Here is a 72,089-nt window from a genome sequence, read left to right as displayed (position 1 = left end):
ATATTTTTAATCTTTTTTAACATTTTAAATTGTTTTTAAAATATATAAAAAAAACTTAAAATTGTTCTATGTATAAGAAATTATGTATATCCTTTAAGACCAATTTTTTGCCCTAATTTCTGTATTTATTTATATCATCTATATATGTATATGTAAAGTTTCATTAAAATCACACAGAATTCAATACGTATAGTCATTTTGGTTCTGTCAGTTTAAAATTGACTAATTATTATGAATGTACAAGATTTGAAATCATTGATCTTGAAAACATTAATATGGAGATTTTAAAGATATGCTTATTATTATTTTTATCCTAGCATAATTTAAAAAGAAAAGTGTGGTGCTAATTTTTATTGATTTTTTATTTCTAGCTCATAGTTAATGCAAAATAATTGCATATTCTTATTGTTCATGTATACACACAAGTCTTAGAAGCATAACGGTACTAAATACATAATATAAATAGTCTCGTATAAAGGAACGAGATAAGCTGCGCTTAGCACCGACACTACTGCGTGTCTCTTGATCAATTACTAAATACAAAAACTAAGGTAAGAAGGATCTTCTTTGCAGAAAATACTATGAGACAAGGAGTTAGTATTTAAAGGTCGTATTTGAATAATGTAGTTGTAAACAGACATCACTGCAAAGGGAATTTTTTGTCGTAGTTGAAGTTTTTGTAATTGAAAGTAGAATTGCCAACAAATACACACACACACACATATTAGAGATTATTAAAATATATTTTAATAACCTAATCTTTATATTATTTCATAACTTTTATATAAATTAATTTCATGATAAAAATTATACTGACAATGAGTATTCATCAGAGTTTTAGGATATAAAACTTCTAATAATTGTGAATTATTTTCTTGCACTACTTGTTTTTTTGAAGATCCTTTTTAATGGGCGAAATAACGTCATTAATTTTAATGTACTTATGTATATTTTACCATTTAGATATTTATATATTTCTCTGTTATACATTAATCTTTATGTTTACAGAAGATTAAACATTATGTTCAGTAATAAATCAGTTATATTTGAAATGTAATTGAACATGTGAGACATTTTTTTATCTCGTATAGATATATCAATTCTTTACGTCACTTTAAAGATAAAATTGACGAAACAGCCTCACTCTACTATATCTTAAATATTGTATAATATTATACACAATACATATATGATATAATTCTTATATTATATACATTATTATTATATTTCTTATTAGATTTCATATAATAGAAAATTATAAATAATATTTTCTTCAAATTTTATCTTAAAATCCAATAACGAAGATGTATATCTTGTGAGGAAACTTAAAATATACATAAACGCCACACGAGATATCGCGATTCTCAATCTAATAAAGTAGTATTAACTATATGAGTGCTCTGAAGACGTTTCCAAGATTTTCCAAGGATTAACTTCACATAATCCTTTCATCTCTATTCTCAAAAAATAGACTCTTTGTTCTACGGATCGTCCTGTATTTTCCAGCCAGCCGAGATTCTAGAGCAGATTAGAATGCTGCAATCGCTTAAATTATTTTCCTTTAAATAGTTCGCTAGATAAGAGACAATTTTACCTCTGCTTTTGTCGCTACATGTTCGTATGCACCTGTTACACTCGTGTTTACGTACCTTCCACCTCCGGTAGTTACTATCCTTGGAGGTAACCCGGACTACGTTTACGTAACTCTGGAATGGTTACTCGATCTCATAAACGAGCCATGGCCATTTTCAGAAATGTACCGACAATTTTCAACTAGAAGAGATCACGATTTATTCCAAACCATCCTATCAAGCAATCGAAAATTAGAGAATACAAAATTAAACACGAGCGGAAAAAGCCTTAGTCAAAACAGTTTTACGTGTCTAATAATATTTCTTATAAATTTACTCAATTTTTAATTCGAGTAAATTATGCATCGATTATCTGTCGGTCTTAAAATATAGTCCTAAACTAAAACTAGAGTAATAATACCACAAATTAAGTTGGCAAGCAACTTATTAATTGATGCTAACAGAAAATGGAAGTAACTAATTATTTATAATACCTCTCTCTCTCTCTCTCTCTCTCTCTCTCTCTCTCTCTCTCTCTCTCTCTCTCTCACTCTTCCTTGTTATTATTTTGTTATAATAATTTCATAATGATGATCTTTTTTATGACTGTCACGGTAACATCAGGGTTGGAAAGTCATTTGGCTACTTATAACAAGTTGGAAAAATCACTCGTTATTAAAAAAAATTAACTCGACATTTGCAACACGTTACTTTTTACTTATAACGAGGTAACGTTACTCGTTACCTACTGCAAATTAATAAGTAGCACGTAATGATGCAAGTTACTTTTCAAAGTGACTAACCCAACCTCAGCGCAATCTCAGAGTTTAATTAGTTATCATTATAACCATAAAAAATTGCAACGTCATTATCAAATTGTTATTATAAAAAGTAACGGAAAAAGTAGTGGAATAGTAACTCTTCCATTTCATGAATTCTAATTAGTATCCTTAAAACTTGTAAATAATTTATTGTGAAATATATTACTTCAGCCGAGATTTAAAATCAGATCTCCCGAATTCCATGCGTGGAATAAAAAATTAAAGATTAATAATTACAAAAATGTTATTAAAAATGATTAAAAATTATCACAAAATTATCCGTAATGAAATTAATATTTTAAGAGTATCTATTTTAATGACAAATTGAATTTATCTTTAGTATAAAACAGAAAATGTTATAAAAATTTCTCAACAGATACAATCAAATCTTAAACATGCGACAAATATTTTACATACTAATAGGAATGAAAATGTAAAACAAAAAGCACGAAAATAAAAAAAATATTGTTTCAGTATTTTTACGAGTTTTGTGTGGCGATTATTACGACGAAAAAACTGTGCGAATTTAATGAAATAAAACACAATCGAAATTACTGTAAAAGCGCAAAGCCTATTAAGCGGAGTTCATTAGAGCGTGTTGTAACGTTCCATTGGTGTAATGTTTGCATGTTCCGCTTCTGCTTATGCGAATAACACAAACCCGGTTTTAAATTATCCGCTGTACTGAAAAGTTGTCGTACTCTTGCAAAGTTTCTCGCGCACAACTTAATCCTCTTATCTTAACGCCAACATTAAATTATACCGACAAATATGTTTTTCAGAGTTTCGCTAAGGTGGTCGACATATAGGAAGTTTCGTAGCATAAAGCTCGGCTCGTGAGAGAAAGAGAGAGAACAGCCACTTAATAGATGTGTCGCTTGGAAACAACGTGCGGTACATCACGCGTGTAACACAGTTTCGACAGCGCGCCGATACCGACGGGATCGTTTCTCTTCCCTGAGATTCGCCTCGCTTCCTTTGCCCATGATATGCAAATGTTCGTGATTTAATGGCAATGTCTTATATGCATGTAGTTCTACGTAACATCTTCAGACGCGCGAGAAGACCTAAGACATGTTACAACGACACTTGCATCCTCGGTATCCTTCGTAGAGAAATTGCGAAGATCTTTTTGTCGCACCTGCGACTACCGTGGCAAATAATTTACAAGAAGATACATAGATTTTGATTCAAAATGCTAAAATACTGAAAAGAATGACCAAATTACGGAGGATTTCTCTTAAATAGAATTAAACTGTTTATATAGCAGAACAATTATTAAATAGTTCATTTAAAAAAAAAGAATGCGTATAAAGAAAAATACAAAAAAGTATCGTAATTACTTATAATTCTATTCATATATAACAACAATTTTTTTATTTTATAATATTTCGTTTTACATTAATTTGTATTTTTTTTAGAAGGACTCAATAATTCTAAAACTGGATAATTAATCTTTTGTTTGTAAAATAAATATTTTTCGTTTTATGCTACAAAATATTGTAAAAAAGATGTACCAAATGGTACCATAATCTGTCTTAGTGACATCATTTTCAATTTGAAATTTTTAAAATAAAAAATAATTATTTATCGTGATTATTGCAGATTAACAACAGATTATGCAATATTAATTTAGTTGAATTTAATAATTACAAAGGTCCGAAGCATGTCAATCTTTGCAAATTTAAAAACATTTTTAATAATAAAATCCAATATATGCGAATGCAAATATAATATCTTCGGAAAAATAAATTCTTAATGAAAATATTGTAATTGAAATCAAAGGACATCAAAACTAATAGAGATGATATAAACTGGAAACGTATAAATTGGCTTATACTCGCAAGTCACTTACACATGTAATACATGTTAATACTAAAAAGATATATGTTTAATATTATAAAGACTAAATAATGATAACTTTGTCATAGTTTCAACTTGATTTTCTTATTATTTAAATATTTAATATTACGATACGGCAAAAGAAACATACTACTCCGACAATAATTTTGTTAATTTAGAAGAAAAAGAAATTCACATACGTAATGCAATTTTGTCATAATATTAATATTGTCATAAAATATAGGTGACTTATTTAAATATTATAAAAATTATGAAAGAAAAATACAAATGTGAAAAATAATTGCAACAGCTGCTTTTAAGTCCACGAACATTACCACATGAAAAAGAACCATAAAGCTAAAAATAAACCACCGATCTGAATTTACGTACTTTTTACAATCTTGCATAGCTTTTATTGAATCGTAAGAAGGATATATAAATTATGCTTTAATAATGCAACAGTGTCTAAAGTCAATTGCAACGTGGAAAATTACAGCTTTATGGCAAATAAAGTTACAGGTTTATTGGAAATAAATTCTCAGCTTTATTGCGGAAAATTAAAATTTCATCTCATGAAAACTGGCAGTGACGCAAAAACAAATCTCTTTTTTATCGTACAGCTTCAGAAACTCTTACGGCGTTTATTCCAGAAAAAGACTTCTTTTAGAAGTCAACTTTAACGTTAAATCCGTGAGAACATACGTAAAAGATGCATTATCTACGAAAAGATTGATCTCCATAATCAAGAACGCGATGAAGAAGCAAGATTTAATGTTAAATCGATTATTCCAGCTAACTGCAAAGTTTTAAGAAAATTGAAATAAACTAGCAATTCTTGAATTTATTGTTAGTATTTACAGTCATTCGACACGTAGGTGCGATTTGGGTTTCGAACCTCCGGAACGATTTCGAACTTTGGGAATGCTTAAGAGTTTCCTCTAAATGCATGTACCTCGTTCGATGTAGACTTAAAATAAACGTCTTATGGGGATCTTTAATCTGTATGCCTCGCTATAATATGAGAGTACTGGGGGCAGAGCGAGAGAGAGTAAGATGGGCTACGAGGCTTACATGCACGTCTAAACAGGGATTATGGCGAAGTTACAAGTTACCTGAAAATCTATGACAATGTCTCTTCTATTACGCTCTGAATCAAGTTTGTAACATACTTGAATTGGGATCGATATTCGTACCGACATGAAGGACATACTGCTATTATATTAACTTTACGAAATTTGGTTTGTATCCGACGAACATCACTTCATCACTGTCTCCTTGGTTACCTTCAGTTAAGCATTCATTTAATCCTTTATGCAATTATACAGTTAAGCGTTCCTTTACTATCTACGTATATGTATCCTATAATTAAATCATGCATGAAAAGGACGCTTTTGTTGAAGTATTTAAAAATTTAGTTAGAGATATACACGTATAGATTTGAAAATAACTTGTGTTAAACCAATATACTTATTCATATAGAGTGCTTAAGCTAATTGCTACAGTATTACAATTTTTTGTAGCATTACTATTATCATGCTTAAGTTTTTTCTACATAATTTTTTTTTATTTCGATAATTTAACAAAATTATTTTTAGATTTTTATTTAGCTCATGAATTTTTAAATATTTTAAGAACTCTTTCCATATGTCAAATTGTACAATTAATTACTTAAAATTATTTTGAAATTAATTTTAATTCGTATTAGTTAAAAATATAGCCGGTTTTTTTATTTAATATTACGACTGTAATGGATATACATAGGAGAAAGGTATCTAATTGATTGCTGCAAAAACTAACTGATGTGAATGTAATCCACTTCAAAAAACGGCACAATTATTACATAAAACGCATTAATTTTCAATTTTAATCTGATGAAATAAAATCAGACCGCATTAATACATACAATAAAGTAACTCGCGTAAAAAGCGTATTTGATCTAACAATATAAACGATAAGCAAAATCCCACAACAAATTCTTTCCCTTTTCCTCCATTGTTTGTTGTCAACCTAGTAAAAATTCATCTGATAATATACACGGAATTAATTTGATGGCGCAGGATATGCTCACGACAGATCCCCCTTAAACGGAAAACTTTGAATATTCCTACGAAAATTGCATTTAATTAAAATCTTTTCACACCGACAAGAATGTGCAGTTCTGTATAACCCTCTCCCGAGTTTCACACCTCCTGGGCTTTAATAAAACACGTCTAGTACTCTTCTATGTAATGAACTCCGAGAAAAATATTTAATATAAGGTATTTTTTATAGCAAAAATTTATCAACAGCGAAAACCAACATGTATTGTCAAATAAATTCCATCCTTTCTTGTTTATGCCATTATGCATATAATACATATTTTTTCAATGCATTGAAATATGTTTGATATTCGACATAAAGGAAATACATTCACTGATTGCATCAAAGTTATAAGTTGTCCGTTGATGCAATTTCATAAAGGTGTATAAGAATTGCATTATACAGCTTTGCAACATTATTCCACATTACTATTCACTGTCCATCCGATAAAGAACAATTTGCGCTGATCAGTAATGAGAGAATAATAATAAAGCATTAATATATATTGGCTCAACGTTTAATTGGTTATTGCTGCAACAGCAATTTTTAAAACGTAACTCTTTCATTTGTCAACTAAGATACATCTTACATTTATTCTTTAACGGAAGTATGCAGAATTATTATTAACTATTTCTAATTTTTTTAGATTAATACTATATATTTTATATAAAATGTAAAATTCAAAAACGTTTTAATTTTTCAATAATTATGTTCTACAAAACTTCAATTAACAAAATATTAGATTTTTTTATTACTTTTTCGTTTTCGTACTAATTTATTATTAAGTGTAATATTACATAATTATTTAAACTACGTTTAATTAATTTATTATGATAGTAATTATTTATTTCAGTGGACTTTATCATATTATAGAATGGCAACTGTAAATAAAATGAATTACTTATTTGTTTCTTATTATGCAAACAACATTGTAATTTTTTTAGAAAATTAATAATCCGATAATGATTATACCGTAAAAATTATTGTTCAGTTCGAAATACATTTCCCACTTCGTACATTCGATTTTAGATATTAAGATTCAAAGCGTTTTATATGCTAATAACCATAATTAACCAAACTATCTGAACATCCCCGAATCGTTGAAAGATCATTATGCATGAATGGATTTTGTTCAACATATGTGATTCCCATTATAGTAGAAACTTCACTTGGACCAGGATCAATTGACTATCCAATTACTCTGACTTCGTGATCAACTTAAGGATTACTGAAAGTTTGCCAGGAAATGGAAGAAAATTTTACCGTTCCAAATATCCTTGTGCTTTTGCGAACCGTCTTGTATGAAGAATGATCATACGATCGATGCTCAACTTTCTTGACTTCATAAAGAAATTGTTCATTTATCAATCTTCCTGCCACAGAAAGAAAACAATTCTTTCGCGAATCGTCAAGATTCTTTAAGCATGAATATATCAAATAACTGTCTAATTTTTGAGTTATTGTAGTTATTAACTTCATTATTAACTTCTCTCTCGTACGATTTATAAAAAGATTTTTTTAACGTATGCTATAAAGATAAAATATATTTAACATTGTACGTACATACATTTGGTATCGTTTCTTTAATTCTACATAGATTTTTTCTCAAACTTTTTCTATACATAAGTATTTATATAATAATATCGTTTTTCATATATGTATATATATATATATATATATATGTACATATACGTATATAATAAAAAGTACGTTTGGAAAGACGCTTTAGCACTATTTGTGTCATTCTATTCTTATTTTACATGTAATACACCACGAAAATAGGTTCTATCTGACAGAAATAGCGTTAATAGCGTTTCTCCAAACGCACCAAAAGTAACAAATGGTTAAATTAATTACTTAGAATTTTTAACAAAATAATAAATTTTAAATAAATTAATATGTGATAATAAAAATTTGTATTTTTGAAGATTACATTAGATATAGACGAGTATTTATATGTAAATATCTGACTGGATCTTTCCTTTTTGGAGGAGATTCTCTATATAATAACTAAAACAAGTTAATGTAAATATATGAGTTAAAATTCTATGATAATTTTCGTATGTCTACTGCAACTTGTCTTTATGATCTTTAATAGTTAGAAGGAATTCACATTTTGACAGTCCTTGCTTTTCGACAAAGTTTGACAAAGCACAGGCAGGACTTGGACAGCACGTCGTGCGAACAATGGCGTCATCTAAGACTCCCGTCTGTCTTGCAGTGCCTTCGAGTGTGCTCGCCTTGGAGATTTATTGGCGAATATACGCTAAATTGACAATGGAATGTGGACAGCTTGTAAATGTGAGATAGTTGTTGAGAAAGTTTATTTCAATTAAAAATTTCGAATAAAATTTTAAGATTGTTAAATCAAAAGTAGAAGAAGAAAATAAAACAGTTTATGTAAGATTTATTTAAATCTTATATAATTATTTTCATTATGTAATTATAAAGTAATGCCATCATCGGTAATATAATGACTATCGAATAATGACATCGAATTATGATAAAGAAGCTCTCACGCACCAAGAGCCACTCAAGTTCATACAGTTATCTGGCACTTTATTATTTATCTACCTATATTATTTATCGGTTAATAAATTATTACTTTTTCTTAATATTGTATTATTATCTGATTAGACATTTATAACAATAGTTATAATGAAGTCCATTTACATATTCTCTTTTACATTTTCTCTTTCTTATAATTTTTATATAAACTTATTATATGTGTAAGTTGGCACCCCCCATTATCTTCGTTTGTCCACACTATTTTTATTATATTTTTTATAATAATGAAAAATAATCACTTGGGGGTACTACAATCTTTTTCTGTGTATAACTTTTTCTTGGAGGGTGGACAAATGAAATAACGGGTGGACAAACGTGGATAAACAGTGGACAAACGAATGCAATAATGATTTTATCAAAATTCGCATTTAGGGGTGTCGACTTCTCAGAGCAGCTCGCTGTGAAGTTGGCAACCCTAAATGCGAATTTTGATAAAATCATTATTGCATTCGTTTGTCCACTGTTTGTCCACGTTTGTCCACCCATTATTTTCGTTTGTCCACCCTATTTTTATTATATTTTTTATAATAATGAAAAATAATCACTTGGGGATGCTACAATTTTTTTTTTATATATAACTTCTTTTTGGAGGGTGGACAAATGAGAATAACGGGTGGACAAACGTGGACAAACAGTGGACAAACGAATGCAATAATGATTTTACCAAAATTCGCATTTAGGGGTGCCATCTTCACAGAGCAGCTCTGTGAATTACTAAATTTGATTAGTTTTGCCCATAAAACTTTCCTACTACGTTTTACGTTTCTATGGGCAAAACTAATCAAATTTAGTAATTGTACATGCAAGCTTAATTCTTGCATGCGGAAGTGTAGCCGTACTCTTACAAATAAGATTGGACAATAATAACAATTTATAAAAATGAAAAATTATATTGTAAAAAAATTCATAATAAGAAAACGATAATTTTAGTATAAAAGTAATATCAATCATGGAAAAACTCTTTTTTTTTTAAATATGTGAATATAAAAAAATAAGTTATTACATTGAGAATAAACCGAAAATTTTAGGAAATGAAAATGTCACGAGTTTATATCTATACATTATTTTATGCGTGTAAAGAAATGCAAAATTGAAAAAAATTAATTCGAAAAAAAATAGAAGGAAAAATTTGCTCACGATCAAATTAGTCTTAAATATCATCAAATAAATCTATGTTTTTATGAGATTTTTTTTTAAATTAAACGTGTCATACTTTAAAAAATTAATAATTTTTTACATTATAATTAAAAAACAATTTCGAAATTTTTCTTGATATTTTTTCTTGATTTTTTGAAATCTAGAGAACAAAACACACAATTTGAAAGAAAAAAACATTTTATTTGGATTATTTTTTGCAAAGTTATAGGCATTTGAAAATTGCGAATTTTGAAAAATTTCATATCTCATGACTATGTTGATAAAAAAAATTCGAAAAAAATCATGGTAGCTTCTTGCGATGGATACTATAATATATCAAAATTTCAGCCAAATCAAAAATCCAAAAGTTTTTAAGTGGCACACTTGGGATGGAATGTCCCATTGCATATTTTTTATGTATACATAGTATCAAATTGTAGAGTTTGACTATAATTATAGAATAAAAGGCCAATACATAACCATAATCAATTCATTACAAAGTATTTAATTAAATGCTCAATTACTCCATCAATGATATGAATTTCTCTAAAAAAAAAAAATGACAACTTCCAATATTCAGAAAGCTTTTGAACTCGAAGTAGCAAAAGAGATTAATAGCAAAACGACATGCATCTCGGCATCGTTTGAAACCATCCATTTTGGCTACACAGTTAATGTTACTGGTACAAGTGCAATTTTTTGTGATACTAAAAGGCTACTGTAAAACTCGGCAACTAAAGAACATCGTTGGAAAACATTACCTTACATGTGGCGCGGAAAAATATACGTTGCTATACGTACGTACGTTTGAGTTTAAAAGCATGCAGTGTTACGTAGAACTGTAGCGGATAAAAAATAATCTGGCATTACAGTCTTTCGCTATGTACGGGATACAATAAGAGTCAACTTTATTGCATCTCTCATATATCAGTACATATCGATAAATAGTGCAACATGTGAAATTTTACTTAAAAGTTTTGCAATAATACGAGAACATTTTGTAAAAATACATTATATATATATATATATATATATATTTCAAACATCAACGATAAAACTTTTGCACCTGTTATCGTAAGTTCTACGTTTGAACTTATGCATCCAATCAATATCTAAGTTTCACATCACGTTATAGCCCGTGCCAAAACTTCGTCTTTAGTCTCGTTGCGGATACCACAAAGTTTGACAAGTTAACTGTGACGTTTCCAACCATCGTCGTGTTGTATTGTTATGGAAAAGTCGTTTGGTCACTTGAACTCATGAACTGATCTGTTAGTTGCTGAAGTGTTCCAAATTTAACGCTCAAGGAACCTCAAGTAATTATAAACTTAATAATTGTGATTTAACACGTTCATACATCCTCTATTGCAAATTATAATCAGTTTATAGTTTTATCATTCTTGCGTTTACAATACAATGGTAAAATTAAAAATATCTTTTATTAAAATTTAATTAAGAAACACACAAAAGGAAAGAAATTATTACATTTTGGAAAAATAATATTTTTAATGTGTCGCAAATTATAAAAATTATTATATTTGAATATGAAATTTATAAATAAATCGTTAATAAAATTATAAATAAATTTTGAAAACTACATTAATATTAGTAATGAAATTATACAATCTACAATTGTTAATTAAAAATATGCACAAATTATTAAATTATTTATGTAACAGTTAATAATAATATGCGATTAATTGCAAATTATTAATAGATTATCTTGTTTTTAATGTGTATAAATACAATACTCTGATAAATCACTCACCGTAATGACATATTAGATGTAACAATTTTGATTATTTGCTACACAAAGCAGCTCAACTGTAAACGAATGAATGATTTCGTAACGCGTTGTTCATTTGATTTGACCAAACTGCGAATTTCATTTCCGCATTGACGAGAAACGAAAGCGAGCGATAGCTGCGGGTAGAATTTGCGGTGTCAAACGACAATGACATTGCTTCACAATATATTTACGCTACTAGCTAAATGTTAACGCCAATAGTTAAATAGTACACATTATTGTACTACGCAAAATAATAATAGTTTTTACTCGCTTATGACTAAAATGACAATTTTGCAAACTCTACGAAATTCGTCAGTTCATTCGTTCATCTATCGCGTATACGAGAGCTTTTATCCTCTTAGTCCTATTTATTTAAATTAAATGCTCTGTTGTCTGCAAAACTTTGTCGTCACAAACGCCAATAAAAGCATCCAGAAAGCATGTATTTTATCATGTGGATGCAAAGTAATTCAAGCATCAGCTCCTCTGAGCGAGTTGGTTCTGAGACCGCAACTTGGGATGCGCTTTGCAATAAAATGGCTGTCGCATATTCTCACGGTGCACGCTATTCATCTCTGTCGACGTAGACTCATGAAGTCACTACGCGAGAGAATAATTAGAATATGAGAAAGTACGACTATTAGAGAAAGCAATTGTGATGTATATATAGTTATATATAGTTTTATAGTATATATAGTTTTTGAGGAAAAAAACCCTTAAAACTAAATCATACATCTAACAGTAAGAGTGACATAAAATAATTCAAATTAAATAAGCGAGGATTATTTACTTAGAAGAACGTGGCTGAATAACGTTTATATATATAATATGTATATCTTTTTTTTAATGCGGATAAAATTAAAATTCTCCTCCAGTCGCGCAATTCCCTAAGCAGTCATCCTCGTTGGTAGAAAAAAATATACAATATTCCTTCTCATGTCAGATGGAAACTCTAATCAGATGTTTCATAATTCCAACCCGTATAAAATGTAATTCATCTAAAATAAAGTATCTATATTGTGTTGTACACAACTATGAACCATAATTTTTCAAGAAAAATAATCTTCAATTATATAAAAAAATATATAAAAGGCTTTTATATTTATTACTTTTCATAATTTTATCAAATTATTATTACAATTAACATTTATAAAAATATTTATAAAAATCAGAATACAAAAAATAATTTATGTAAAATGTATAATGTATATATTGATAGACATTTTTTTCAAGAAAACATTTTAGACACGTTATGTATTTATTAATTGTAGTTGATATAATTTGCTAATACTTCTATACTATCTTATATAGTTTCACATTTATGGTATGTCCAGATGAGAGGCAGTTTCTTAATGAAAGTTTGATGACAGGTTTAAATGAAGTCCGAACTTCATGAATAAGCTTAAAATTGACGACTATTGTCTTATGCTAAAACAAAGCCGAAGTTTCTTCATAATAGCAGAAACTCGATAATGTTACTTGATCAATGACGAGATAAAACATGTGTTGTATTCAAGATATTTCATACATTTCTCATAAACTGTTAGTTTATAATTTTTGTTTTATTACCATATAAGTTTACACTTTTGTTATTAAGTTATTATAATTCTATCGTAAAATAAATGTTATCTAAAATTAGTTAGAAGATCTGATTTTTTTACTACACTAAAATTTAATTCAAATTATATCGTATATATATTATATCTTATATCGTACAGAATATTTTAATATTTTTCAAAAAACTTCAAATTGTTTGAATTTACTGTTAAAGAATGAAACAAAAACACACTAACATATATTTTATACATATACATATATATCACAATTAGTATATATGTATATATTATATATTTCTATTATAAATATTTCTTTACTATTTGTCTATAATATCCTATTATTTAACAATGTTCTAGATAGAAATACGAGTATGAATGAGATGATTCTTGAATAGATAACCTTTGTATTCATTTTTTTCATTTTTTAGAAAAACAAAAACTTACGTAAAAATATTTCATTCTACATTTTAAACATATTTTTTACGTGAATTTCCTTTCAGCTTATACTACCTGCAAGTCTTGGAGATATTCTGTTTTATTATAATATCATTTATACCCTCTTTTAATTTATGATTTCTCTTAAAAGGAAATAAACTATTATTACAATCTTAAAATGGCTTAAAGCATCCTCTATATACTTCTTTTTTCTTTTGATATCTTTCTATACATCCAAAAGACTAAAGTAACTTATCCAAAATATTTAAGAGGATCGATAACCGATTCGACGCCTCGCGCTTGACGCGAGTCGGACAAAGAAGCAAATCAAATGAAGCGAATGCAATTGAAGCGAATGTTGTCAGCGCGATTATCCGAAGCGTCGTTAGAACTATTGAGTTATCGAATGAGCGCCGCTCAGAGACGCCTTAGCGAAGTTCCGGTCGTTGAAAGCGTGGCGTGTGTTAAGTGTCCAAGGAACTAGAGAATTAACATCGTTTCGCGTTGCAGTTTCTAGCTGAATAAGTGAATCCTCTTTGTCAGTATTCCAGATATAATTACTCATATTCATATGATCTCGCAGGAAATTCGCATAATTTAGGAAAAGAGAAAAAAGATAGAAATAGAGAAGGCGAACACAGATAATTTCATCACGTTGTTGTTATAAACAAAAGTAATACATACGTGTTATTAATTTTCACATAAACGAAATTTTACAAATAACAAATGTCATGTATAATAGAATAAAAATTAGATAACAACGAATTTATTTGATAATTTGAGGTTCAAAATAATTGTGATGACACACACTAATGCGGCTTTTCAATTTATGCAAAACCATTCACGAGAAAATGCATGCCGTGAATACTTTTAGTGACAAACGTAAACGCATTTTCACGTTTTTATTCGTGATGCATTTCCGCCAGGCTCGTGAAATCATAAGGAATTCAGAACGCGAACCAAGTATTGGGTAACTCAGGATAAGAGTGCAGAAACCACGGCGACGAACTTTTTACGGCTCGCTTTAACTCGTAAAGTTAATGCCAGCCGTGCGTTACTGCGATTAACTCTTTCCTCACAGGAAACTCTAGCCGGCCGCCGCAAGGCTCGCGGCCACGTTAGAACAGTAATTTGCTAACACTCGATCGAACATTAAAAATGAACTCGAATATCAGGGTGCTTTCGTCTTTTTTGCAAGGAAAAAAAATTATGGAAAATTGCGAAACTTCTGTTGACCAGAAATAAGAAAAGTTTGCTACGAGGAGATCGACGTGCCTCAAGAAGGTATTTCCTATGAAAGAGAGATCGAACAAGTAAAGTAAACTAGCTTATTTAGATTCCGAGTAAAGTTTTCAAAAAAATTATTTAAATAAAACCTATGTCAGCAATGTAAATGAATAAAAATTATAAGAAAGTATGAATTTTTGATAAAAGAAAGAGTATTCTGATTGTCGGAAATCGATTAGGAAAAGCTATCATTAAAATTAAAATAGAATATTCTAAAATGTATATGTAATAAGTGAATAAAATATGTAAATGTGAAATAAAAATCTGAGTTAAAAATAAATGTACAGTATACATATTAAAAATAATTTTATCAAAAATAAGTTTAAAATAAAAAAATATTGTTATTTATTGTATTGTACAAAATAAAAATTTTTAGGCTTGGCAAAAGCAAAATATAGAATACGTAAAAAACAGTAATTGCAGTAAGTATACATGACGATATATGCTGATTTATATTATGCCATGCAAAGCGAAGTCAGATTTTCCTTTCCATTCGTCGTAAATTTCGCGTAAACAAATCCGTAGATTATACGTTTCGCGATATAATATACGCATTCAAATGGGAGAACAAAATGTGATGTGCTATAAATTTATCGGGCAATAAATTGCATATTGCATTTGAATATGTTTTCGACATCGAATAAATTAAAGAATTTTTAACATTGTAGCTCCTTCTTTTAAATCATATTTATTTCAACTATTGCAATGACAATTCTAATTGTAAATTTATAATTGTATAATTTACAACTAGAAATCAAATAGAATTTATTATAACTGAGCTATTACAACTAAAATAAAATACATAATCAGGTAAAATGATTTCATATTTAACATAATTATTTATGTTGTTTATATTAACTGCGTTTAAATTAATTTAACAATATATAAAAATAAAAAATAAAAAATTTTAAGTTTATTTAACTTTAAAATAAGAAAACGTAAAATTTGTAAATTCACAATTAATTTATACATATTCATATATTGTATATTAAAAATATATAATTATATTAAATTAAATATAAAATAGCTCATTTTAGTATAATGAATCGTTAGAGTGCGTATTATATTGATGTTCGTTGACAGTATTCTATTTTCCTAGAAAAAAAATATAAGGTAAAATGTACCACAATGTAAGCAAACTGTTACAGGACAGTTAACTGTTACATTGGATGTTTGAGAATCAGTCAACCGGTTGACCTTTCATGTCTGTTTAGTTCATGAATCCCGAAGTTGCACTTCCAACAACTAACACTACACTTGCAAGTTGAAACAGCAACTTCTTGAGCAAGCTCTTAACTACTTCCTATGGGTCTGAAGTGACAATTGAGGTGAAATTGGCAAATAACATAACTAAAATGCATTATTAAAAACATAAAAATGTGTGAATAAATTTTTGCATATAACAAAATCCAACACTTTAATCTCTATTGTATATTAATATCTCTTAAATATATATGTATACTTATTTAATAAAATACTTTTATTTCTAATATAATTTTAAGAATCTGTACATTAAGATTGTACTATTTCAAGAATGATATATATATTGACAGTATCTTATTTATTGTTTAAAACTTTTTAAAATAATAAATAGAAAATAACATGTTTTACACTCAATTATTATTAACAAATCTCTTTCATAAAAGTTACACGAAACTGACTTATAACAGCATTCTATATATCATTTAATTTAACAATGTACAGTTATAAACTAATTATTCCGACAGTAGATCATTATATCGATAATTTTTCTAAACTGTTATCAGGATGTTAAAAGTTGGAAATTTATATAAATTATTAAGAAATTAATAGTTTATATTTATATTTATATTTGAACATTTGGTAAAATTACTAGTTGTCACTAGTTTGAAAAATAGTCTGAAGAAATTATCGATATTCTAGATCACTATTTATACAATCAGTTTTGCAACTATATACACATGTCAATCAGAGAAAGTGTTTTTTTAGAAGTCTTTTTTTATTTACGTTAACAGTCGGCCAATCACTGCCCTTCTAATCGTGGTAATCAAATTCATTTATCTCATCTTGCTCAGCTTGGATCTCTTCCATATACGGTTGGAGATATCGATACTTTATATCCTGTTCGAACGTGACCCATTTCTCCCTGGGTAGATATATCTTCAGGAAACTCAGCTGCAGAGCGCGTATGATCCTGCAAAGCATGCAAAACTGTTACGTGCCTTCGTTCGAGAAGCGCCTGAGTGGCATAATAGAAAAGTCAACTGCGTAGTCGCAGAATATTCCAGAGACTTGTAATGCAAAAAAAGTACAGGAATTTCTCTCGTTAATTCGCAAACGGTGGAAACCTCCAAGACCGGCTACAGAAAAACGCGGACGCTAGAAGTAGGATTCCATCGCATGCTATACTGTAAGTTGCTCGTAGAATGATATCGCTGTTGCTAAAGTCTCAAATTAAGAGACGTCGTCAAGCGAATTTTATACTTAATGAAAGAGACCTCTTTACAGTTCTTTGAAGCGCGACACGATGTGCTGCATCCTATCATTCTTTCGTCTGGCATATAATTACATATGCATTGTAAATTTGGAAAAAAAATTACGTAATTATATATATATATATATATATATATATACGTATATATTAATTAAGAATTACGGAAATTTTTTAATCTTACTTATAAAGTAAAGTCTTATTTTATCATAATGTTTTTTTTTTTTACAAGGTATTAGAAAAATTCAAAGAACTGTAAATCTTTCTTTGTATTTATATATTATGGTATACATAAGAAAATGTGTTTATGATTACAACTTTACATTATGTCTTTCTTTTACAGATTCTTCGTAGTTTTTGTAGATATACAATTTTTGTTTTTTTTTATTATGAGGAATCTATATTAAATTCACGTTACCTGAAATTCCTAGCATCCAGTACTTCCTCAGGCAGTCGACGCAATGCTTCACTTACTACAGGATGATCGTAATCTATAATATCGTCAGTGTAAAGCCCATATTTGTAATATCCCGATGAATTAAATATTGATTTTGCTATGATGAATTTCCAGCTCTTTTTATGTTGATTTTGTGCAAAATTCCGCCTAGGTAATTTTAGATTTTTCATTAATGTCCAAGACAATTTCATGTTGGAAAATATTCCTCGGATTCCCACAAATCCATTTACATATGAACACATATTAAAACTTTAACCTCTTTAATAACGATTGATGTTTTCTTACGCATCTTTCAGTTGTTTCAAGAGCTGCGTTTAATCATGGTGGAATGGTCACGAGAGAATACAAAAGATACTATTAAAGACCGATATTCTTACGAGAGTTTGCGTCTCTGTTAAAATTTAACTGATTAAGCGTATAAGAAACTGATAATATAGTACTAATTTCATGATTTATTAGTTTCGTAAACATGTAATTATACTTAAAGTTCAACAATACTCATTTTTTAAATGTTATCATCTGATTATCAATCCAGTAAACGAGAATGAATTAGGATAAACTAGATGGCCAAACGGATAAGATGGCCATAGTCTTTCAGAACGACTACAAAAACGCTCTACTTAACGATTATTAAAGAAATTACAACCTATGGCTATCTTATCCGTATGGCCATAATACCCTAGTTTACCCTACAATGAATTAAAAATTTTGTCTATCCAAATGTATACTTTAAATAACAAAAGCTTTCTTATTCATTTGGTTTAAATTTTATTCAATTAGATTTAATTGAATTTAATTAAATTCAATTTGTATTCAATTGTGGACGTATTCAACTGGATTCAATTAAATTGAAAAACTATATTTTAGGTTGTAAATTTTGAATTGTGAGAAGTATTCAAGAGGCACAGAAAAAAAAGCTAATATTATTTTTAGATCGAAAGGCATAGAAATGTGCTTCATGGAATTCCTATAAATGAATAAAAATAAATTTGAATCGAAAAGGATTTATTTTAACGTTTGCGGATGCGTATTTCTGAAAATCTGAATTCCATTTTAATCCATTTTCGTTTACTGTAAATAGAGATAATATAATTATAGAGAAAAAAAATATAATTTGCGGTAATATATAAGATATTATAGCATTAGAAGTATACATACTTATTAATGGAGCATTTATATAATAACAAATCACGAATTTAATAATATGTTATCCAAATATTTACATTAATAAACACAAATTTATATTAATTGCCGATAATGTCAGCGTTCTTCAATTAACGCCATGTGTTTTGTAAAAACGAAAATTTACCCAGAGTTGACGGTCTTTGATATAGTATCTCGTCGATAGTTTGGCAGAGAAAACTAATCAGTGAACATACAGTGACTCTTTATTATTATGATTGGTTTCTATTCTTAAATCCTGCGAAAAACTAAAGGCAAAAACTAATCATTAAACAATCTCTGAGAACTTACTAATCAATATTCTCTACTAAAAGCTATCAATCTTTGATATGAGAGAAAATCATCTTGCACATTGCCTATTATACCTTCAATTAATTTTTTTTTTATAGATATGTATGTATCTTAACATATACAGAAATTAATAGGATGATTTTCTATTTTTCGAGTAATTGTAAAACTGTTTAGAAAACTAGGATAATATAAATACATATTTAATACACATACTGCTAGAATATAAATACTTATTTAACAATATTGTGTACCCAGTAACAGCGAGATTTAGCTATAGAATTGTGAAGAAATATATATTTTTCAAATATATCCTTACTGAGCAGTGTGTCAACTATATTTTTCTTCATAATTCTTTCCGTTTTTGTAAAAGTGGACTTGCGATATCATTAGTTGAAAGTGAAGTGGATCGAAAAATTGCAAAATCTCACGAAAATAAAGCATACCAGAAACGCTTTATTGAACAGCCGGAAGATAAAGAAAAAGGTACAAAACAAAAAACCCGACAACATAGAAATCATCTGCGCAACAATGTTTTTATGTGCTAGACATTCTAGTGAATTTTCGTATCGTGTCGTTACATTTATCTTGACGCATATTAAAATGAAATCTATACATTGCCCTAGTTTTAGCTAGTTTGATATTCTTGATACATCAATTTTTGTATTGTCAGTTAAGCAAATCAATTATTGTAGATTTTAAAGATTTTTACGGTATTTAAAATAATCTAAATATATTAAAAAATATAAAGTTTGCAGAATAAAATAACAAAAATTATGTCTTATAACGCTTTAATATAATAGATTAATATTTATAAATTAAATTATATGAGAATATTTTTTAATCATTTCATATTATAGAGTCCATATTAATGTTGTAATTATAATTATATGTTAATTTGGTAATTTATTAAATAATTATAATTTATTAAAAATAGCACAATGAAGAGAAGATAAAGCTTAGTTATTTTTTTTAAATATATTAATTCCTATCTTAAAATCAAAATGAGAATGGCTTTGCAAAATAACTTACGCAAGATATGTAAGACATTCTTCAACGGCAACAGCTTTAAGAGGCTTTCAAGATGTTATCGCTGTTGCTGAAGACAACATCACTAAGCAAAAGAGCTGAGTCATGAAAATCTGATGAAAAGGTGGCAAAACGACTATACAAGGTTCTTTCACGTTTTTGTGTGAGCCATTGCTAGTGATTTATGTCGGGGATGGAGCCGGGACAGCTATCGTAGGTGCGTATATTTCTGTAAGCATAACTTCTACAAGAACGCGCGCGTGACTGCAACTGTATTCGTGAAGCAACGCTACCCTTCGATGTATGCTACCCTTTGTATGCAATGTGCATACATGATGTCATAAAATGTTCCGGTTTCAATTTTAAATGGGTTCTTCTTGGTAAATGTAAATTGAATCTTTTCTGTTGTCAGTATAAGATATATATAAACTGATATAAACGTTTAGTTATATTTATAAATTAAGTTTATCTAATTCATATTAAAAAAATTGCTTCGATAGAAAAAAATTTTAAATTTGATGGACATTAAAAGTGCACAATACCCAGCTAACACTAAATACTCCTAAAATATTCAGTTTTTAAAATTAAAAAAAGTGTTTTAAGTATTCTAGAATATCTCGAAATATTTTTAAAAAATATAAAAATAACATTCAAATATCGATTAAAAATTTCATCTATATATTGATCGTAACATATTCCGAATGTTCCATATGTATATTTCGCAAATTTTAATTTTTTTCAGAAATTCTAGACTCGATCACTTTTTAAACAATATTTTACTCTAAAGAACTTTTATGTGTTTTCATCTTACAATTAGAGCCTAATTTTGGAGGTCCACAGGTACGAAATGCTGTGTTTCTTACATATATTCTATCCTAGATGATTCTTTTTCTTCTTTTATGTTCTCAAATGGATTTATGATCCACTCCAGTGGATCAAATTACCACGATTTAATTGGATTGCTCCAGTAACTGACTTCTTGAGAACAAAAGAGATTCCACTTCTTCTATTAAATTAGGCGATTCTTGTTTATGATTATAAAATGCTCTCTGCTGCGGCTCTTTGTCGGCGGAGATATGTACTATTCGCTCGCTTGCGATTTTCTATACAAGTAATATATACAAGTAATATATGCAAGGAGTATTCAGACAATATTCTGAACATTTTATCATGTAAAGCAGGGAAATAATTACATTGACTGTACTCCCTCCATCGGCATATTTACCTGCAAATATACATATTGTATACATATGTCATATAAAATGGAATTTAGTTGATAAATATATTGTTCTATAAAATAATATATTTGTTTCATTTCCCGAGAAATTGAGATTATGTTTTTTATTTCTTACATCAAAAACAACTTAATATGTAAAATTTCAGATTAATCGCAAATAGAGGTCATTTGGAACTACACCCATAAATCGGTGACAGTTAAGTATTTCAAGCTATACAAACAGGAATCAAGGGTCCACCTCGCGCACCCGCTCACGTTCACACATCACGTATTTGAATATATCGTACATCACCCGGACACGATACGATTCATTCAATTTATCCGAATCGCAGATTTTCTATGTGCATTTTTTGTTAGATATGTTACCTTTTCATACGCTACTTTTTCGCGATACTTCCCTCGTGTAATTCATATATATTAAACTGCGTACGCGTATGTAATTTTCTGAATTTCCAAAACGTGATGTTCAACCGTCAGAACTGTTTTAAATAGAGAAGACACTTCCGTCCTGTCTCCCGTATCGTGCTCAATGCGCTCTGATGAGTTGCATAGTTGCGCCGTTCTACGTAACGCTCTACGTGACGAAACTTTCCGATATTTTATGTCGGACTACGCGTTTCAGTGTAATTAAACACATTGCGAAATATCTATGATATATAAAATTAAACTACAGACATGTTTCTCTTGAATACACACACATAAATGTAAATACAATTTCCTAAAATTTAGCAATTATTTTGTTTCAAGTATTTTATTTTAGAATTACTCTTTATTATTTAATTATATTGCGTAATTACGAAATTATATGCATGCTTACAAATCGAATAAAATGTAGTCATACAATTGTGGAGTAGGTATATTAAATTTGTGTGCACACGGCAATTTAAATAAATAAAGATTACATTATATAAAGTGAAGTTTTTTTCAATCCTAGGAATTAGTGTCACAAAATCTCAAACTTTTAAAATTAACTCTGAATATTTAGCTGTTCGCGTTTATGTGTTTTACAATGCTTAAATATTTTAAACAACGCAATCTTTTCTCTACACAAATATTATTTGTGCTTTAATTATTGCTATATTCGTAGTATCAAATTTCGCATCGTAATCTATGTTAAAGTGATAAAACTATAAGAATCACGCGTTTCAATAGTACTACATCCAGTATTATAGCTCCTTACAAGCGTCGAACTACACGGAGTTGAGAAGAAAACATTATCCCAATCCACTGGCACGGATTGAAGTCAAAAAGAAACTCTTGCATCTATAAAGAACGCGGTATGTTGTAAGAGTTTTAAATTGCAAAATCTCGATGAGATGAGACTCTTTTCTTGAATGCCGATTCCGGTAGTGCAGTCTTCGTAAGAATCTCATGCATCGTAAAAACTTGTTCGGAAATTTTTGTGCGTATACTCTGTCCCTTCTCGAAGTATCCACTTTGATTTTCATTTCAATGTGAAATATCGATTGATAACAACACCCATTCCGGACACAAAATCTCGCTCTTTTTTTTATTACGAGCGACACTGTAATATCTTTCGCGTTTGCCTTTATTCAGTGGCGGGAATTGCACCGAATCGCTATAATAGAATAGTCAAACGAGCCAACGAAAGCGAAATTCAACCAAATTATATTTACCGTCTCGTTTAAAGATGATAAAGAATTAACCATTGTAATACTACTTGTAATAATGCGATTTCGCAACATTTCAGAGTGTAACGCAAAGGAAAATTCAAAGAACACTTTATTTTAAAAAAAAACAAAATTTTCCTCTTCATGCATTGTATTACGTACTATAAATGACATCAAACGCTTATTCATGTTGATAAAATTGCATTGATTAAAGTTGTACAAATTACTATCAATTAAGCTTTAAATTTTTTTATATTTATCTTAAAAATAAAGAATAATAAAAGTCTTTAACTCATAAAAAATGTTCTAATTATATATTTATAATTATTTAATACATGTATTTGTTTTATATGAAAATTTAATTAATTAATTTAATTTAATTTAATTCTTACAAAAATCTCGATAAAAATAATATATCATTTTATTTTTATTGATTTTTTAATAAAAGTTTCTATAACAAAACATTTTTGTTTAACTTTTTATGTATAAACAACCTCATTCTTTTACATTTTGTAAACTGATCACTCAATTTTCTTAAAACTTGACCTACAGGATAATTTGATAATGTTTTATTTGAAAATTAAATTTAATATACCTCCCAGGTCAAGAACACATTGAGCTTATACTAGATGTTAGAATTTATTTGAGCGGATATTAATTTAATTTAAGTTTTATTTGAATCTGAGGTCAAAAAAGAAATTCAAAATGATATAATTCAATATGGTAAACAGAATATTTAAAAAATTATTTGATTATCATAAAACCTAATTAGAAAATTTTTTATTGCAAAGTAACATCAAATTTCAAGTTTTGAAACTCATCAGTGCATACAAACAGTATTAATTTTCAAACTAATTTTCAAACTATAAGCTCTGTAACTCTTCGATCTTAGATCCTGCTTCATTGGAAGTTACATTGAAAAGAGGGTGTTAATAAAAAGCCGAATTTTATCCAAAAAAGTATAAATAAAAGAAATAGTATTCTTTGTAAATTTTGATGTTCTAGATACGATAAAACTGTTAAAAGTGTTTGGAAAACACCTCGAAAATTAACTATAAACATGGAATATATTTATATTGCCCAAATTTTAATGTTCTCGTTCATTTGACAAGGTCCCCAATCATTACGAACTTTTTAATAACTTTATCGCATCCAGGAGGTCAAAATTTGCACAAAATACTATTTCTTTTAATCACATTTTTTTTAATAAAAATATTTTACGTATTTCGCATATTTTTCTATTATCGTATTTCACACAAAAATTTACGAAACTCGTTTGTTAGCAAATTGTTAGAATATCTTGGATAACGTTTTATGGAAATGGAATCATAATTCCACTGCTATGTAGGTCAGCACAGTGACATTTCGGTCAGTAATTACTCCTGCCGGAAATGAAACGTCCGCCATCTTGCACCTGCTGCAAATCGAACGGACTGGTAAATCGAGGAAATTAGCCATAGCAAAGAGAAATTTCATTCCTCTAGGAATTGATCCGAGAATGCGAATCAATCAACTTGGAAATGACAGTACCCTATTAAATAATAAAAAGTAAAATAAGGATTGGAAATTCTACAAAAAATTATAAATATAATGTGTATATATATATATATATTATATATTTTATATATTTTATATTGTATACATTTTACAAAATTATAATTTGAGAACATCTCTTTATTAAAATAAATGTATTTTAAACGTAAAAATACATATAGATATGATTAAAAATACTTAGTTAAAATATAAATAGTTAATTAATAATTACAATATATTGTGAGTGTAAACAACTATTACACATTTGTTTTTTTCACGATATATAGGTATGTGTTCTATACTAAAACTCATATGACAATAACTATGAGTTTTACTAAACGGATTCCTGAGCCATACGATACTCAAAAACACTTCCACGTTCTACAAAATTATGCAAAGTTCTATTAGATTCTGTATCTTTGTACTCTGATGTAGATCTTGTTGCTAAATATTGTGAATTGTAAGTTTTCGAATAGACCGAAGATTTCTCAGCTTGCTTGTCTTTGTAAACGGAACCGTACCCACCACCACCTGGAGTTTCCATAATGAACTTATCCTGTAAAGAAACCGTAGAAATTTGATGAGAAATTGTTAGCTAAATTTTTGTAATAACAATAATTGCATGTTATTAAGATAGCATCATATTGGTAAATACCAAAAGCTAAAAGTTAAAGATTTATGTTTTAAAATTATATATATTGTTTAGCTGCTTATTTACGTAATTTATTTAACGAAATAATTACACATTGTATTTTATATCCTGATATCATAATATACATAAATTTTCATTTTTTTCTAATAATTTGCAATTAAAAATGGTAATTGAATTGTTGATCAAAACTGTTTTACACTGTAAATTTATTAAAATTCTAAAGCTGTGGTGTATTTTATATTTTGAGCGAATAACGTAGTATTAATTTAATGTTACTTCAACTTTAAACTAGAACACATTATAATTTTATTTTATATATATAATTCCATCTTTATATAATTCATGTTTAAGATAAACACGTTTGAATGTAGAAAGTGACATAAAATATATAATATAAACAAAGACAATGTATGTCTATACTTATAATTTGCATTGCCGTTGTACATTAAATTTTTAATTATTGTAACAGATAAAAATATAATTTGTTATAATTGTTTATGGAATGCGCTTTAATATGTTTTAGCGAGAATGAAGACATACACTGCGTTTTAAACAATAGTCGACTATTTAATTTATTATTATTACAGTACGCGAATGTAATTATTAAATGCAGTGAGAAGGGAACCAGGAGAAGCGGTTACACTATTACAAGTTTTTGTATGTTCGTGTGGTCGTACACCCCAACTTTTAATCAAACCACTACAAACTATTCCATAGAAATTTTGAAGCGATACTGTGTCGCAAAATAGCGTCATGAAAATTTTTGGAAAATTGTGTTTGTCCTTGCCATAAAATCAAATCGCATATTAATTGAGATTTATAGCACAAATCATATAATGTATAGAAGCAAAATACGTCAATCACATTTGCATATATAGAGAGTCTTCAAAAATTATAATGAAAATCAAAGTCAATTGTATACATTTACTGTTTACTATTTTATAAAACAAACTCATCGTTTCATAGATAAGATAATTATTCAAACAATTTTTATAAGTATTGCTTAAAATGTAAATAATAACAGTTGCATAAGTAGCAATTTTAATTAAATGACACAAAATATTTTGATGTAAAGAACATATATTTTGATTACTCTATAATAATTTTAATATTATACAAATCATTTTATTTTAATATATAGATTTCTTAAATATTTTTTTATTTTTACTTTTATAATATCCATAATTTTATCTCATAAAATATATGAAACGTATATGTAAATCACTAATAGTAAGTACATGTATATCTCTCAATAACAAAAATCCTAAATAAAAAGTCATTATCATTTACTGTTTAATATCAATAAAAAAATTTTTTTGTCGAAACTCTAAGGAAATTCTACGAGAAAATGCAAACTAACGAAAACGGCAAAGGTGCGAGCAAATTCCATACAATAGGGAATACGATATAATCGTTATCCTTTCTCTTGACAACTATAAAATATACTGCTACTGAAATTTTAGGAAGCTAGTACATATCTGCCGTCAATTTTCATGCTTCGATAAATGCGAAAAGAAATTCTGTTAAGGTTTGGTTGATATATTGGATTGAATGCGAATAGTCATATAGTTTGTAGTTTCTGTTGCTTTTTTCTTTTATTACTCTCTTTTGTTTTTACTTAATTTATTTATCATTTTTTTATCTTGTTTGAGAAAAGTATTATAAAAATCAAAAGGCATCTTCTTCAAATGTATAAATATAAACTCCAAATCTTTTGACAAAATAAGAAAAATGTTTGTAAAGATTTAGCTTAAAAAATTTATAGCATTTTGCGAATTAATTTATTTTAATTTATACACTATAATTTATAGTAAGTATGTAAAATTATTATAGCTAACATTAATTAATGTTAATAAATATTATTAACTTTTTCTATTATAATAAATTATTATACATCTTTAAGATATTTACTTCCAAATAAATTAAAAAAATTTTTCATTTTATAATATTAACTGTATAATATTAAAATAAATTTAAAATTCTATAAATCTCTCAGATTCTATCAGACTCATAATTGCATAGTTTAACAAAATTTTTATTTTGCATATTTGTATGTTTTATGATCAAAAATGACATACCAAAACTTTTTCGTTTTAAAAAATTTTAAATAGCCTTTTCAAGCTTATATATAATTAAAAATACAACTATTATCTGGTAATACTTATATAGTTTTGAAAAAAATTATTTGATCTCTTACTGTTGTTATAAATACTATAATATGACACACAGATCTTATTTTACCGAAATCAGCTTTAGGAGCTAACACAAATCATAAAAAAGTTTCTTCACCACTCTAGCCTTTGCCTAGAGAAATCCTTTAAAACCTAATTTGTGAACCTTTAAATATTATTATTATTCTCTTTAAAAAATAGATCGATTAACTATCTATTATTTCGTACAAATTATTTTATACGAGAATTAAATATTATTTTATATAAAAATAAATATCCGCGTATTAACCATAAGGTGAAAAAACTTAATTAATTATTTCTTTTATTCAATTATATTTCCTTCAGATGTATAGCAGGAGACACGGTAATGACTCGGCTCTCAGAGCACGTACCGTAAGTAGTGCGAGACTAGTCGTGTATCTCTACATGAGAACCATTGAATTTTTTAATATCGCAATTGTCGGATTTTAATAAAGATTGAACAAATGAGTTTTATGTCAATTTGATACTGACAAACTATACTTAACTTAAAATAACAGCGCCAAGTTTTTTGTTAAATATTTTAATGTTAAATAATTTAAGAACAAGATCTTAAGTTAAAACAAAACTATTCTTAAATGAAAATTCTAAAATATACGTTACTTAGGTTAAATTAGGTAATACAATATGGGAACTAACTGGCACTTGTTAGTGATATCAAATTTTTGATATAAAATAATATACATACTTAGATTGAAAATTTTGTGATATAATAATATTTTTGAACAATTCAACGGTAAATATACATACAAATATACCAATACGCCCGCGCGACCGAACCGAGAGATATCGTCCGCGTAACCGAATCGCGTGTCCATTGCTTGATCGCGCACCACCGAGTCGCGGAAATGAAAACTCAGGCTCTTAAGGAAAGAAGACAGAACACTCTTTATTGCTCGTCGAGTACAAGAGCGGCCATGTTTTAAAAGCGTGGGCGCGAAACCATCGTAAAACCGATTCCATTTGTTTATTACTTCCTTGACAACGGAGCCGCGCTTTCTAGCGACGACGCGCTCTTCATTCGAAAACGGCAGAACTCAGATATCGGCACAGAGCAGGCATAACAATGCTAATTAGACTGCTTTATTAAATATTTATTCCAAAATAAAGATTCTTTTTTTATAGGATTATGACTTGGCGCTAATTATTGATATATCAAATCTTTTATACAAATATTATAAAAAATACATAATATAAATTGAATAAAGTAATACAATTTGTGATAGAATAATTTTTTAAAGAGTAATTAGATCTACTATCACACTTGGATTAAAATAGGGAAACTTTTCAATAGGGATACAAAAAACATACACTTATATTTATCGTACAATTAAAGATAATATCTCTTGGATTTAAGTTTTTAATTTGGTACAATTTTTTTTTCAATATTGTGATTATACATTATAATACATACAGCCTTGGCCAAAAATATTATACATCTTACTATTTTTCAAAGTTAAAAATTGATTTATTGTAAGTTATCCTTTGTTTCAAAAACTCTTTAAAATTATGTATGATGCTGGCAGTTAATAAGTAATATAATGCAGATAAAAAAGTTCTAAATAAACGGAAAAGAATATAGATATATCTAATATTTTAGCTGTATAATTAAAACTGTATTTATTCAAAATTTAGAAATTAATTTAAACTTTTCAAAATTTAAAAGGAACATATATTTATCATAACGTAACAAATTATTATGACATCTTCAAACATATTACTTTTTTGATAATGCTTGTAAGATACTGACTATGCTTGCAAAAGATATTAATCTAAAATAACTTACCCCTTCATAAACTGGAACGGCAGCTTTCGGACCTAAATTGATTTGTCTGCCATCAGTCCGCACCAAAATATTTAAACCACATTCTCCGGCCTCACCATCGTTATGTCCAGGTGGATGATACACTCTCCGCTCGGTTAATACAGATAAGATCATCGGAGCTCTACAAATAAATATTTAAAAAAAAAATTATAAGTAAAAGCATTTTTTACCAACAGTTCTTTTTCACGTATTATCTTCAAAATGTAATTTTTAAATAGAAGAAAAATTTATATAAATAATGATAGAAATGTGCGTTCAATCACCTAAATATCATTTCACGCACAGCACCGTCGCCACCAATGTATGTTCCATTACCACCACTCCCGCATCGAATGGAAAAGCGGTTAAGTATAATTGGGTAACGAAGTTCGAGTATTTCTGGATCTGTTATTCTTGTGTTAGTCATATGGGTGTGAACAGCACTTCTGCCGTGCCATGTAGGTCCCTAGAAAATATATATATGTTTACTAAACAAATATCTACTATACGTACTACAAAATTAAAATAGAACGTATGGTATATTTTTTATCTTACGTTAATTTTTATGATATAAAAAGAATTATAATAAGTATTATTGTATGTTATAATAACTTTATATGGCTTTTAATTTTATAATATTGAAATAATATTTCAATTTCTTTTTTTTATTAATTATTATTTTCACAATTAATTATTTAGATAATTTATTAGCCGGAACTTATTTCAAGACTCAAATATATCATCTAAAGCTTATAATTTCTTCTTACTGCTCCACTACCACCAGCAACTGTCTCGTAATAACCCCATTCCTCAGTGCCAAGAGTTACATTGTTCATACAACCCTGCGAGGCTGCGCAAATTTCGAAAGCTGCTAAGATTACATCAACAATACGTTGAGATGTCAAGACATTGCCGCCCACCACCGCCGCATCGTCCGAGGGATCGAGTAACGATCCTTTAGGGATAATTATTTTTACAGGCTTCAAACAACCCTACAGACAATATCAAATCAATACAAGTTGTATTATTAGATTTTTTTTTTAAATCCAAAAGGAAATTACCTGATTTAATGGTATATCACGTCCAACCATACACCTTAAACAATAAATTACTGCAGACAACGTTATGGCACGTGGTGCGTTGCAGTTACCCCATACTTCACAACCTGTTCCACTGTAAATTTGGAAATTGCTATCTTGTAAATAATTATATAATTTATATAATGTTATATAAAATTGTTGTAGCATAGAATTTTGCAAAAAGCAATAAGAAAAATGAAAATACATCTTTTAAAATGTATTATTTAGAAAAATGTTATACACATTATTATAAATGAAACTTAGACTGATAAGAATAAATATATAAAGAAAAATTTTCAATCAAAGTGGATTTTGATGCTTAATAATGTTCATATGTAAAGCAAATAAATTTTTCAGTTCTATAAGCTGTCCACCAATTAGGTTTGTATAGAACTTGAATATAGAAATAAAATAAAAAAAATTATAATAAAAGAAATAATATTAAAAATTAGATTAATCATTAATTTAATAATAAGTTATATGTTTATATTATTATAAGAATTAAAAAAAAAACAATAAAATAGAAAAAATATATCTTTGATATATTAAATAGCAAAATAACATTTTATTATAAAAACTAAAAAATAATACTACCTGCTAAATGACAATTATTATAAATATCAATTAAAAATATACCTAAAATCAAAAATCGCTTCGCCTTTGTTTATATCAAGATCCACATGTAATTTGATGGGACTACCGTTATCAAGGTAATCAACGGCATCGATATCGATTTCTTTTCCTCTTCGCATTTTAATTCTCGTTCCTATCGTCTTCAACATTTCTCGAACAGCAACTTCAGCATTACATTGAATATAATCCATATATGCTTGCACTACTTCAAGACTGTATGTATCAATTAGCTCGTTTACCAGTTGAGAACCCTTAATTGAGAAGGAAACATATTTTAAGTATATTTAACTTACATATAGTTGACTAAATTTGAATAAATAATTGAACTTTACTTTTTGATTAGCTGCGATCTGAGCTTTGAGATCACTAATGTTGTTCGAGAGATTTCTAGTTCCCGAACTTCCCGGTACTTTGTTCGGCGCCATCAAAGCATTTGTGAGTTCCTCCTCTTGGAATATTCCTTCATGTACTAACAAAAAACTTTTAAAGACAGCGCCTTCCTGTAAAAGAATACATTATTTATGTACAATTCTCTTAATATCTATTTGGGAATAATATTCTCGTACCTGACTCAAACTCGTTGAGTGTGGTGGCATAGAACCCGGAGTGATACCACCAATATCAGCATGATGACCTCTACTGGCCACAAAGAATACCGGCGTAGGTACATTTCTAAGGTGCATATTAAATTCGAATATAGTACACTTACTAAACATTTAACACAAATAATAGAAAAAATTAAGACATTTAATACTAAATTATTAACAATATTTTTTCTTTTGTTACAATATTGCAGCTAATAAATATGACAGTATAACACATTTCCCAAAAACATTTTTCTAGTTACCAAATACAGAGAATATACAAACTTGTAAAATACTGGCGTGATAACTGTCAAATCTGGAAGATGAGAACCGCCTGCTAATGGATGATTAGAGAGGATGACGTCTCCCGGCGTAAATTTGCCATTAAATGCTTTCATCTGGTATTGTACTGTTTCTTGCATAGCACCCAAATGCACTGGGATATGAGGAGCATTTGAAACAAGACCACCGTCAGGGCCAAAAATCGCACATGAAAAGTCCAATCGCTCTTTAATATTAGTGGAAATTGAAGTCCTTTGAAGTACTCTATCAAAAATTGGAAAAAAAACGCAAATATTATTTTACAATATTTAAAAACATTTAAATAACAGATACATATATTTGAAACATTAAAATTATTTACTGATGTACATACCGACCCATTTGTTCAGCAATGCTCATAAAACGATGCGAAAAGATACTAAGCTGAATACTATCAAGATCAGTGGTAACTTTTGTTCGCTGACCTTGTCCAATCGTTATTTTTACATCACCGCGGATAGTAATTTCTGCAATGCAGTCTGGCTCTACTAAAAGTGTGCTCAAACTATCCATAATAATGACAGGGCCATGTAAAATATCTCCAGCAGATAACGAATTTAATTGATAGACGCCTGTTTCTTGATAGCCACCTTCGAAGTACACCATAGTGGTCTAGAAAATTCGTATTTTTAAAGGAGGACGAATAAACGTTCTCGATTTTGCATTCATACGGAAAGTAAAATATGTATGTATGTTTTTTTTAATAGTTTTTGGACTGTATAATTAGGTAGGGAATATACTTGGAAATTCGAACATATCCTTTCAGGATGAGTAAGTCATTACGACACGGAAACAATATCATATTTGAGATAGAAATACAATGAAATAATAAATTTTTACAAATCTTACTTTGAAAAAGATGTAAGAATAACTTAACAGATTTTCATCCTCTAAAAATTAAATTTGATTTAAAAGAAACAAATAATTTAAGCAAAAATAGTTTAATAATTATTTAAGGTATTATTTACATTTTTTATCTAACCTTTTCAGCTTTTGGTAAAATTTTTGAAGGAGGCAATATAACATCCTCTGGAATTTTAGTTTTTCCAATTCCTCGAACTCTCACATCATCAATTAAGATCTTGCGGTTTGGTATCGTAAAACCAAATTCTGTCATATATCTAATTAAAAAATAGTTTGTAAATAAATAATTAAAGACAAGATTTATTCGACTCAAACGCTTACCTTTCGAGAAATGTAGCGAGAAAGTTTCCGTGTCTGGTAGTGATGCTCACTGAATCCTGACTTGCAGGACTGCACATTAAAGCGCAATCAGTGCCCTCATAACGTAAGTGAAGAAATGGTTCTGTTTTTATTTGAGAATCAGAAAATCCTTGTTCGCGAAGTCTGTTTCTGACTTTGGCTTCCATCGCATCTAACCGATCGTCCAAACAAGCGAAGCTTTCTATAGATAAAAACAAAATTAAAATAAAGAAACACGCAACATAATTAAAAAGAATTTTATTATTATAAATTACCATAATTGTAAGTTTCGGCGCTTGGTTCTTGCGCCTCTTCAACAACATCTGCCAATGCCATCCCGTAAGCTGACAAAATACCGGCATACTTATGCACAAAAACCGTGCTTATACCTAACGATCGAGCGATTGCACAGGCATGTTGTCCTCCGGCACCACCGAAACATGCCAGAACATGACGGGAAGTGTCGTAACCTTTTGCCTACACAAAAAAAAACTAAAGATAATTTAAGAACGACCATAGTGCGTTGCTTTGTTATTAGCAAAAAAATAAACTCGGTTTAACTGTACCTGAGTCAAAGCTCGAATCGGTCGGCACATAGTCTCATTTGCGACCCTAATAAACCCCATTGCCACTTCATCGATTGACATAGCTTCATCCTTTTTTAAAAATTCATTAATCTGCAACATACGCAAATATTTTGTAAATCAAACGCAATACAATAAATTTGTTTTCAATTTAGAAAAAAATATTCTTTTACAAAAAAATATAAGATTTAGAATGTAGATATCAAAAGAAATTACCTCATAGGTAAGTGTTGTGAACATTTTTAACGTATGAGACACGTCAAGCGGTTCATTTTCCTCAGGTCCAAAAATTTGAGGAAAGTATTCAGGTAAAAGACGACCCAACGCGAGATTAGCATCCGTTACAGTTAGTGGACCATCCTTTTTATAACACGCTGGTCCAGGATGAGCCCCCGCGCTCTCAGGCCCAACTACGAAGAGACCCGACCTGAAGAAAAGCATTGATCCACCTCCTGCCGCAACTGTATTGACATCTAACTTTAACCCAATTTTTTTATTTCAGCTAAATCTCTTCACAAAAAGACTAAAATTTAATATTTTTTAAATAAGCTAAAATGTCAATATTTTAAATATCTGCAAGTAATATTTATTATAAAAAAGAGTAATACCTGCGGAGCTTGTATAGCAATGCCTGCCGTGGTGCTCTCATAAACGTGCTCGTAACTTCCTCCGTACCGACTTACATCAGTGGATGTGCCGCCCATATCAAATCCAATCACTGGTAGATCAGTCTCCTTTCCATAAGTTGTCATTGCATATCCAACAACGCCACCAGCTGGTCCAGAAAGTATAGCACGTGACCCATTAAAACTTTAACATCCCAGAGCAAAATATAAGATATTATTTAATCTATGTTATAACAAGAAAAATAATTTTAAATGACTTTCAAAAATAAACATTAATAGTTACGAATTCATAGGTGTTAATCCTCCATCGCTCTGCATAAACAATACATTGACACCTTTCAAGTTATCTTTGAATCCTGAAGAAAAAGCCTAAAAAAATTCATTATAGTTTAGAAACCCAAATCTGTATTTTGAATGTATATTTTAATTGTTATTTTGGAAAGAAAAGATAAACAGGAATTTTATACAAATAATTATAAAAGAACTCAAATTTCATGTAACAATAAGGATAATACTACCTGTACATAGCTTTTAATGTGTGGCGTCAAGTAAGCATCTGCACACGCAGTAAAACCTCTAGGAACCATTCTCGTCATTGGCATCACCTCGTGTGAAAGAGATATCTGCGAGAAACCTGCTTCTCGCGCTAATTCACCAATTCTAATTTCATGAGCCGCATAACTATATTATAAAGATGCAATAGCCGAATTTTAATAAGCATATAAAATTGAAACAAATTATAAACATTAATTGTGTGTTTTTAGAAATTATTTTTCAAAAATTGTTCACTAACAAAAAGATTTTTGTTTAATCAAACGAATTTACTAACGTATAACTATGTGCCAAAACAACAGCAAGACTATCTATTCCTAGGTTATGAAGTGTTTTTAAATCTTCCTTTAATTGTGCCTCATCAAGTTCTTGAATAACGTATAGATCTTCGCCAGTAGAACCTTTTACCTTTCGCCATGACTGATTCTTCATACGACAACTTCCTGGTAGAGCGGGAATTACTCTACATTTTACTCCAATTACATGTTTATACAAAACTTCCGGCATCACTATCTCCTGTAAATATTTAATAAATATTAATTCAAATGACAGAACAAATGCGTTTATAAATTTGTGTAATATACATATACATTTCACGATAAAGTAATATATACTGCAATCTGTAACATTTTTTTCTAATATGAGTACCTATATTAAATTCATACAAACCAAATCAAAAATATTTGGTCGAGACTGATTGCCGATATATAGAAGATCCATGAAACCTTCATTTATTAATAACGCCATTTTCGCGCCTTTTCTTTCTAATAACGCGTTAGTAGCAACTGTCGTTCCCATTCTGATCCATCCTATATTAGAGGTATCAATTGCGCCATCCGTTCTAACGCTACTTTCCTAAAATTAATAAAAATAGTCGTAAAATATTTAAAATATTTTAGAATTACATTCATGAATAAGATATTTTGTATAATTTGATTTTATTCTATGTATTATAATTGCTCTATTCTGTAATATAATCTATATTATTTTTGTTCACAGATCTCTTTTCGTATACACAACTTTGTAATTTATTCAAATTATGTATAATTTTATAATTTTGCTTGTGCAAATTACATACGTTCAAACTCATATTGCAATTTATCAGATAAAAAATATGAAACACTTTTTATCAATAAGTTCCAAATTATAATATTGCAATTTATCAGATAAAAAATATGAAACACTTTTTATCAATAAGTTCCAAATTATAAATTATATTTTCATAACTTTGAATTGATTATAACGTACCTCAGCTAATATCCTACGAATGCCTTCTGTCGGCGCGTCGTTATAATTACTAGGATCTACGGACAGTAATTTCATAACTCGTATCTTGCCCCCAGGACATCTAGCGTATATATCAGTAAACGTGCCTCCTCGATCTATGGAGAATTGGAACTTATCGTTTCCCATTGATGGCCCCATTGATAAAACTATTTAAAAAAAAATATATATATTATATATATATAAATTGAAAAGATGTTATTGTAAAAATTGACTTATTGAAAATGAATACTCCAATAACCTTATTAGTCTTTTTTGTGTGTATATGCTATAATGTTTAAGCTTAAACTGTAAGCTAATAAGTCTTTTCAAAAAATCTGAAATATATTTTGGGCGGTGCACAGCTTTCATTTTTAGTTTAAACACATTTTGTGAACCACACATAATTTTTTTCAATGTCATTAATATTGTAATCTATCAGGTCTTTTGCGTTCCATATATTAAACTTTGTGTTTCGGAAAAGCAACAAAATTTTTTTTATTATCTAATAATTTTATGCAAAACACAACATACACATATCTTAAAACATAATATAATTTGTATTATAATATATATATATAATAAAGAAATTATATGTAAATATAATATTATTACATTGATTTTAGCAAGTGTAATAAATAATTTATAATTCATATTAATAAATAACTTTAAATTCTTTAGTTTTGATTAATTTTAAATATAATTCACACACACACACACACACACACACACACACACACACACATTTCATCTAATAATAATACGCTCACTCTTCTATTCTATGAAAACAAGTATGCACACTATTGATGGCTATATAAGTACAAGTTAAGCATTCTTCTGATAAAAAACTAATTAACGTTGCTCGCATAAAAGAAGATTTAATTATCTGATAAAACGTACATTTTGAAGGTCTTTTTCACTTTTAATATGATATTTTAACGTGTAATAGCATTAATAAAATATTAATCACGTTTTAAAACTAAGAGCAAAAGAAAAAGTATGATATATCCTAAAAATGTAATTTAAAATTAATGCGTTTAAAATTTATAACTCTCGTTTATCCGCGCATGCGTATGTAAAGAGCACTCGGTATTTATACGTCAGCTGTATTTCTACATCACAAATCAGAAAAATTCCTCTGTCAGTAATAAGTGCTGCTATAATAATTTTGTTATAACGTCATAATGTCATATAAATATCAATACCGTAATAAGTGCAATATTGTTAATGTCTTCCTGACACTATATATCCGTTTTCAGGCACGCGATTCTAACAGCACCAGTCTGTGGTATTGGAGCAACTGCTACTGCACGAGTAGGGACTAGGGAGAGCACGAATAATATCAACAGCAAGGTTACCATGTGAAGGTTCTCAATTACGAATTGTGTGACAGAGTTGACACCTAACTATTACAATACAATAATTGTATTACAATAATCATAGTTTTAATCCAAAAATAGAGCATAATTTATATTTTCCAGCAAACATAATCAACTAACAATAATATTGCTATTAATTATCGATGTTCTCTTTAAATTAAACTAATTCTTTTGATTTAGTTTTTCTATTTAAAAACTGTTTAGTAGACAAAAAAATGAAAGATTTGAGCAAACTAATAAATTTTTATATTTGTGTAATAGTCGCAATAATTAAAAGTTAATATTATTGCAAAATGAGTATCACTGGTCAAGAGACTGCGCACAAAGCAGCCACATCAAACGATATATCGGGTGAACAAAAAATAATATTAAGAAAAATATATACGAATCTTTATTTTAATAATTTTTCCTGAGAAATAACTTACTGTCAATAGATTTTATAATTCCGCCCTCCTCCAGACATCAAGAATATTATTTAATAAATTAATTTAAAAATACTGTTCGTATATTATGTTATCTTATATATTAACATTACAATTGTTTTAATACATTAAAATATAAAACCTCTAATATTTTTTTAAATATTAAAGTATCAATATTATGTATAAATGATATTTACATAAAACTTTTATTAAACTAGTCATACCTCATTTTACGATGGAAAAGTTTAGTTATCTGATAAAACGTTTCAAAAATATTTAAACATACTACATAATCTAAATGACTATCACAAAACACGATAAGATTGCTTTATTTATGGCCATGATATAATAATAATCCAATAAACACCAACATTATTTATAATTTGTGTTACATTATATTCATATTGTTGAATGTAAAATTATAATATATTGATGTTATGTTATTATACTATTTATATTATACACTGTTAGTTGATGTTTACTGGAAAAGATATAGTTTATAAAAATATTATTATTAAATCACTACGAAGTAAGAAAAATACGAACATATAAAATATATGTATATATTATATAATTTATATTTTAATAAAAAAGTTTTTTTTAAATTTACTTCTGATATTATACTTATATATTGCAATCTCTTATCTTCATTTAGTAAACATTGCTTATTTAAAAAAAAAAATGAAAAAGTATTTTGATACAATTATTCTCTTTTTATAATAAATTTCTTTATTTATATAACAATCGTACATTTTCAAAAATAGATATCAACAATTCTGTCAAATGTCATTTCTGAATACGTATACATATATCTTTACAGGAACTGAAAAATATTGTCACTTGTTAATAATATAAAAATATCGAATAACAATGAGTAAATGATAAATTTTTAACTAGTTTAAACGGAAACATGTGTTACATACCGCTTGCATAGATAAATAAGAGAATTACAAGAATCCTATATAATCAATATAAATCATGAAATATTATATAATCTCATAAAGAAAGTTAACCGCATAAGAAAAAAATAATTTCGCTGTAATATACTCGTACGAGCAGATATTTTTAATTGGTTCAGTGCAATATTGATTAAAATGATATAATTGCAATGGTAAAAATCTAAATATGTATTAAAAATTTTAAATAACGAAACTTAGTTTAATGTTTACAAGTTAACTAATGTATAACAAATTAACGACAAATAATGCGTTAATCCAATAATCTCAGATATTCGCAACTCGCCAGTTCGCGTAAAGGATCGGTCTCAACTTATATCGCACACATGATCTTAGCGCCGAAATATCGTGACCAAATATCAACATTACAATTAACTCACATAAACTTTATATATAATCATGTTAATTACAATTATGTATACAAATTTTTATCTACAGAAAGAAAGTAAGATATTGACCGTCACGTTTGTGCAAATTTTCGATGTTTCAAATTTAAAGCTTATTTTACAGCATAATACATGTAAATCTTAACAAATAAATAATTATAACTCGAAGACTTATAATAAATCCAATTAGTTAACAAAGTGATTTAAATAGACAAAATAGAATTCTTGTTATTTTTATAGATGCATTTTTTCTTTTATATCCATTAAAATTCTTGCATTATATTATTTCTTTTGTATCCATTAAGATTTTTGCCTTAGAATTATCTACAAAAATTATTATAAATTTTTTATAACGTAATATTAATAAAATCTGCAAATGTAAAGTTAAATTTAATTTGTTTTTATTTATTTAAATAAAATAAAACAAAGAATAGAATTTGAAAGATGTAATTATGTAAAGCGTTTAACTCTTTAAAAAAATACTATCTGTCTCCTATCCTTTTAAAAATTGAGTAAATAATTGCCTATTATACTATTTTGCCATTTACACTGGAATATATTCGTCACATTGACGTAATTCTGATATAGAATTCATAAATTGTAAAGTATCAGTCATGTGATTATTCTTAATACAAAATATCTTATATATTATTCCATCCATTTTTGAAACAATACGTGCTTCTCTATATACACTTTTGCAAAAGAAGACATGTATGGTATTTAGTTTATTGGTTCATAATAAAATAGGGATAGTGTATAACTTAACCTGCAACTAACACTGGAAACTTAATATCGTAATAAAAAAAAATTATTCTAAGTCTAAGGCCTACAATAATTCGGTAGTCGGTGAGTCGGAAAGGAATCTGAAGAATACATGGAATTGGTCGAAATCGGTGGATCCATAGAGCTGGCGAGCACTGTGGAGCAGCCAACTTATAAGACTACCAACTATCAACTCATTGTAGACTCGGCCTAAAATATCTATTCTGTAACAGTAGCGTCACATATGCCGATGCGTCACTTTTTTATTATGTATGTACAAAACCTGTACAACTACATTTTAAGCTACAGTTGCAGACGTTAAGAATTACAGAATAGACTTCTAAATCCCATATTGTTTTAAAAGGACGTTTCTCTAAAGAATATATGTATGTCATGAAGAATTATAATCGGATTTTTTCTTCAACGATATTATTATAGTATTCATCAGTCATCCTTATATAGGTATCATTGTTAAGGAAATAGATTGGATCTTTAACCTGCAAAAATTATTTTTATAACAATTGTTTCTATTTTAAGAACTATAAAAATATATGAAAACGATACTTGCTTTTTTAATATCAAAAGCCTCTCGTTGGAGATCCTTCTTTTTCAATTTGAATGTTCCTGTACAAAGAAAAAATTATATCATTATAAATACAAATATTAGTTGAAGATAACAACAATCAATTTGTTACCAGTCATAGGCAGTTCTGATAGAATACGAATAAAACGAGGTATGGCATAGTTCGGCAAAACTTTCTTCAACTTTCCTACCAATCCCTTTAAGTCCAAAGAATTTTCTGGGTCAAATATAGCCGCCATTCCTGCTCTACCCTCATTCCCGGGCACCTAAACACATAATTATACATAATAATAAATTTTCATCAACAATATACTTTCTTCAACTCTGTTTTACAAAACAGTTTTATGATATAAACAAGTTTATAATATGAACTGCTATGCTTCATTATCTATATTTTTTTTATTCAAAATCGATAATTTTATGAGTAAATAATGAACAAAAATAAAAAGGGGCGAAGTAAGAGTCAAAATTAAAAATAAAATGAAGCTGTTGACTTGTATTAAAGTATATAATTATTATAGATAATCCATTTAAAAAAATTCTACTTACAATTAATATTTAAAAAACTACTTAAAACTACTTAAAAATAATGTTTAAAATTAACGGTAACAAATAATCAGTGTGACCAGTTTCGACTCTGTATTGAGTCTTTAGACTTCGAAGTATTTTGTTCACGGATAAAATTATTGTAGAAATATATGACATTGATAATATAATTAATAATTTCAAATATTTCTGTAACATTAATATAGGAAAATATAAGATAATGACATGTATAAATATATTCTGAGATAAAAGAGAAAAGAAAACTTACCTACAAGGTAATAACAAATTTAAAATTAATAATCTGTTCAGCTTAAATATGGTGAGTATAATTTCAATTTATTAGTAAATAATGACTTTATTGTTATTTACCTCAACACCAAATACAGTTGCATCTTTGAGACCTATTACATTACTTATGACGGCCTCCACTTCCGAAGTAGCAACATTTTCACCTCGCCACCTAATATTTAAGATAAAATATATTTAATCCAATTCTTATTTACTAATTTTATTTAAAAAATGTTTACAATAATTTAATCATTTTTATAAAATCTGATTATACTAATATTAATTGCGTATTAAAAATATCTACATACCTATATGTATCACCAGTTCTGTCCTTAAAATAAAAATATCCAAGTTCATCCATAACTAAAATATCACCTGTTCAAAAAAATTAAATAACATATAATATATATGATTATTCCTTCACTACTGAAAGAAAAGATTGGCTGCAGCATCTAATTTTTGATTGCGTTAGCCATCCGCAATAACTGCTACATCTAAAAATAGGCTGCTGCAATCAATTAAAAATGCTATGTCATATTCAGTCAATCTTTTTTTTCAGTGTAAATAGATTATACTACATCTTATGTTATTACTAACCAGTATTGAAGGCACGATCGCCTTTCTTGAAGACATCATGTATAATCTTTTGTTCTGAAGCCTTTTTGTCAGCATAGCCGGTAAAATCATTTATCACCTTTTTTGAATTAATTTTACCTACAAAAACGCCAGATTCACCTAAACAAATAACATAAAAGTAAGATAATTATATATTATCCAACTTAAAACTATATATGTAGACATATAAATACGCATATATCATATATGTATATACAATATATATTGTATACATATACATACAATATGTGTGTATGCACGCGCGTGTGTGCGTGTGTGCGCGCGTGCGTGATAAACTATCGTTAAAAAGTTCCCGGCATGGAATTTAAAATTGCATAATAGATTACCGTAACTTGGTAAACAAATCATTGCAAACAAAGAATAAAGACCCATTTTAAGGCTTAAAACTAATACTTTAGCACGCTTTTAATCTTTTTTCAAAACATTTTTTTTTTACAATTTTATATCTTACCAAAGATCACGTTGTGTTTCTTAAAATTACATTGCTCTACTGGATATTGCGGTATCTAGTAATTTTATGATCTGGTGCATTCCTAATAATGATAGCAAACAACGTGGAAAAAATAATGATAATACTTTTTAATATAAAATAAAATCCATTAACATAAAATTTGATGATACACACCAGGTTTACAAGGTATGCAGAATCCATTTGATCCTCTCAATAATTCTCCTGTTTCTTCATCAATTTTCAACAGAGCAACTGGATACAAACTACCAGCATATCTTGGTATGAAACCAACAGCACCAATTTTATTGTCAATGTTGACTGTAAATCATACAAATATTTCTAAAAATAACAACTATAAAATATAGTAAGCTAGCTATTATTATTTTCAACTGTTATGAATGATTATTTATTTATTAAAAGAAACTTAAACATATCAACAATTTCTATAAAAATTAAAAGCTTATTCTTTATGTTTAAAAAATGTATTACTTATCTTCAAAATTTATTATATTTATTTTTCGCAATGTAATTAAATTATTTACAGATTTTTAGTATGTCATTCATAGATTTTAATATATCATTCAACATATTATTAAGATCCAAGATGCAATGTGCATCAAAATTGTTAGATTGTTAGTCAATTTAACTCGTGACAGTACTGCGGTTTATTAGTTTGCGTTGTAAGTTTATTAGTTTATTAGTTTGCGTTGTAAGTTTGAAAAAAAAATCTCGGCGCGCTTTTAGAAATCTACATACGTAATGTATAAATTCACATGAAAATTATATTAGAAGCTTCCAAGATCTAGCTTGACCGTTAATGGCCTATTCTCATCGGTATTTAGTTAAAAATTTATTGTATTTGAAAAATAGACTTAATAATAAAATTCTTCTGGAAATAAATGAACGGAAAGATTGATGAGTTACCGAGATTTGAGTTTCCTTCAGTGGCTCCATAAAACTCGCCTATTTGCTTCACGCCAAATCTCTTAACAAAAGGTTCCCAAATTTGTGGTTTCAGACCGTTTCCAAACATTAAGCGTACTTTATGCATTGAATCGTATTCGCTTGATGGAACTGTAAGAAGAAAACGGCAGATTTCTCCAATATATTGCGCTACCTAAAATACAAATATAATTTTTATTATTGAAACAAATAAAAATATAATAATTACAAAATTAATTAACGCAGAACTTTAAAAATTAACACATTGTACACTTCATATAATAACTGACAAAATTTTTTAATATACATATTTTAAATGTACATATAATTATAATATAAAAAATTGCAAATTTACTACGTACTAATAGTATTATTAAATTTAACGGCCTTGTGTTCGTGTGTACGTATGCATATAAGACGATTATTACAAATAAATTAATACACGACTCTATATGAAAATATTTAGTAAGAAACGATTTAATAATAATAAAATACAGCAGTAATGATTTGTTGTATCTTATAATTTAAAGTATTAGACGTAAAAAAATGAGTTTAAAAAATTCAGTTAAAAAAATTTTAATGAGATAAGAACCTCTTTTTAATATATTTCTTCAATATATTTCTTTAAAAATGCATAAAAAACTGACATACATTAAAAGATATAATATATCAAAATGTCATTAGAAAAATGTGATTGAAAATTTTAATACTTTTTATTTTCGTAGGTAATTTAAAATTCTGTAAGGTCTGACTCCCGCAAAACATCAGACTAATGAAAAGAAACTATTAGAAACTATCAGAAATTATATTCAGATTTATATGGTTATTATTCAGTTTCTATAGTAATTTGAATAATAATTATTGACTACATATATGAAAAGTAATTGAATAGTAACTATAATTATTGATAAATAGTTTTGTGAAGGGAGGGCTCCGTTTATCTATAAAAAATAATTACATACAACTTTGTTTGCACACTACGTATCGCACACACGAAAATACTGCATACAGTGCATTGCACACGATCATATTGCTGCACATGTATTGCAGAAAGGATTCTGATAGCGCACATCGCTAATTGATCAATTTAATAAGATATTCTTATTGGTAAAATAATGAAAAATTATTAGGAACAATGTAAATGTTCTAGTAAAATTTTTATATGCAATTATACATATATGATTAATATGACTATGTACATATGATCATATATAAAATTGCAAAATTTGTCTCTATACATATGACCATGTCTTCCCTTAAAATTACAATAATTTCATAATCCTGAAACCTGTAGAATAAGCAACAAATCGAGACGTCTGTTCGATTATGTCTGTAGAAAAACATATTTTTAATTGAAATCGTATATATTATGATACGTACAACATACGTACAATTTCATCATATATATTCATTTCTTAAATTATTAAGAAACATTACAGTGCCACCGCAGTAATTTTTAATATTAACTAACAATGAGAAATACGATACTACTATATTATTTTACGAATTATTGTAGCACTTATACGTATAATATATCGAACAAATACCTCAATTTGTCGTATATTTTACAAGTTTCTCAACTACTAAATTATTATATAAAGAAACATTAAAAAATAGAACTGTACGTAATTATTATGTTTTTAAGGCAAATTAAATAATAAAACTATACATATAGCAATTCATTTATCACGTGTTTCTTACTGTTGACATTATATACGACTGACTTGGAGTCTCGACAGAGCCAAGCTATAAATAAATAGAAAAAAATATATAAAAAATCAAACAACAGATCAATATCAAATTTTGTGTTATTTATTAAAAATCACACAAATGTTAACGCTAAAAAAATATTAAATATATTTTCCTAAAGCAAAAATGAAAAAAAAATCCGTTTTTCACATTTCTTTAACACAAAACTAAAAATTATAAAACTATAAGACTGTATAAAAAAATAGAGTGATCTTACAGTGCATTCGTAATGGACACATTCCGACCAATACTTGGACGCACTAAATTTTTTACGAAGCACGACAGTGACGCCTCCTATAAGTGCTTGACCAACTCCAATTATACCACCTGCAGTATGATAAAGTGGCAGAGGATTGTAAATTCGATCATTTGACTGTAGATTAAGCATTGAATTCACGCCACATGTTATTAACATGTACCTAAAAGAAACGTAAAAAGTATACGTAAGATATAAATGATTTCTATCGCATTTGAAACAATATAAATACATGCAGGACAATTTGAACTAAATTATAAATTGATTAATATTATAAATTGTTAATAACACTATCAAAATAAATGCAAAATTTTCACACAGTTTATATTGTAATAATAATATAATTGTGTGCATAAAAGTTTTGTTTTTTTTTTATTTAAATATAATTAGTGAGAATTTTAAACAGAATTTATCAACGTATAGTATTTAAGGTATTTTTAGCCTAACAATACTTCTAATTGGAAGTTATTAACGCAGTGTTTAATAGAGTTTATTAGAGTTTATTAAAGTAAGCACGCAGCTAGATGAGCTTTGACCATCGAGACATGACTAAATATATATTAAAAAGCATACAAAAAGCATTAAAACAAAAATCGAACTATTAATTTTATACAATTAAATTCTTGTTGTGTATAATTCATATATGTATACACTGTGCAAAAAATAAAATATTAATCTTAATAATTAGAAACTAAGGGCCCTAAACGGTCAAACTAAATCTTAAGTGCTGAAAGTAATTCTGTGTGAATTTATATGCTACATATATGTAATCTTTTAAAATCGCGCACCGAAATTATTTTCAGTTTTGAAACGCAATTCGATTAAACTGTAGTAATATCACAAATTAAATTGACAAGCAATTTAATAATTTAATGCTCAATCAGGCATTTTATTAGAAAGATGGTAATATACTGAAAAACTGTAAATAAATTTATTGTGAAAAATATTACCTCGGTCAGAAGTCAAACATCATTCTCTTGCATGTCCTAAGCCTTTAAACTACTGACGCCTTAAGAGTAATATACTTCGCAATAACTCATATATTAGAAGTACGCATATTAGCTAAAATTTTGTATTATTTATACACGCGGCCCTTAGTTAATATTTAAATGATTATGAAAATTGATTAATATAACTATGGAATAGCTCTCAAGTTCCTTTTTATACGGGTTATACTATTAAAACAACAAAAGTTTCACGCATTATTGAAATTATTCGTACATTTATATCGCATTAATGATTTTTTACGTATAGTTAACAATTTATAGAATCTTACCTTAAATTACTGATAACAGCAGCCTTTGGCATTCCCGTCGTACCAGACGTATAGACATAAATTAATTTATCCCGGGAACTGCCATGATCAAGTATGATAAGAGACCCAGGATCAATGTCACTGATTTTCGTGTTAAGGTCAATCGCACCTTCCAAAATCGATGTATCCGCCATTTCCGACCATTGATACAGCTCAATGTCGGGTATTTTATCTCTGACATCACGAATCGCTGCACATGATACGCTTTAATAATATTTGTAATGCGAACAAGTTTAGATACTTCGACTCATATAATAGAAAGTGCACTTAGAAAGTGTATTTCCCAGAGAAAATTCAATTACGATTAATGTAGTCAACATAGTCTTATGACTAAAAATGTAAATATTAGTATCAGTATATGTGTATTTTATTGAAATGTGCAAGAACTTGAAGAAATCATTTATGTAATTACTGGAAATTAATGGTTTTTAATTGAAAAGAAATTAATGGTTTTTTTAATTAAAAAGTTGTTCAATTACAATTTTTTAAAACGCACAAATAATTTTAATGTAACAAAAATAATATTACTAAGAAATTCAATCGCTTTATTTTTATTTAAATTTCTTAACTTATATTATTTGTAGTAAAAAGACTTTATATATAAAAATTATCATTGCTTAGAGTTAAAAAATTTAAATGTTTTAATTTACTAATCGCTATTATACATACATATATTACGACGATGGTTCAAATATAAATGAGATTTTTTTGCGTGAATACAAATCGTGAATAAATGTACTTTACATTAAGTGGCAGATAAAGGTGTTTGTTTACTGATATAGTTATTGCTCATTGTTGCCATGTCCGAACAAACAGTAACGCCATTGTGTAACGCTTTATTTATGCGTTAATAAAATTTTTTGCACGCAAAAAACTATCAAAATTTTGTGTAAACTGTGTGTCTAATTCAGAGAAAAGGTGCTATTGAAGACGAAAAAATATGTAACAATATTCGATATTATATTATTTATATTAATATTTGCTTGGACATATCACAACAATGATTCTAGAAACAATTACCATGAAGCCGCTATATATGTAGGTAAGGCATGAGCATAGGCCTTTACCTATCATTCAATGCAAATATGTCTCAGTTAATGTGATAATTTATATTTTCATAAAAAATTCTTATTCATATCTAAACCATCTACGTATTGTGTTATATGTGTATCATGTAGCTATGTATTATAGTTCATAAAATCCTCGAAAAATTTTATCGAAGAAGTCGCTGCAATTTCACTAAAAATTTGTGATTGAAATTGTCACACATTTTTAAACACTTTTCAGTAAAATTTCAATCAAATTTGATGAAATTTGAAAAAAAATGTATGTTTTTTAAAAATAGTAAATAAAATTATTCTTAAAGTTTTATAATTTTTCTAAACAAAACTATCAAAAAATACTTATTTATATTCATATTAAAGCCTAATTCTAGAATTTGACGATTTTTAAAAAAATCATTTACTAAAATACACATGTAATAAATCTCTTAATGCTGTATCTTTTATTCTATTCTATATGAAATTTTAATTACAAAAAATGGACCTCTCTACTGCACCCATCTGATGCGTACTGCTCACAATAAATTTCAACATATTATCATAGAAATTTTAAAGAATTTTTAACAAATTTTTTAGGAAATTTTTTGAAGAAATTGTAATAAACTTTTAGTCAAATTTTATTAATTTACTTTTATTAGTTTATTTTATTAATTTTATTTAAAAATTATTTTCAGCAAAATATTTAAAAAAAATTGTCAATAATGCATGTACATGTATAATTGTAATTACTTTTTTCCTATTAATTAGTTTCTAATTTTTTATTTACTTTTTAAATCAAACAATTATTTGCAATTCAAATGCAAGAACTTACCATCCTTAAGTTCTGACCCGAAAATAACAGCTTTGCAACCGGCAGCGTTAATGCTGTGCAAAAGTACATCACGACGTAGATTCGTATTAATTAAAGCCGCAACAAAATTAGCTTTGCTAAGCCCTAACCAGGTAGCGATGTATTCAGGACGATTTTCCATAAATACTGCTATACTATCAGAATGAGAAAATGGTCTGGTGCGGAAGTAACGTCCCATGCGATTACTGAAGTGTTCCAACTACATTTATACATCAAAAATTATTATGCGCACATATATCTAATATTTCAAAACTATACAATCAAAAGTTTGATCAGTTTTATTTTTATTTATCAATAAATTATGATATTTGTAATATTCAATTTCTTAGCTGGTTTCTGATTTCTTAAATAATGTATTGTTAATTCGAGAGATGTATTAAAAAAAATTTTTTTAATAAACTAAAAAGTACCTCGTATTTAAATTTTGATATAGATAAATTTGATAATTCCACAAGTATTGTTTAAGTAATTCCTTTTTCTAGAAAAATAGTTATTTATATAACAAAAACCTGCACTTAATATATACAATCATTATAACAAACATCCAATTAATTAAATCTAATAAACTCGTCTGGATAATTACTGGTATTAAATGCGTAGTGCAGTACAGTTCAAATGTATAAATCTATAAATGATGTATGCGTCAGATATTACCTGTTCATATGTCCATTCTTTGTCCTCGAAGATGAAAGCCACTTTATCCGGATGAGATACTGCATACTTTGAAAAAATCTTTGCAATGGTATACTCACGTTTTTCCCACCACCAAAGACGTAAGTTAAAAAGAAAAAACCGATAAGCCCCTCTGCAAAAAACAAAAAGTTTAGAATTAATCTAAATTATTAATATAATTTTTCAAAAATATTTAAATCGGCAATTATTAATTTTTGTTTAATTAACTAATATAATATTTGATGTATTATCAATACATACTCTGTATTTTTTTATAATCAAGATAGATATATTAGTTTTGTTGAAATTTATGTATATTTATAATACATCTTTAAAAAATAAGAGTCAAAAAGAATTTAATATATAAAAACAGATAAATTATATCGAGTTTTTTAATATTTAGTACTACAAAATCAAAATTAAAAAAGAGATTTCTAGTTCTACAAACTAATGTCATATGTTTTTAAAATTGATAATACATTCTTCGTTCTTCGTCCCCTCACGTAATGTCTTTTTCTCTCACAATTGGTTAATATCGCCACATGACACACGTAATGTACATTACACAAACGCAACTGCTCCATTGTCACTCATGTAACACCTGGCAAAATGTCAAAAATGTGACTATGTCATCCTATGATTTTTGTAAAAAGCATCTTTATAGAACTGTATGTTTTAATTTAATTTAATTATAGTGATATATTAATATAGACATATATATAATTAATTCTATAGTTCATTAAACGTTATCTTCACGCATTAATTATTTAACACTTTAGATAATGTACATAATATTTATTTCTAATTTCTTTATAATTGTAAATATTATATTATAATTATAAAATATAAAAAGGAAGAGAGAAATAGAGATTCATCTATCAAAGAATGATATGCTATATTGAAAATAGAATTTGTTCTTTGAACTATAATGTCTAGATAGCAAAAACTAATAACTAATTACTCACATTACGTCAGAAATAATAAAAGAATAAAAAAAGTAACAGTTAGGTTTAGTTATGAAATATATTATAACTGCAGTATACATGATAATAATTATCTTTATCAAATTACTTCTATCTTAAAAGTTTTATGAATGAGAAACTCTCATATGATCCATATATTCACATATAAAATTTAAGAAATAATAATTATTAATATAAAAATAAATTATTCTGTTTACGCGTCGTGAAAAGAATGAGTGAAAAGTATCAAGAACTCGTTTTTAAGATTCATATGAAAGAAAATCTAATAAAAAAAAGCAACAAAGAAAGGAAGATAAACAAAATAAAAAGTATACGCAATGTGTATATTATTGTATTAATATATATTATCGAATTATTGCGTTCCGAACTATTGTTTGCTGGTTTTCCTCTTGAGCTAGACTGTCATATTACTTTATATTTATGCAGTGACTATGCAATAACGTGTATAAAAAGAAAATATTATTAACATAAAAACAATATACAAAAAGCAAAAGCCCACGAATTAGCTGGCTATTGCTTATAGTAATTTAAAATTTTTATATACACTGCCGAAAATTGAAATTCCAACATCATGAAAGAGTTGTGCTAGATGAATGAAAGTTACACACAGAATGTTTACATGAGTTATTATATTGATATCTATTATACACACACACACACACACACACAAGGTCACAATTCATAGGATACGAGGATATAGCATTACGACGAATGCGGAATAAAATTTTCCATTAAACACGTGTGAAGCTATTCATAAGCGTTAGTATCACTGTAAAACGCTGTGATAACGTATGATAAAATTATATAGAACGCCTTGAAGGCGACAACGAACTGTATATCGACAATTAATCCATTTTGAACGAGGCCGTATAATAAACTTTTAGGAGAATGAATTATCATTTCGTGATATCGCGGCAAGAATGGATTGAGACCTCTCTACCGTATACAATTGTTGGCAACAATGGTCCCAGGAAGGCACTGCTACCAGGAGACCGGGGTCCAGAGCCTCCCGATCAACTGAATTCATCTAGCATAATTCCTTCTTGGTGTTGGGATTTCAATTTCCGGCAGTGTGTTTAATAATTTTAATTCTAAACAAAAATGCTTTAATCTATCACTAGGTCATCTTCAATATTAATACAATGTTAATACAATGTTAATACAATGAAGATAACAGAAAAAGATTTTGTATCACTCTGTTCAACCGTTGTTGTTGTATTTTTATATACATCATTTCCGAAATTAATCTTTTATTATAAAATAGTTTATTGTCTAATATCATAATTAATTTAATCTTATTTAAACTTATAATTATAGATACATGTAATGATTAGAAATTACTGATGGCGATTTAATTTTTTTATTCATGTCATACTTGCATATCCAGAATATCCGGATATTCTGGTTTTTAATTGCCGTTGTGTTTGACCTACATACGTCTCCTCACAATCATGACAAAAAATTTTATTAATTACATCTTGATGCGAAATTCAAGTATCTTTAAAACAAGTAATATGTATTTTTTTTAAGTATTAGGATAGTAAATGCTATTTTTTTCATTTATTACCTGCAATAATTGAAAAAAAGATTCAGAAATGATTTTTACATAAGGCATTGCAAAGTAACTTTAACTTGATTATCTTGTTTATTATAATTGACAGTTTCATGAAATTTTACATAATGCAATCTGTACACTAGTTGACACATAATATTTCGCATAACGGATGTAATACGTAGTATACATCATCGAAACAAAAGTAATTTGAAAAAGACTGTCACACATTTTCAATCTATTCTAGCAAAAAGTAATTCAAATAGATAAGAAAAATAGAAAATAATCCTATTAATATTACATTTTGTTTTTGTAATTTGTTTATATATTTTGCTATATACAAACATATAAAACAATGTTCACATCCTTACGCGTTAAAATTGAACATAAAAAGCAGTCATTATCTGTTAAATAAAATTTTAGATAAGTAATTCTCATATGAAGAAGATACATACTCTGTGAAAAATTCTATTATAAATCAAACCAGTTTTGACTTTTAACTTTTACCTCCTTAAAAGGGAAGCCGCTCCCAATAACTTTAATCTTGACATGTATCGAGGTCATAACTATATGTTATGTGTAATTTTATAACGCGCAAGTAACTACCTTTTTATAAATATGTAGTAAGATTTAATGTACACAAATATATTTTTGTGTACATTAAAATATACTTTAAATATTTTATACCTATCTCATTTTTCTTTTTTAAAGTTACAAAAGTGTACACTAGTTTAGGAAACAGATCTTTTAGTTTTCACAGGAAACAAATCTTTCTTTTTTAATAGATTTCAAACTTCAAACTTTGTTATTTAACATAGAAAATATACATTAAGTCACTAGAGATAAAGCTAACAAAAATTTAAGACATATATGTACATGACCGAAGTGTTAATTCATAGTATAAACATCCAAGTTCCAGATTATTTAATTTATTAATTCTTAAACAGAAATTATGTAAAGCAATAATGTTTTCAAAAAAAATTTTTGTTTTATATAGCAAAAAAAAAACGTTATTTCTTTAACTTTTTCTTGTTAATAATTTTTGAACGAAGTAACAAGCAACGATCAAAATCTGTTGGAAGCCATTTAATATCATGATCTTGATAATATACGTTATTAAATTATTTTTAATAAATTGATAAAAGAATTGACTATATATATATATATGTGTAAACGCTGATTATGTACACAACGTAAAGCACTCTTACAAAAAAATACGACAAACTGTCCCCCTTCGATTTTGATGAGCTTTTAATATATTGTTCTATATATTGTACAGAGAAATAAGAAATACGTTTTTTTTTATATCAACTAATTGTAAGTCGCATGTTGAATGTGTGAAAACCTCATTAGCCTTTGATTCTTTACTTGTGAATTTTATTCGAAATAAAACTTTTATTTATATTTAGAATTAAATAGTTTTAAATTCAATTTATATATACACACAAGTCTGTCCCAGAATAATTGCAAAATATTTTGTATATAGATAGAACGGAATAAACTAAATCGAAAAGTCCTGTATCATTTTGCGATTTTCGAAATAGTTAATGAGATATTAACTTCTAAAGATCGTCGAATAAGCGCGTATCATTCCGGCCGTACCGCCAATACACGCCCAGCAGTCGTGGTTGCTAGGCACGTGGGAAATTGTTTTCTTTCACTGTAGTGTGTAACTATTGGCACTATTGTTATTTGTAATAAACAATTCCCTTCGCGCCTACTGACCATGATTGATGGGTATGCTTTTGGTGGTATGGCCAGGCAAATAAGCGCTTATTTAGCGATCTTTAGAAATTAATATCTCATTAACTATTGCGAAAATTTTTTTTCAAAATGGTAGAGGACTTGTCGACTCAGCTTAGTTTGCTCTACCTGCACACGAAATATTTTACCGGCATTCTGGGATACCCTGTATATACAGTAAAAGTATTATTTAAAAATTTTTGTCGCGTAATTTTATTTTTAAATCCTTACAATTGCTAATAAAATCTCTACTTCTTTCTATTCAATAAAGTCATATGATTGTAACAACAGTCGCGACATTCACAAAAGCTAATTAAATTTAAATATATATGTGTGTATATATTTAATAGTCTAATATTATTCAAGATTTTATACAAAAAGTAAATATTAGCATTTTTAAAGAGATAAAAAAATTATATCTTAAAAAAGTTAATATGAAGGGGTGAAGTGATGATAGTGATGTAAACCACTTTTTAAAATCTATCGACTTACACTATAGCTTTCATCACCTCTTCATACATTTAAAATAATTAGTGGATGTTAAATATTAATTTATTTGAAAATAACTTATTACGTTATAAACTATTAACTTTATTATTTAACAATAATAAGAATAGAGTAAAATAAATAATAGTTATATTGATAAATAATCGGCGCATAGTAATGTTTCTTTCTTTATAAGATTCAATTTTTTTATTTCCGGATAAGTAGCGGATAACTTTATCTAGGAGATATCCCCATTACATTTTGAAAAACATTTCCATGATAAAAATTATCTATTGGTAAAGAAATTGGACATAAGGTTTTATATTAAAGAATAATATGTATTAATTTAATATTTAACTTTGATAAAAATGGCGCTTCTCTCGTATACATTTGGGTAATTTATTATTTAACTTCTAAACTTTTTAATTAATTACTACACAAGTCTATGTATAGTAATATATAATATTGAGTCTTATATTTGTATACTAATAAATTTTTAATGATTTATAAAGTTGCAATAAAATACTGCTAGTTGTCAAATTACATTGAACTGCTATTGAATTACAGGGAGTTTCTAGGTTAAATCGCTAAATTTAAGTTATAAATTTAGAACGACAAACAAAATTTCTCTAGAAATTTGCTCGTAAATGTTTTGTTTAAGAAATATTGATGTCTTAAATTACAAAACTATAGGAATAAATAATGTCGAAATAATCTAGATTTATCCCCTTTAATGCTTTACACAAAATTGTAATAAATGATATATTTAAAATGATAGCCTCCAGTCCTGAAACAAACATTACACTTATCGATAAGAGAAAAAATGAGTGATATTGTGCGTCAGTATATTCTTCCTGCTCTTACGTTATTGTTCTTTTTAATGATTAAAGGTCATTCATAAACACTTCATACGCTTTTTACTTTAGAGAAGAAACAAAAACAAAAAATATTTTTACATTATTCACTTCCATAGTTCAGTAATTAAGAAGTCAATATTTCTTAAACAACGCTAGTAAACTTTTTTTCTAGTAAACTTCCAAAGTATACCTTGAGGTTCTAAATTCATACTTTAAGTTTAACATTGGAATTTAATCCTGTATAACATACATATATTTGATTAGCTTTGCTATTTAATGAAATATTAAAAAATAAACAATTAAAAATCTGTTGTAGAGTAAACAAAGAAATATAAAAGAGAAGCAAAGTCCAAGTGCTGAATAATGTTAATAAAGATAAACATCGATTAATACAAATACAGAAATGTTTCAAATTTAGAAATTATTCTCAGAATGTTAAATTATAAAATTAAAATTGTGTTAAAATATTCATTTCGTTTATTAAAAAACATCAAAAAATTAAAAATTTAAATCTCTTTCAAATAGATGTAAATACATTCGTAATTAATATCTATTTTTTTCTAATACAGATAATCTAATACAGACGTTCGATTTTTATACATTTCAAAACTATAATCTTATTTACTTTAGCAACTAAAATCCTTGCTTGACCGTCATTAGGCCTTTATTTACTTGTGTTTAAATATTAAATAACAACAACGGTCCTACACATATCGTAATTTTATAATCTTATTCTTTTACAGTTAGAGATATTTGATTCAATCTAAATGCTATATGAAAATAAAAGATATTATAACATTAATATTTTACATTATTTTATTATTATTTTATTATATTTTTAAATATTATAAATTGTTATATTATTTTTATTTCTCCTAAAATTAGAAGTTCCTTTAACTTTTATATAATTAAAAAAGCATAATTTTTTAAACAAATAAATATAAAATATTGCAAAATTGAAGTATAACAAACTTAACAATAGTATATATGCAAAAGTAAGTAATAATAAATATTTCAAGTAATTTAAATCTTCTGTTATCTTTGCTTTTCATCGATATATATATATTTCAGTTAATAGTTGTAATTATTAATCAATATATTAAATTACGTCGTACAGAGGATTATTTTAATAGGAAGTCATAATATAATAAAAGGAAGATGCATCGAGAGGCTCTTATAAACTCCCTCATCTTTCTCGCGTAGTGCATTCCAACGGCAAACGAAGCATTGAAGCAAATGCGACGGGCAATCATGCAACTCGGGCATTGAACGCAAATTATTAATCCATAACGTGAAGCACGAAAGCCTATTATTACAAGCTTTAAATATACCGCAATAATATATCGCGACAAAATATTCTCAGCCTTCTCTATAACATTTTATCTATTAGCCATTAAATAATTTGCAATAATCACTGCATTAAAAAATTAAAATCACATATGTTAGTAAATATGTAAATAAAATAATATATATCATATATTGAAAATATTATATTATACAATATATAACTATTATAACAGTATAATAGTACATTTTCAATTTTTTCAGTTTGATTCAATCAACACTGTATACTGTAAACAAACATCTTGGAGTAGTGAAAAACTTGAAAACGATGTAATCGTTGTTATATTTATTTTTAAAAAACAGATTTAACGTAGAAAGAGTTTTTGTAAAGTATAAAATAAAATATAAAAATTATTAAATATATCACACAAATATAAAATACTTCTCCTGATATATTTTTTCCAAGGAATGAAAGTAACTAATTTTACTTATAACGTCATTACTCGCCTTATTGTTATACTATTATAATAATAATTTAACAATGACGAATTTTTTTCAGTAAGTAAACGCGTAAAATAATGCGAGTTAATTTTCAAAATGATCTTTCTAAGCTTTTAATTAGCGCAATCTTAGCGTTTTATTATAATTATCATTATATCAATCATAAAAAGTTGCAACGTTATTATCAAATTGTTATTATAAAAGTAATAGAAAATGCAACGGAATAATAACTTTTTTATTTCCTGCTTTTTTTTAATCTATTCTTTATCTTGAGTAGCATTGAAAAGATACTAGCAAAAATTTAAATTTATTTTACGAATATTCGCGCCTCTGTTATCTACTGAACAGAACATTTAAACTTCTTCCGCCCATATTTTCTCACACATATTTACATGTACTCACAAAATATCTCTAGGTAACGTCTTGTAGAGCACGTAAATGAAGTGCCGACGACTTCCGGTAAGAAGAAAACCGCCAAGCAGCAGGCTTAACACAGTGATGATGATTAAGTGGAGATCTGTCGTAATCATTTTCCGTATGTTTACTCGTCCTAGAACTTGGGAAATTAATCGAGCGTGCAACCTAGGAATGGCGCCAGAAGCCCGCGGTCAATCGCGCATTAGTTACAAACACCGGTTACAAGTACATTATAAACCGGTTAAGTACTGATAAACGCGAACGTCGTGGTATGACTGAAACGGAGTTGAAGGACGACTCCGATATATATAAACTATCCGTGTATCCCCCCAACCATGTGGACAGACTTGTACATAGTAGTCATCATCACGAACTCATGAGCCATCCTACGGAGTTACTCCGGAGCAGTGGGAGTGATAAAGCTGATATTACACGTTGCGATGGATAACACATGCGCAAAAGCTTTTACGAAAGCCGCTCTCATCAGCTTCTAAAGGCGGGTGCTCCGAAAAAGTAAAATTGCAACAGGTTCGGTACAATCGCGTATCCTGGAATCCTCTTCAAACAACTCTAATCGAATATTCTTAATTACTTACATTTTAATAACAGAATTATTATTATCGTATCATACAGAATCACAGCAAAAGTAATTTTACTTTCTAAGTAGCGTGATTTAAGAGAAAGAAGAAAGTAGAAAGTTTCAATGCATTCATACACATTTCTCATTTTATTTTATTCTTAAGTCTTTATTTAAAAAAAAAAAACGATTTTACTAACGTTTTTAAAAAATTTAGTTAGATACAGATTTAAAAATAATTTTGACTCTCTAATTGCTAGAATGTCAAAAGTTTTTACAGCATTGCGCGTCATGCTCAAGTATCTTACATAATTTTATATTGATAATCCAACAAAATTATTTTCAAATTTATCTAAATTTACTTGAATTTTTAGATACTTCAGCAAAAAATTGTTTTTTATATGTAGATACGATAAGAGAACAAATAATAATAATGAAGCAACAAAAACATTTTGTTATTTCAGACCAAATATAAATTTTAATTTGATATAATCAGCAATCTTCGATAAAAGATAATTAAAACGTGACTATCGTGTTGCTGATACGACACTAAGAAAGAATGCTCATCACTGTGATTCGTTGGCGTAAACAGCATATGACAATGGTCAAATTGGTTATTTTGAACAGACCACAGATAGTCTCGTACGCCTATCGTAATTTGTAGGTCACACTATATAAAGCTTGTCACGTATAAAATTGCTCTATAACATGATCGCTTTTCATTGCGAAATTGTAAGCTTTTAATGAATTTCAATGAAGAACACAATATATTGTCTATAATATGTGATATATCCTTTCCTGTATATTAATAACATTTATTTTATTTTATTTTTAAATAAAAAATTCATCTTTACACAGAAGAAAAAGAAAAACAATGTTTAATAAGGTTCAAAAGAAATAATCTTTATTTGTTTAAAAGTAAAATTAAATTTAATATTAATAATCAGACTTCCTATATTAAAATAAAATGTTGAATAAATATAATAAATAGAGATTTTTTTTTCTTTTTTGAGAATAAATTCTTAACAATTATTGATATCAAAAGTAAATGAGAATAAGATAAAGCATTAAAAAAATAACTCATATGTGTGGTGGTGTAATACATGTACTTAGGAATAGGAAGTTATTTTTACCGTTAATTTTGCTGTTATTTCTTAAAATAATGATTTGGTAATGACGTCGCAATTGTTATTATGATGATAATTAACTAAAAGCTTAGGTTGAATACATGATTTTTGAAAAGTGACTTGTCATCATTACGCATTATTTATTGAAAGAAGTAATTCATTACTTGCAATACATCAATTCGTTACTTTTAAAAGTTCGCTGTTTTGAAAAGTAATGACAAAAGTAACGTTCCATTCCTACATCTACTGAAAGTAACTTCTCATCCCTACATGATAACTAAAAGGCAACAGGGAATTCTGAAACTTTGCTTTATTTTAACTGAGAGACAAAAAATAATAAATGAAAGACAGTACAAGAATATGTCATTATATTTACATTATTGCATTTACGTGAGAAAAAGAGTAAAAGTGAGAGAGAAGGAATAATACATATTTTTTTATATAAAAACATCAGCCGCATATGTATAAACTGATATTTACCTAATAAATTAATTTTATTTACATATATTACATCAATATTCAAGGTAAAAAAATAAGTTTGTTCTTAAACGTGAAAGGCTCTACGTGTAATAAAAAAATGTTTATTATGTATGTTAAAAAAATGCAGTATATTCAGTTTTGGAATAAATTAATATGCAAGCTTACTGAAACTTATCAAAACATAATATGATTAAATACTTAAAATATACGTATTTGTTTCTCGATAACAGAAAAGCTACTAACACTTATATCATTCCATATCTTCATTACAGTTTGATATAGATATCAGATAATATGATTAATTCATTATAAAAATATATATGAAAGATATACGTAAAATTATGTATTACACAACAAAAACTTTTTTTAAACAATATAATATGTTAAGCAAGAAAAGAAAAAGCAAATGAAACAGAAGAAATACCTTTTTATTATCTAATAACAACAGTGAAATATAAATATAATTTAATTCAAAATTGCTGACATAAAAAATAAAATTGTGATCAACACATCGTCGTTTTAATTTAATTTGTTTGCATAAGATAAACATAAGTATAATTTTTATGGTAACAAAATGTACAGAAAGAACGATACATGTGTTTACATAAATAATAGAAGATATATTTATACAGAAAAACTTATATAACTACAATACTTATAAATGATTTAAGGGAAGATAGTCTTCATGTACAACATGTACAATATATTGATGATTTCTCAGTCAGGCGTATTTCACAACAATGGATCCTGAAAAGAAAAAAAATTGTATTAATATTTTTTGTATCATGAGGACATTGACGATTACGTACTAAAAATGCAAGTATTAACACATAATGTAATAAAATGTGATAAAAAAAAAACAATTGAAACAAAATTTTAATAAATGCGAACAAAAAGAATTGCAAAATTCAGACAACTGCATAACGTAATAAAAATTTTATGATTTTTAAACACGTGGTTATTGTAATTTTTATACGCAAACATTACTGTGCAAAGTTCAGGGACAATACAAAAGATTATATACCTTAATTTGAATGATCGAGGCTCGGAACATTCATTATCTGAGAACCAGGTAAAGTACCATGATGTCCATAACTGAAAACGATATGCACTAATCAAACTAGACAGCACACTTCAAAAATTGATTGATTTGAAATATATTTAACACATTGATATTTTAAATTCTTGATTTAAATAAATAATTAAATTAATGTAAGAGTTATGTAAAATATACGTAGAAAAATATAATAGTGCTAAGTAAAAGATAAATAAAACAGAATAGAATACAGAACAAAAATAATTTTAAATATATAAATACAAAACTCTTAGTATTCAAAATATAATAAACAGGAAAAAATAATTAAATTGAATTAACGCTAATGTGTTAACATAACTATATAGAAATTAAAAATTAAAAATAATTTTTTTAAACTCTCTAATAATTGTTAACTGTAATAAAAATTCATATTCCGAAATTAAGTAAAAAATTAATTTAAAAAATATAACTTTACGCATATAGAATATCTTATAAATTCTTTTTAATCTACATCTTATACATTCTTTTTAAACTACAGTTTATATTCTAAAGATTTTTGTCCTTCCGAGCCACAAATCATCAGTTCTAATTAGTAAAGATACCGATACTGACATAAAAATTAAAAAAAAAAAAAAAGATATTGGACGTTAAATGTTTGCTTCATGTAAAACAGCTTAAAATATGCATGTAAATCAATGAAAAAAAAAAATTATTTTAAAATAAACAGATTCTAAAAGATCTCATGAACATTCATTTGTAAATATTTTTCGTAGATAACTTCTGTAAAAGAAAAAGAATAGGAATATGTGTCATTACTGAGTACTATGTCAGTTTTAGGACACATTTTATCATATAAACTTATTTTTGCTTATCTCACGAAAAAGTTAATTAAAATTACCAAATTACAATCAGTATTATAAAAACTGCTATATTATTTAATAAAGGATACTTTCTAATTTATATTTATGTTTCTAAAGTTTTAGCTTTTATTTAAGAAATATTATCCAAAAAAGAAAATGGTATGTCAATATCGGTGACCTTTATTTTATCATTAATATTCATGTTAAAATATTATTTTACGTTAAATGTCAAGAAATACAAATTTAAGGGGCCAAAATGAATAAGCATAACCATGTGTAAATTGATATGAAAAGCTTTCAAAAAGTATATGAGAAGAGATAAGAGTGACATTATATAGAGTGACATTAATTAATTTTATCGTGTTGACATTAATTTTATGAATACGTAACACTATTTCTTACCAACAATGAAAAGTACAATCGTCACAGTGATGCTAATAATGATGATCCTCGATTTCACATTCTGGAGCCATGCTCTTCGTTGCGCTCTCTTCGCAGCTTCTCTAAATTCATTTCCAGCCATACTGAGACGATCGCTTGCTTGCTGTAAGTCCTCCAGTTTCTCGCCACGATCCATTACTTTTTGAACATTATCTCGCATCACGTCCGTCACCTCTTGAATTTGCAGCTTAACGCTTCAAATACAAATAATATCACTTGCACCATAATCTCAAATGTATTAATTTGCATATAATATCATATCAATTATAAAATTATAAATTAATATCATGATATATCGTAAATATGAAGATCAATTCAAGCCTAATACAAGATTAAAAAGCACGTGCTTTTTTCAATTACTTTTTTTCTTAAGTATCTGTAACAATCTACATTCGTTCTTTGTGCACTAAAAATAATTCTTCTAATTCAAATAAATTTCAATTTTATTTAAAAATGATACTATTTTTTGCTCAGCAAAATCACTCAGCAAAATCAATTATCATAAATTTATTCACGCTTCAGAATTGTATTCGTTATGAATTTATAAATTATTTATAAACAAGCCAATTATTATTCTACTTACTTAATTGTTATGTACGCGTGCTATTATACATTATATTTATATTTTGTTAACGAAAGTACAACATTGATGTTATTCTACTTTTATTGTGTCAATTTGGATGTTTTCTTTAATATATATTATTACTTTAGCGTATATATTATATATATATATATAAATCCTTAAAATATAGAAATTAAAAATCATTACTTACGTATCCACTTTATTGTCAATGCTTTCATTTCCACTTGATGTGCTGGGTCGACTGTAATTGCATATTTTATATTAATACATTTGTATTAATTAAGGCAATTACCGGAAAAATATAACAAGATCCGAACAAACAAAAGTAAATATAATATGTAAATTGATCATTTAGTTTAAAATGTAAAACTAGTTTATACTAAATGTTAAAATAAGAGATAACTATTTTATTATTTTAATATTTTTTTTAACCAAAAATGACATTTACAATATTTTTATAGAAGTTTTTACAATATTTATTACAATCGATTATATAAGAATAATTTTCTATATTACGTGAACAGCATCTCCTCATCGAAATCGCTGTCGTGCTCCAATAGCGATTCCTGCAAAAGAACAGTTTAATATACGTCAAGTTTCCCGCCAAGCGTGACGTCACTTTCGAATACTGCTTTGTTTTTTGATATACATACTCCGATGCGATGATCATGAGAGATACTCACTTTCTCATCGTTGTCCGCGGTTTTGATGTCATCTTTGGATAAACTGCGTTTGCCAGATGACAACATATTCTCGGGAAAATAGGCCCGCGTATCACTTGCAGGCTATAAATGATTGATTCGCACACCTGAATGATTTGTTGCGACGATTAGAATTTAACCTTCCACGAACACCTCGGCCATTTTGACAGAAACCATTCTGTTTTACCGGCCTCGTGACAGTCGTAAGGCAGAATGCACAGAAACCGCAGATCAATACAGTAGATGGCACCATGAGCGATGTACAAATGTACAATAACAGAACAAAATTATTTTTTGTTAAGGGGATCCTAAAGTGAAGTTTGAACTCCAACGAGATCGCTGTTTATCGAAACAAATGCGATACATCTTTAGCGTGCTTTATCCTAAGGATGTCCAACGGATTTTGGGATACGCGTCTTTTAGACGACGCGACGTCCGTGGGATATTCATAAGGTACTCCATGAGATATCACAAATATGTCATTAATTTTCAAACTGCAACCTTTGCTGTACTGTGGACATTTCTATGTTGTGTGATGAAAGGATTTGAATATAGTAAGATATCTTAAAACATTAATATATAGGATACCTTATAGTATCCTACAAAATTTTATATCTTATGATATTTTACGATATTTTTTTGGAATATCCGTGGAATCGCTTTTGTCAATATGACAATTTGAGTATGTATAATTGCGTACATTGTCTGCAGCCCCTTTTTAGTTACAATACTTTATTAATTAAGTCTTATATTATTATTTCTATTAACTAAATTTGTTATGAATATTTTACTTGCTAAGAAACAAGTAAGTCATCTGGCATGATAACAATTACATCGAATTAAAACTATTTCTTATCGTTTTAACTTATCTCTAATCTTTTTGAACTGTTTATTTTTAATCAAAAAAGAAACATTTTGAAAAATAAATGTTATTATGTAATGTCTTTTTTGTAGAAAATTTTGTAAGTATAAGTTGAACGTGTGTATATATGTGTTTCCTTTTATAGCACACGTATTAAATAAATTTTATAAGTTTAGTTTCACTAAAAAAATACTGCCTATCTGTCATCTGAACGTACAAATAAATAATTATTGTAAACAAAAAAAATTAATTTCTATCGCGGTGTCTAACTTACAGCATTGATAATATAATGTTCGCGTTCAGCGTTGCGAAGAAGATCCGTGAACGCTCGCTACTATTGGATGATATAAAAAATTCACTAATAACAGCGAGTGCTCAAGTTGCGGATCCGCTCCGCAACAGTTGAGTCTGCTGAACGCGACTAATATCATATAAATACATAAAATTAGTAGTATCAGAAACTACCAACTGACAAATGCATACAGCAAATTCAATAAGATAGATGCACAATATTACAATCCCATTTTGGAGAAAAAAAATAATATGTGCATTATACGCACGTGAAAAAATTATATAATAATATAATACACTAATTATCTCGATCTTCCTTATTTGACAATCAATTACTGAAAACAAATAATTATAAAAAAGAATCGTTAAGAAGCGACTATATATGTATATAATCCGCAACAATGATTTAATAAATTTATATAGAAATGTTCAAAACGTGATACAGTTCCAAGTATCATTGATTGATTATTTAATCGGTCTGACAGATGACAAAAGTATCTCGACAATAATGCATTCCTAACGATTCAATAAAGAACGGAAATACATATATATCACTTGCAGAAGTATTACTCTCATAGAAGCTGACGCAAACGCGTGTAATACACTGAATCAACTATAGCTTTATCGTTCAATCATCGTCTTCTTGATTTAGATCTGAATTTAACTTTGTGAATTTATATTGCACATTCTTGTCTTTAGATAAGTTTTCTATTCCCAGTTGTACTAGAGAGAGAGTTCGTGTTTTTTTTTTATTATTTTTGTATCTAAAACTTTGCAATTTTCCTTGAATCATATATATTCGGCATTGCATTTCATAATACATATCCTGATCTTGTGTGTGTGATAGTTTTGAAGATTGATAATTTTCACGTTATTGTGACGTATAGAATGACGTATTTGTGTCATAGTATTATTACACATCATGCAACATTATCAGTTCTCCGTAATTTCCCATCGTTATTTCGAAGAATTTTTTCAATTATAACATCATACCGGTCATACATATATCTAATAATATAGAGTACCTATATTACACTCTGAACAATGACTCATGCTTGTAGCAATTTATAGAAACTATGTTAGTATTTCTTACACGTGAGAACTTATTATTAATGAATGACTCATATGCTTACAATTAGAAGTTTCATTTTTCACATGCAGATAAAATCTAATAAATATATGTTCACATACAAAGCGTTGGAAAAGGGGCAAAGCAAAAGTATTTCAAATAATATTTTTTATATATATCTTTATACGTATATCATATATTAATAGCCTTTACATTACATAAAATGTGAAGATTATATACTTTCACATGTAAAACAAAATATATTTTCTTTCCAATTTCACGGATAGCAAACGACATGCCAGCTTTAATTCGCCACGTCATAAGATATCGTCTGTATCTCGATTTTGTAACTCTTAACGACAATTCAGTATCATTATAACAATACTTATAAATTATCATTAAGATTAAATTATAGAATCGGGATACTGGCCAATGCTCTCTCGCAGTTTTAATCGCAGAAATTATTTACAGTTGTTGAAAAACCTTTTGTTAAAAAACAAAAAGGTAAAAATTATTGGGAGTCAAAAAGTGTCTGCCCTCCTAATTAAATTAGTACCTATATGTCCATATTTAAAAAAAAATTTGTATATTCTAAAAGTTACATTAAACTCTACCAAAATTTTTCTCATTAGATATATATACATCATAGAACATATGTACATCTCATTTATCTTTTGTTTATGGTACATCTAACATGCAAGTTGATTCTTTCTTAAAATTAGTATAAGAAAAATATAATGTTTTCTTTAAATACTTTATTTTTATTCATCAAAAATAGTCTTTTCAATGCGCATTTTATGCATATTAAAATAATGTTACAACATATTTTTCTTTTCATTATCCTAATGACATGAAATTATTCTCTACATTCTCAGCTTCTCATACTCACACATTTACTTCTTATAATAAAGACTAAAAAGAATGAAAGGCTCCCACCACTAAACCATCGTAAGCATCATAAGGGATACTGCACGCACCCCGATGACGTTCACAGTGGGGTGCTGATACCAACCACCCACCTACGTCTCGACGCCTGTCGGCGTCGGTCTAGCGACTAACGCGATCGGTCAGAACACGCGGTACCAACGTCGCAAGAGGACTGGCGGTCGACATTGTCGACAAAGGTCGGACCGGTTGCATTCAGTCGTATATTCCACCTCGGATTACATCGATCATCCGAATTCGATCTTGCTTGATGAAAGCGAGATCTTGGCACATTCTCCAATGCCGTCGTTAAGGACTTTTCGCATCGAGTTCGACCGACCGGGCGCTACTTACGAGCCTGGCGAAATCGTCACCGGCGACGTCATCGTTGACCTGGCCAGAGAGAAGACTATCCGAGGTAAATAAACGTACGGTACGTGACTGCCAGGCGCGGCACAAGGCTCGCAGTATCGAGCGATCGCACCCAGTCGTCCCAGTCATGCCAGACTTGCTCCGCACTCGCGCATGCACATTGTTTACAGCTGAGCGCGCAGTGCTGTAGTCATTAAGTGAGGAATAGATCATTTAATACCGTTGTTGAAATCTGTATATTTACGTTTCACAAAGCTGCACAAGATATTACACTGTCACGGACTAAATGCACAAATAGTAAAAAATTTCAACGCGCAATAAAAAGTAAAAAAATTGTTCAAAATTTAAGAACATCTATAAATTTTCAATTTTAATAAACGAGAGTACCCATATAAATGACATAAAACTTTTGTGTATTTTCGTAAAATACATTTCATATCAGTAAATAACAAAGTTGTAATTCATATATTTATAATTGAATTTCCCTTTGGGGCGACTAAGGACGCCATTTCATGAACGGATTAGATACTGTACTGGCACTTTAGACTGCGCGTATGCGTGAGTGCGGGGCATCAGGGCATGTTTGGCATCACTATCGCACCTCTAATGCCATTGGCGCCACACCGACAAGAGCGTTTGGCGCCAGCGAGTGTATGCAGGCATGGATATATGTGTGCGTAAAAATGCGTGCAGTGCGAAACCAGGGCTGTAAAAAATTGGATGTTTATAAGCTCTCGGAAAAATACGTCATTTAAATCGCTCATGATGAACAAATATTTGAATAGATTCTGAATAGAAAAAGTAAAAGAAATCGACGAGTTCAACCGAAGAATTCTTCGAATATTAATTAGCGTCTTAAAAAACGGATTCAAGAACCTCAAAATTTTATAAGTTGGTAAAACAGGAAAAAAAAACCGATAATTATTCTAAAAAAAAGTATTGTTCTAAAAAGGTATTCATTACAATGAAATGAAAATTGTCAAATATAGAAATTTCTGTTACATTATAATGCGATGCATTTATATAGCAATCAAATATAGTCATAATTAAATATTACTACAATATATGCATTCACATAACACAATAGTTTCTATGTCAATATTATCTACAATATACATACACCACGGAAATAATAATTTTCTTTTGTTGGTGGTTATTTAAATGTGCTAATTGTTTGTGTGTAAATTTCTATAGGGGGTTGTCATTACTGACAAAAAGTCCCTGTCATAAAAATATCATTATCAAACATTCAACGTGACATTAAATATTGAGACCATATGGACGAAATGTGGCATGAACATTCATGTTTTCTAGCTTTCATGTTTCAATATTAAAACAGTAACATTATGAAACCTCTTTTCTCTACAAAAATGTTCAACAACTTTATTAATTTATTTAAAAAATTAATTAATTAAATAAAACTTGTTTATTTAATGTTAATTGGATGAAACGAAAGAAATGTCAATTAGATATATGGTCATACCTAGTTATATCGATTCGTGTTATCAGAAACGATATATATACTGACAGTAAGCAAACAAAGACGCTCTGAAATTGTCTCGCTCTCGTATGCGTTTTATAAACAAAGTCGTAGTTATCAAAATGCATTGTACATTACTTTTGATGGATAATATTGGAGTATATACCAGAATATACTGGGTGTAAAAAAGTTACTTGTAAATTTTTATTTTAAGCAATTATTCATGAAATAATACGAAGTGTTTAAATATTATAACTAACTGCGAATTACGTTTAAACACCGAAGTGTGCGTTGGATGCAGCATTACCTACATGCGATTTATAGACCAGTTCAAACGGTAAATTCTTATATAATATATATCTCAAAAATTACTGCTTGATATAAAAATTCATAAATAACTATTTATTTTATTTATTTTTTCGAAAACTTTCCATGGAAATGTCTTACAATTTCATTCGAACATGCATTTCACAATCTACATTTTCAAAGTTGCAAACAGTCCAAAAATTATCCACAGGTAATTTTCGCGTGGCTACTATTCGATTTAATTCAATTCTTAACAAATTTAGCCGAAAAGGATCAACGTATTCTGGAGCAACAATAGTATATGATATATATCAACTTCATAATTTTTGCAACTATTTTTGTATATCAGTTATTATAACTAGTTAAGTAACATGTCAATACTACATATTTCTCGTGTGTTGAGTATTATTGATACGTTTCAAATGACATTGAACTTCGTGTGAGGTATGTTTTAATATGTCGCATCATTGTCACTAATGCGCAAGTCTCCTATATATCTTATATAATCTACGTGAAAAAAAACTAGTAGAAATTTTTTTTTATTCTAGTCAAAATATCTTTTTTTTTTTAAATACAAATACATATACGTATATTATTTCAGGATCTTTTCCAAGCCATTATATCATTCCCGAAATTTTCAAGAATTGTCTAATTTATTAAAATTAATTATTAATTATCTTTCTTTGTCAAATATATGTATAAAAAGAAAAATGGCTAATCAATGATAATCATTGTAAAAAACACAACAATAACTGGAAATTTCTTTCAGTAATATATTTATTTTAAAAAATAATAGAGATAAAAAGAGATTGAAACGTATTACTTTTTCATATTACATTTGAATAAAAAAAATGTATAAAAATAAGAAAACTAAGGATATCAATATTTCTTTGATTCCAGCGTTGAAATTATCGATTAAGGGAGAAGCTAATGTCAGCTGGGAGAGAAAAAGGATTACCAAGGATTCCGAAGGACGCAATCACACCCACATTGATCATTTCCGAGCAAACGAGCAGTATTTTAATTTAACTTATTACTTATTAGGAAATACAGCAGGTAACATTCACAAGATTAATCTATTAGATTAGAAATAGAAAAAATCACCTGAAGAATCATATAGAAGAATATTATATAATAAAATAATTGCTCGATCAACTTTATTAACTGAAATCAGTGAATCGGGAACCGATTTCAGTTAAGATTTTTTTTCTGATTGACTATTAAATAAACGAAATACACATATACACACATTCTAAATTTCAGGCAATGGGGAGGTACGGATGTCAGCGGGGTTTCATAGATACTCATTTAATTTTTCATTACCCTATAACATACCATGCAGTTTCGAACATACAAACGGTCACATCAGATACACGATGAAGGCTGTTATTGATCGACCCTGGAGATTTGATCATGAGAGTAAAATTGCGTTTACCGTGGTATCATCTTACGATTTAAACACTCACAGTCATCAATGCGTAAGTAACATCGCTACACAAAGATTTTTTTGCCTCTATAATTTTTACACAGAAATAAACTCCAAAAAATGAAGATACTGCGCGCGATGACGTTACCAAAATCGAATAATCTGCTTTTCATTAGATCGGCGTAGATGACGAAATAAGCGAAAATTTTTGTTGTTTCTGCTGTTTCAATTTGGGTTTGATGAAGATACGTATCAGAATACCGACGACAGGATTCGTTCCAGGACAATCGATAGAAACTATGGTCAACCTCGATAATGCCAGCAGTGTCAATGTGACAAAGATCTGTGTTAAATTGGAACGAGTAGGTATAGCTATGTAACTAGCGTATCTATCAAATTAATTTCAATCAATATAGCAATTATGATCTCTTTTTCTATTTATAAAGTCCTTAGAATTTCATGCGAGATCACCATATAATACAACCAAGACAGATAAGGCGATTTTAAAAGCCCAGCAAAGAATGGGACCATTCGGCCAACAAGCTGACATTCCATCACGATTACAGGTTCCGCCAATACCACCATCCCAACTGGAATACTGCAATATAATAGATCAGAAATATTCTTTGCGCATTACCATCCATGTCTCTGGGATGTATGTGTATATTTTCCCAAAGCATACTCTCTAAATCTCATGGAGTGAAATCTCACTCGAAGAGACTGAGAATTAAGTCAGTCTTGAAAAAAAGAGTGAAAATACTACCACTTATTCAAAAGTGACAGACTTTTACTCTTTTTAGAGATTTACTCTTTGGATATGAGATTCATTCTAAAGGAATGAAATCTTAATTCCTTTTTTGGAGCGAAGTTTCGTCTATCCTGATATTACATTCCAAAAAAAGGGATTAAAATTTCACTCTTTTAAAGTGGATCTCATTCCAAAAGAATGAATCTCACTTTAAAAACAGTAGAAATCTGCTACTCTTGAACAAGCGTGATATCTTCCTTCTTTTTTCAAGACTGGCTTAATTTTCAATCTCTTCGAGTGAAATTTCACTCCACGAGATTTAGAGAGTAGCAATCAAATAAAAAGCAATTTAACTCGTGCGATTGTACATATATATGTTACAGTTAATAGTTAGCTTTTTTAATGAATTCTTAACATTTTTAGGAACTATTTTGTAATTATTTGCAACAAATGTTCCGTAATTTACGAAAATAGAAAATCGTAATTAAATTATACTGATTAGTGATTTTATTAAGAAATCACTACAATTTCCGCCATATTGCAGGCATTGTAGCGTTACCAAGGTTTACCCAATCTTGATCGGAACAATTCCATTACGCTCTACTATTTCATCTGCATCTTATATACAAACCATGCACCAGCCTACAGCTCCTAATGTAATGCAATACGATTATGATCCACCGCCGCCGATGCCGACATCTCCAGATTACGCACCACCAAATACGCCTTATCCTCAGGCAATAGGTTTTACCTCGCCAAATCAACCCGGCACATCGACTGACCCGTGGGACATACGTAAGCAATATTTTTTGTAAACAATTATGTTTGAAATTTAATATTAAAGTTTGAAAATAAATAAATATATGATATCATATCTTTCATATCGTATAATTGAATATTTTTTTTTATTGTTTTAATTTAATTAGAAGTATAAAAAATTAAGGTCAAAAAGAAAATATTTTTTGTGACAATATTTTTGTTATATAGAATTAAGAAATAAAAATATAATTTTGTAAGATTTATTATAAAAATTTGATCTGCATGTAAAAACTCTAACATGTTCCACATATTAGTGTCGCTAAATTTTTCACTTAAACCATTTGATTTTGACTTATAGAAACATCATTATGAAATAATTGTTGATATCACATATATTGTAATTATGATTTTAAATGATATAATATTGATACATTATAGTTTTTTTTAATAATCATTTTAGTAATTTTTGTAACCATTATAAAATACATATTATTCAACAAATATGACAAACACAAATAAAAATACTGTGATGGTCAAGTTACTTAAA

At 28.0% G+C, this 72,089-nt stretch overlaps 4 protein-coding genes across 5 annotated transcripts in view; 1 reads left to right on the top strand and 3 right to left on the bottom strand.

Moving 5' to 3' along the window:
* Positions 1 to 25,211: 25,211 nt before the first annotated feature.
* On the bottom strand, positions 25,212 to 37,792 carry LOC108783315 (5-oxoprolinase). The gene is made up of 22 exons (XM_018551860.1): positions 37,629 to 37,792; positions 36,409 to 36,593; positions 35,830 to 36,015; positions 35,438 to 35,676; positions 35,127 to 35,289; positions 34,892 to 34,977; positions 34,591 to 34,792; positions 34,199 to 34,459; positions 33,965 to 34,075; positions 33,674 to 33,875; positions 33,381 to 33,600; positions 33,178 to 33,316; positions 32,530 to 32,807; positions 32,160 to 32,420; positions 31,857 to 31,962; positions 31,623 to 31,790; positions 31,294 to 31,541; positions 30,640 to 30,751; positions 30,346 to 30,570; positions 29,863 to 30,044; positions 29,561 to 29,720; positions 25,212 to 25,468 (listed from the first exon to the last, which is right to left on the bottom strand). The coding sequence occupies exons 2-22, from the start codon at positions 36,583 to 36,585 to the stop codon at positions 25,247 to 25,249; spliced, it is 3,948 nt and encodes a 1,315-aa protein (XP_018407362.1). The 5' UTR covers positions 36,586 to 36,593; positions 37,629 to 37,792; the 3' UTR covers positions 25,212 to 25,246.
* A 2,455-nt stretch (positions 37,793 to 40,247) lies between these two features.
* Positions 40,248 to 57,613, bottom strand: Fatp3 (Fatty acid transport protein 3). The gene is made up of 13 exons (XM_018551857.1): positions 57,486 to 57,613; positions 49,660 to 49,810; positions 48,967 to 49,204; positions 47,056 to 47,284; positions 45,741 to 45,942; positions 43,757 to 43,949; positions 43,007 to 43,150; positions 42,343 to 42,480; positions 42,054 to 42,120; positions 41,827 to 41,917; positions 41,024 to 41,177; positions 40,897 to 40,952; positions 40,248 to 40,825 (listed from the first exon to the last, which is right to left on the bottom strand). Exons 1-13 carry the CDS (start codon positions 57,611 to 57,613, stop codon positions 40,730 to 40,732), a joined length of 1,887 nt encoding a protein of 628 aa, XP_018407359.1. The 3' UTR covers positions 40,248 to 40,729.
* Positions 57,614 to 60,353: 2,740 nt separating this feature from the next.
* Positions 60,354 to 63,464, bottom strand: LOC108783328 (synaptobrevin homolog 2). Of its 2 annotated transcripts, XM_018551874.1 has the most exons (6): positions 63,288 to 63,464; positions 63,121 to 63,170; positions 62,795 to 62,845; positions 61,983 to 62,215; positions 60,709 to 60,779; positions 60,382 to 60,431 (listed from the first exon to the last, which is right to left on the bottom strand). In XM_018551874.1, the coding sequence occupies exons 1-5, from the start codon at positions 63,351 to 63,353 to the stop codon at positions 60,742 to 60,744; spliced, it is 438 nt and encodes a 145-aa protein (XP_018407376.1). In that variant the 5' UTR covers positions 63,354 to 63,464; the 3' UTR covers positions 60,382 to 60,431; positions 60,709 to 60,741. The 2 variants fall into 2 exon arrangements, with proteins under 2 accessions (XP_018407377.1, XP_018407376.1); XM_018551875.1 differs by lacking the exon at positions 60,709 to 60,779 and having other exon boundaries at positions 60,354 to 60,431.
* Positions 63,465 to 63,729: 265 nt separating this feature from the next.
* Positions 63,730 to 72,089, top strand: part of LOC108783316 (arrestin domain-containing protein 17) — a 9,048-nt gene continuing 688 nt past the window's right edge. Inside the window, exons 1-7 of the mRNA XM_018551861.1 lie at positions 63,730 to 63,758; positions 66,403 to 66,869; positions 69,510 to 69,665; positions 69,873 to 70,087; positions 70,212 to 70,397; positions 70,482 to 70,690; positions 71,328 to 71,578. Coding sequence (XP_018407363.1) covers positions 66,752 to 66,869; positions 69,510 to 69,665; positions 69,873 to 70,087; positions 70,212 to 70,397; positions 70,482 to 70,690; positions 71,328 to 71,578 — 1,135 coding nt within the window. The 5' untranslated portion in view covers positions 63,730 to 63,758; positions 66,403 to 66,751. The remainder of the gene's footprint in view (positions 63,759 to 66,402; positions 66,870 to 69,509; positions 69,666 to 69,872; positions 70,088 to 70,211; positions 70,398 to 70,481; positions 70,691 to 71,327; positions 71,579 to 72,089) is intronic.

Source organism: Cyphomyrmex costatus, unplaced genomic scaffold, assembly GCF_001594065.2.
Source record: "Cyphomyrmex costatus isolate MS0001 unplaced genomic scaffold, Ccosl1.0 scaffold148, whole genome shotgun sequence".
Classification (NCBI taxonomy): Eukaryota; Metazoa; Arthropoda; class Insecta; order Hymenoptera; family Formicidae; genus Cyphomyrmex; species Cyphomyrmex costatus.
Note: the sequence above shows the minus strand (reverse complement) of the source record. Positions and strands in the feature narration are given on the sequence as shown.

Bases quoted from the DNA above. Each gene is read 5' to 3' on its own strand.
- LOC108783315 (XM_018551860.1), bottom strand. From the start codon at position 36,585: ATGGGGCCATCAATGGGAAACGATAAGTTCCAATTCTCCATAGATCGA. The intron at 36,016-36,408 runs GTACGTTATAAT...TATTAATTTTAG, and splicing joins TTCGTAGGATATTAGCTGAG to GAAAGTAGCGTTAGAACGGA. The intron at 34,978-35,126 runs GTAGTATTATCC...GAATTTTTTTAG, and splicing joins ACATTAAAAGCTATGTACAG to GCTTTTTCTTCAGGATTCAA.
- Fatp3 (XM_018551857.1), bottom strand. From the start codon at position 57,613: ATGATTACGACAGATCTCCACTTAATCATCATCACTGTGTTAAGCCTG. The intron at 43,950-45,740 runs GTAAGATCACTC...TTTGTATTTTAG, and splicing joins GTGTCCATTACGAATGCACT to GTAGCGCAATATATTGGAGA. The intron at 40,953-41,023 runs GTAACAAATTGA...TTCTTTGTACAG, and splicing joins ATCAGAACTGCCTATGACTG to GAACATTCAAATTGAAAAAG.
- LOC108783328 (XM_018551874.1), bottom strand. From the start codon at position 63,353: ATGTTGTCATCTGGCAAACGCAGTTTATCCAAAGATGACATCAAAACC. The intron at 63,171-63,287 runs GTGAGTATCTCT...GTTCTTTTGCAG, and splicing joins CCGCGGACAACGATGAGAAA to GAATCGCTATTGGAGCACGA. The intron at 62,216-62,794 runs GTAAGTAATGAT...TTGTATTTGAAG, and splicing joins ATTGACAATAAAGTGGATAC to CGTTAAGCTGCAAATTCAAG.